The 72089-nt window shown below is 40.0% G+C and overlaps 2 protein-coding genes across 5 annotated transcripts; one reads left to right on the top strand and one right to left on the bottom strand.

The window, feature by feature from the left end:
• Positions 1-2277: 2277 nt before the first annotated feature.
• On the bottom strand, positions 2278-17271 carry TMEM151B (transmembrane protein 151B). 3 transcript variants are annotated; one of them, XM_039347037.1, is made up of 2 exons: positions 16524-17271; positions 2278-4554 (listed from the first exon to the last, which is right to left on the bottom strand). In XM_039347037.1, exons 1-2 carry the CDS (start codon positions 16617-16619, stop codon positions 3118-3120), a joined length of 1533 nt encoding a protein of 510 aa, XP_039202971.1. In that variant the 5' UTR covers positions 16620-17271; the 3' UTR covers positions 2278-3117. The 3 variants fall into 3 exon arrangements, 2 of the variants coding, with proteins under 2 accessions (XP_039202971.1, XP_039202970.1); XM_039347036.1 differs by lacking the exon at positions 16524-17271 and adding an exon at positions 16215-16495; XR_005557130.1 differs by lacking the exon at positions 2278-4554 and adding an exon at positions 11376-11737.
• A 20933-nt stretch (positions 17272-38204) lies between these two features.
• NFKBIE (NFKB inhibitor epsilon) lies at positions 38205-69853 on the top strand. Of its 2 annotated transcripts, XM_039347035.1 has the most exons (7): positions 44746-45767; positions 46887-46936; positions 60220-60322; positions 62236-62464; positions 62582-62670; positions 64287-64535; positions 66654-69853. In XM_039347035.1, the coding sequence occupies exons 1-7, from the start codon at positions 45741-45743 to the stop codon at positions 66726-66728; spliced, it is 822 nt and encodes a 273-aa protein (XP_039202969.1). In that variant the 5' UTR covers positions 44746-45740; the 3' UTR covers positions 66729-69853. The 2 variants fall into 2 exon arrangements, with proteins under 2 accessions (XP_039202968.1, XP_039202969.1); XM_039347034.1 differs by lacking the exons at positions 44746-45767; positions 46887-46936 and adding an exon at positions 38205-38865.
• Positions 69854-72089: the final 2236 nt, after the last annotated feature.

The raw sequence follows: 72089 nt of genomic DNA, 5'->3' as shown, positions 1-72089 counted from the left end.
CAGCTATAATGGAAACAAAACATGCTAAGGGAGAAATGGAGTATAGGTAGTCCTCGATTTACAATCACATTTGAGCCCAAAATTTCTGTTGCTGAGACATTTGTTAAGTGAGTTTTGCCCTATTTTATGATTTTTCTCACCAGTTATTAAGTGAATCACTGCAGTTGCTAAGTTAATAACATGGTTGTTAAGTGGATCTGGCTTCCCCATTGTCTTTGCTTGTCAGAAGGTCGCAAAAGGGGATTGTATAATCCTGAGACACCACAACCGTCATAAATATGAGTCAGTTGCCAAGCATCTGAATTTTGATCACGAGACCATGGGGATGTTGCAAAGGTCGTAAGTATGAAAGTGATCATAAGTCACTTTTTTCAGTGCCGTTGTAACTTTGGTCACTAAACAAATTGTTGTTAAGTCAAGGACTATCTGTACGTGGCAAGTTCAATGGTTCAGTATTAGGCATTAGGAATAGGATAACAATGTGTGAGGTCTACTTGGTTGTTAAATGTATTCATGAATAAAAGTATACAGAAAACTAGTTCTAATAGCAGATGTGTGTTTATTGGAGATGTGACTGTACATATACTTTATATATAATTTATATGCAGAAGATGCCTCATGGCTTCCTGAGAACCCAAATAATTTGCAGAAAATGTTAGATCAGTTGTATGATGTAACAAGACTTATGGATCTTATAATAATGTATCAAATACCAAAGTTGTTATGTTTGACAGGAAAATAGACTAAATTATTGCAAGTTATGTATAAATAGTGAAAAAAACAGTGCAAATACTCTAACACTGATGATGCATCTATTCTCACCTTTTGGAAGAAGTGGTTCAAACATGGTACAACGCCTCTCTGCTATTCATTAGTGCTTTTTTTCAGGCTTCCACATAAACTAAGAAAAAAGGGTGGTGATACTTTAGGAGTTGCATTAACTTTTATTGAGTAGATTCTTTAAAGCAGCTGCATCATTGTGGGGGGAACGACATAAAAGTCTAAAAAAATTGGGGTGTTTTAATGAATAGCATAAAGTGCTGCACTCATACTTGTGTAAGATCCAAAGTGCTTTATACAAAAAAGAAAGTCAAAGTGTGCCCTAATGGATATGCTGTTTTATCTACAATAATCTTGTAATAGTATAGCATAGCACAGCGGTTATCAAATAATGAATAATAGAAGTACTAAGTTTTGGGAAGGGAGAAGGAAAAACTTGACTAGAAAATTAAGACAAGATGGTGCAGTCAAATAGTGAAGTCAAAGGAGGAGCTGAGTTAATTGTTCTTTACTTTAATCAATGAAGGAGAAATAATGAGATTAAGATACTGCTGAAAGAACCCGGTTTAGAAATGAGAAAAACAAACCATCACTATAGGAGCAAATCAGGCTATGAAATCTGTTCCCAAAGGAGTAATCATTTCAGACATAAATAATTTGAAATACTAGCAACGTGCTATAGACTGGGCTAGCTGTAAAGCTGAGTTCTGTTATTTAAGACACAAAATCTATTACTCATACAAACTGTGATATGTAATACTGGCTTTCATAATAAAGCCCTCAAACTTAGTGTGTGTAGATAGATAACACTACTGGGGAAAAAAATAGCATAGCATCCTAGTTATAATGTCCAGCTTTCTTTTTCCTCCTGCTCCCAACCTGGTTATTTAATATCCAGATTGGAAAATAGTTTTGAGTAACTTGAATGTTTATTATTTTGCCACATTTTAATTAGTCCTGGGAAAAATATTACTCTACCCTGAAACTTTGATTCTTAGAGAAAGTATACTAACCAATGTTTGGATTTTAGACTAGTATTCTAAGCCACAACAGTGCTCTGTCCTAATATGGCACAAGTCAAACACATATATCCAACAGTCTGGGGGTATACATGTTTGACACTCCATCAAGGTATTTGCTTCGGAATGGATGAAGTGAGGAGGTTCTCTAATAGGCTAATGACCATGTATTTTCTTCACAAAGGAGCAGAAAGCTGCTGGGCCCAACTCATGTATGGATTACCTCCCTTCATATTCCAGAGAACATCAGGAAGCAAAAAATTGATTTGATTTGCAGTAAAATTTACACAAATATCCATCAGTGTCGCTCTAATGAGTTTCTTCATCATTAAAAAACTACAGGTGAATCTCTTAGATCAGTGTTTCTCAACCTTGACAATTTTAAGGCATGTGGACTTCAACTCCCAGAATTCCACAGCCAGCATTGCTGGCTGTGGAATTCTGGGAGTTGAAGTCCACATGCCTTAAAATTGTCAAGGTTGAGAAACACTGTCTTAGAACCTTCCTCATCACCAAATTTCTTACCTGAGAAACTTTATGACAACTAATTCCTCTCTTTTAGGATCTCTTAGGACTCCTAGTCATCTCCAAAACTTCTTGACATGCTTAATATATACATGGTAGTTTCAGTGCCTTACTTTAAATATTGGGGCTTCTCTTGGGTTTGAATTCAACACTGCATTATATCAAAGTCCGGGTTTTCCTTGGTAATTTTATTTTCTTTCTATTACCAGAAAAGAGCAAGTACAGTGAACATTTTAAACTTTACCCATAAGTTGCTGATTCTGACATGCGAAACACCAGAACTTCTTAAGAACTCATGGTCCCCAGAGCTGAGGACAATGTAACAGTCGAGGCATGGTCTAGAAAAAAGGAAGCTTTTCTTTCAGATTTCGTTGCCTGGAGAATCAGTGCAAATGTCTTGCTTGAGCGGAAAAGCGACACTGTCATGGATTCTTCTGATGAAATACAACTCTAAAAAAGTGAGTCAGGGACTGATCCAGCTAGGTGACCTGGGCAGTGGAACAGGAAAGAAAAAGCCCTAGTATCTCCTCCTCACCCCCCTTTATTTATTTTTTTGCTTGTGGTTGTCAGTCTGTAATTCTGTGCCATGGATCTTATGATAGTGTTGATTGCTCCATATCAAATTGATTACATGGAGCCAAAAGCTGTGGAGTTGTTTAAGGGAAGATGTGAGGGAGGAATACTTTCACACTCACAAAGATAGGTTGATACCAATATTTCTCTGCTAACCCATCTCCTGCCTGGTCATCATATCTGTGTGTCAGGGCATTTCCCTTAAGTGGTCTTCACACTTTTAGAGTGAGGTCTCCACGCAGGATCCATTCCGATGGAGGTGGCGGTGATCATGGTTGAGACAGCCCTCATTTCGATGCACAATAAGGACAGGGAAATAGAGAGCATCTTGGTAAGGAGGAGGTTCTTCCTCCTCCATAGTGACTTGGCTGGACAGGCGAGTTTGCTCAGTTGGACAGCTTTGCTCATTTAAGCTCTCACTCCGACTTTGCCAAAGGCAGCTGCGCCGTGAGCCATAGAGGCGGCCCAGAGAGAAGCGACTGCTACTAAAGGGGATTCTGGGGCTGCCATTGCAGATACTGAGAGCACTACGGGAGAAGATGGAAGAGCTACTTATAGTCCTATGGCATTGTTCACAGTTTTGCCTATAACTGCCATAATGGCAGGAGGAGTAAGTGGTGCAACCAGACAGGCCTACCAAATCCATAAGGACAGCCTCTGAATAACTAGGCACCAATTGCTGGTTGGAGCGGATATGCCACTCTAGTTCTGTACTGTCTACTGTGTTGACTCGAGGCATCCGTTGGCAGAAAGGACGCTCTTCGGCTGGTGTTACTGCCACATAGTCAAATCCAAAGAGTTTTTCTACATGATAGTGGACATAAGAAGTGCGATATTCATTCAAGACTCTCAAGGGCCAGGACAAAGTCAAGAGAGCAGCCATCCAGAAAACATAGTGAGAAACATACCAAGGTAAATTGTCTGGGTCTGAGAACGCCACCATGTACTCTTTGAAGTCCACATTCTTAAGATGCATGCCTTCCCTTGCCTCCATATAGTCATCTAGCCCTTCGTTCTCTGTGAAGAAACGGGCCCTCTGAGTCAGGTAGGAGTTCTCAGATTCTACATTGGCAAAGCTGAAGCACTTGGTGAAGCGAAGCCGAGTTGCTGGGAAATTCTCCAAGTCAATTAGGTCTTTCGAAATGTCCTTCACCCCACAGTTAGAATAATCAAATTCTGCTTCTGCCACATGGGTGTTGACTCTCTCGTGGTACACCTGGGTGGTAGTATAAGCATCCCCATTGCGATAGCGGGTGACCTGACGTGTCCTTCTGACATAATGATAGCTGATGGCTTTCCACCAGATGCATGGTGTGGCCTGCTGCATCCTTTGGACACGTTCATGCACACTGTCCACATCCACTTTGTACTGGAGCTCATTGCGAGTATAACAGTGCCAACACTCCACCAGGTAGACCACATAAAGCATCACTAAGAAGGCCAAAGGAATATAGACATAGCCATTAGAGCAAGGGCTATCGTGGTACATCATGGACTTTCCCTTATAAGCACTATCAAATGTCAACCGGGTCACCTTTGTTACGTGGCACCAAGTCATTGCTCCCATGCAGCCATACATTAAGAAAGAGAGCACCAGGCACTTCCAGTGTGATTCTCTACAAAGTGACTTGCTGAGCGACTGCTTCACTGGCCGTTGCTGCTTTGCATCACGAGGAGACATCGTGGATATCGTTGGGGGGGAGAGAGGGGGGAGAGAAAACAGAAAAAAAATGATTACTATATAGCAAAAGAAAGGGAAACTGAGAGAACTGCATAATGGTCTTAATTAGCATTAGCATTAACTACAGAATGAGTCACAGATGGGCATTCTCAGAGTCATAAAGAGTGGTACTCGGGATAAATCCTCTCAGCTTGTAGGCATGAGGAGCAGAAGAACTGAAGTTATATTATACATAATTGTTTCCCAGAACTCACATTCAAATTACTATAGCATCCTCAAATTACTACAGTAGAAGATTGTAACATTACTCTCCCAAGCTCTGAAGAAATGAATAACAGGCGCATGTTGATCTGATCTGCCAAGTCTACCATTACCCTCTTTCAGCCTAAATGAAGAAGTTTTGTGACTGGTTTATGAAATATATTGGATCTCACAGGAAGATGGGAAAAATTGCCCCATTCTCCCTCTTTCCTAGCCCCACTTCTTCCTTTACGGACATAATTTCTACCAGTTTATGTCTAAAATATGAGTACACTCTGACAATTTGCAGTCATTTTTTGCTGTAATTGTGAAACAATTGGACTTTTCTCTTGTCCGACTATTTTCTGCCTTCAGATTGAAAATTCCTGTTCAAGAGTAATCTCAACTAAATTGGTATTTATGGAATCAAATATGTTTATGGAGCAAGCCTATTTAAAGTCTTTTGTTTTGCTACATTTATGTATCATTTAGTAACCATTCAAAATTACAAAGGCACTGAAAAAAGTGGCCTATCTATGACCATTTTTCATACTTATAACCATTGCAGCATCCCCCATGGTCATGTGATCAAATTCAGATACCTGGCTACCGACTCATATTTATGAAGGCTGCAGTGTCCCGGGGGGGGTGTCATGTGACCCCCTTTTGCAACCTTCTGACAAGCAAAGTCAATGGGGAAGCCAGTTTCACTTAACAACCATGTTATTAATTTTACAACCTCAGTGGTTCACTTAACAAATGTGACGAGAAAAGTCATAAAATGGGGTAAAAGTCGCTTAACAAATTTCTCACTTAGCAACGTAAATGTTGGGCTGAATTGTGGCCGTACGTTGAGGATTACCTGTATAAAGAAACAGTAAAGCCTCAATAGGCCAACTACTAAGGGAAAGATGGCAGGTTGCAATCCTTCCTAATTTTCACCATTATTTCAAACCTTAATTTCTTTTGGTAATCAGGCAAGAAATTGTACAGTTGTGTTCCACTGAGGACTGCATTCTTTACAGGAGTAACAGTAACTTGTCCAGGACCACTCTCTGGGCTGCATTTTTTTCTTTCTGACATCCCTTTTCCACTTCTGGCACCTCATTTTCTCTCTCTTAGTTTGATGCAGAAGTGGGTAATCCTGATCCATGGAGCTGCATCTAATTTATAAACCTCTTTTTGCAGTTCTGGTGGTGCTACAAAAATCTGGGGGTGAAACACCAAGTACTGAAATTGGACTTTGTGCAATGTAATAGTTTATATAAGTATCCTTGGCTTCTTTAGCCTTATAATAGTAGACAAAACTTTAAAAACTCAGAAAATTACAACTGTACCTCCTTATGTGATGTAAATAGTTACTGTACAGTACATATGGCTAGAAAACTTTGGCCACTCATGAAGTGTTGTTTACTCTCCCATTTATAGAAAAAAATGATTTTCTTTTGTCTGACACAATTATTTGGGCTTCCTGATTATAAACTGAATTTCTAATCCTAGTTTGCAGCTAAGCAGTAGGTTCAGAGATGTGTGAATGCAATTTATGGCTAAACAGTCAGAAGCATAAAAGCAAGGCAGGTTTAGACAATATTTCTGTCTATTCCCATGTCTCATTTATAGGAATGTGGATGATATAAAAAAAAGGATTTTGCAGTCTTTGTCCATAGACTCATAAACAAACATGTTTTAAACAAATAGACCTTCTACTGTAAATAATTCTTCTTTGTTAAAGATAATCATCCTGCCCTATCTATCTAGGATTCAGCATGTGACAGCAATGTAAAACAGTAAGTGGATTATAATAAATAAAATAACATTTTTGAACCTAGTTCCCTTCTAAGACTTTCAAAGTAATGCAGATTGCAAGATATCCTATGAGATCATTAATCCCATAAGGGAGACATGCTCTTTGTCATGTACATGATGGAGCCAGTTACCCCAGCTCCTCATTTTACTGAAGACCAAAATGGTTTGTCCTTTTAAAACAAAGGGGAGAACTGAGAAGATAAAGAAAGCAGAGGCACTCCACTTCACGGGGATTCAACTTTTATAAAAAAAGGTGAATTTGTCTAGGCAGGAAATCAGCAATAGGTTAATTGTTTTCTGTATGGTGTTAATTAAGTCTACTTTTATTTTTGTGCAAGCTAGAAAAAATGGAGTTTATATTGATCTTGAATCATAGCTCAAGCAAGTACAAGAAGATATAATTTTTTAACAATCTCCTTGCAATCACTAAAATTAATTTGGAATGCTCTATCTCATCTTTTTATAGATCAGAGCAGCAGCATCTTTTGGTCTGCATGGAACCTTGTGTTTTCTTTTGAAATTCTTATTCTTAAATTCCTTTTCAGTTGCTGTTTCACACGGTCGCTTATTTAAATGATCTCTTCCAATACTGAAAGCTTTTTACTATTTAAGATTTTTAAAAATCTTAAATTTGGTTTATTACTTGGGAACTTAAACCATCTCAAGGAGGCAGAAAAGCTGAATTCTCTACTTACGTGCCTTTATATTACATGTTATCATCTCATTTTTGCATTTTTATTTGGATTTTTAACTCCTAATTATAAATATGGCAGCACAGATTGTGAGAGCCCCGTCACTCACACACACTAGGATCAGGGGTGGACACTAAGTGAGGCGGTGGTGGAATGGGATAACTCGCCACTGTCAGCTCGCCACGGGACAACTCGCTGTGAGACGATTCGACAATTCAATTTAATTATTTAAAATAATTTTAAAAATATTTTAATTGTTGTCATTCACATTTCATTTTGTCCACTCTTTGGCATTATTCTATTCCACTATTTCTTCTATATTAGTGTAACTTTTCTCCCATGGCGAGTTGGCCTTGGCTCACTGTCCCGCAACAAGTTGTCCTGCAGCAGGAAGTGGAAGCTGGATGCAAAGTGTATTTGGGAAGAGGATGTCTGAAGCCCCTAGTCCTCCACCCTACAGGCTCAACTGTCCACTACAAAGATATTTCTAGAAAACATTTTCTATCTATTCCCCTGTCTTATTTCTAATATGGGGATGACAAATATTATATGAAAAACACAAGTTTAGGGGTTTTCTCATGCCCTACAAATTCTCAAACAGATTCATACCCTAAAATCTTTTGTTTAAACTTATGATCTTCTTGATTTATCTAGGATTAATATGCAATATGAATGTACAACAATTAGGAAGATGCTTAAAAGCCAGCATCGTAACAGTCATACAAGTAATGTATATGCGTTGCTAAATTACAAGCCACAGTTTTTCTTTGCCTTGGATGGTGCTAGTTCTATTTTTGTATTTCTCACATTTTCTGAGTGTGATTATAGACACAGGAACATTGCTTTATAAATCTGCCACATTACCAGTCTGCAAGATGCAGCATCCTGGTCTAGTTGTTAACAGCAAGATTTTTTAAGAAGATTCCTCCACAAGCTATTTGCCTTCAATTCCTAAGTGAAAAGGTTCAAGGCATAATTTATATATTTGCCTTTACTGGCATCACTTTCCATCAAATGTGCAAAGTGTCACAAGAACTTTTAAACTGTGATCTTACAAACCAAGCACCTATCACATTTAAATTTTTGTTCTGCCTCCTCCTTCCAGTTGATTTTCAAAATATACTGTCTAGCCTGCCACTGAAAGTCAGGTAGGGGCTTTGATGTGGACAGTACTGAGTTATATGAATCAAACTTGCAATTTAATATGTAAAAACTATTTTTTAAAGTGGTGGTGATGTAGTCTGACTTATTTTTCAAAAAGCTACTTTAATGCAAATGTGTTTTTTCCCCTAACCTCCACTGCACATATGTATGCATGTATCCACTGCTATGGCTCCTTCTTAAGGGCACTGATTCAAGGAAGATGACCATGTAAAAGAGGTCAAAGCCAATTCTCACAACTTTGAGACCCACCCCATAAACCCTGACTCAAATACATCTATAAAATCATCAAGTCTACAGAACCAATGACACTGTAGGATTAAAAAATCAGAAGGCAGGAAAACATAGAAGTGCCAAATTTCAAGAAATAAACGGCATTCCTGTGAATAAACAAATATATATATATATATATATGTGTGTGTGTGTGTGTGTGTGTGTGTGTGTGTGTTAATAAATATATATAGGTATATATGTTAATAAATAATCAAATGATTAAATTCATTTTCTGGACATATTAGATATGTACATAATAAACACTGCCAAACTATCTTCAATTATCTTCTCCTTAACTAAGAGTATTTCTGAAGAAACAAATATAGAACTATATGTGGTACAGTAACTAGAAACAAGACACAGTAACTCAGGGAATATTCTCATTGGTCACCTTGGTGTAAAGAATTGGGTAAGTAAACATATTGTTATCAATTTACTGATGGAAAATATAACTTTTCACACTGATGAAGTCTACGTGTTGAAATGTTTAATAGAAAGGTGACAAAGAATCTTAACTCCCTTTACATCATTTCCTTCCAATATTTTATTAGGTAGGAAAGAGTAACAAGATAGCAAAAATATGCCATGGAAACCTTCTGGAATTGTTACCGCTCCTTGATCAGCAACAATCATAGGAGATAACTGTCTTTTCCTCTGTGTAAACAAATAATAAGTTGTTTTTGTGTACTGTACGCTTTGTCCCCAAGAACTAATCAGAATGTACTGATAGTTTTTGTGTGTGTGTTTCTGCTTTCTCTATTTGTGTCCACTGGAAAAAGAGGGAAGATAGCATGCACTCCAATCTGGGTCATGTGACCAGGAAGGAGGGGGGCTTAGAATGGAGCAGTCTGCAGCATTACAAACTACTAACCAGCAATCTTTGCACTGAGATATTTTTTTCCAGAATTTTCTTCTTTTGTTGCTGGAACCAACCCATTCTCACCCTCTTTCACATACTTAATTTCTAATATTTTGTTAAGTTAGAAACACATTTCATTTGTAGTATTTGTTGGCACTCCAGTATAAAGTTCCTCCATTTTTTAAGATGTCAGGAAAAGGAGCTCTCTTAGAAACAGTCTAGATAGTAGTAAGCAACTTCTTTCAAATAGTCCTGTTTTGCACACTCTAGGCTCAAATGAAGAAATCAAACAGAAAAAAAGTTCTGTCTAAATATGATTAAGAACTAGAACAGTATCTATTGGAGTATCTATTGAAGTTGAGCAGTAATGAACAGTATATATTAGAGTTGAGTGGTAAAGAACTGGGAGCTATGATTTTGCATTGTTGTGTATAATAAACATCAAACAATAACATCTGCCTCTCCTAAGTCCTTGGGAAAGATTTGTTAGGTGGATAAAAATGCCAACCCAACTATCTGACTGACTGTGTGACCAACTATAATTCCAAAGAAAACCAAGAATACCAAAGAGCATCAGATTAAGAAATATCCAGAAACAAGGAAGATCAAGGAAGCCCTGAATGTAATAAAGCAGCAAATAACACTCTAGCCAAAAAGTTCAACAGATACCAAGGTCAAATTGGTAGAATAGGCAGAATCTTCAATTTCAGTTGAATCAGAAACATTTCTACCAATCCATCAATGGAGAGACCGCATCGAACCAGTCCTGGGCACAGCTATGGAACAACCCACAGAAATATAACAAGAATAGTGTCAGACATTTGGGCCCTCAGGAAAGTAAGATTCTTGAATCCATTGAGTTGAATCAAAAGAACTTTTACTGAGAGAAACTGGATGTAGTAAAGTCAGGCGGAATCTGAAGGTCCTGCACAAAGCATGAAGCAATTCTTTCGGTTTCCCAATCTCAACCCTCCTGACCAGTCCACCAGCAGCCAATGTGATGCTGAGAAGTTGTTTTGAGAACACTGAGGTGCTAGGAAGATTACAGTTCACACTCAGGGTATGACAGCCTTGGAATCTGGTGAAAAACCAGCTGGGAAGGAGTCCATTCATCTCCAAGGACAGTCCCCCTCCCTAATTTCCAAGCAACAGCAAAGTGGAACAATTCCAAGAATGCCATCCCCCCTCCCCCCCTCAATCAGCTCTAGAAAAATGTTACATTTTCAGAAAACTTGCAAAGATTGGTCCCTCGAGTCAGAAGCTAAGGAAGTTGTATTGCATAATCCAGTCTCAAATAGTGTTAATTTACTGCAGTGTTTCCCAAACTTGACAATTTTAAGGCATGTGGACTTCAACTCCCAGAATTCCACAGCCAGCGTTGCTGGCTGTGGAATTCTGGGAGTTGAAGTCCTCATGCCTTAAAATTGTCAAGTTTGGGAAACACTGATTTACTGCAAAGTTATTAGTGCTTCTAACTGCAGAAGAGACCAGTTTCTAAGCATCTGTTGAGACAGTAACATATGCTTCTCTCAAAGATTGTCAGTTCTATTCATGGCATAATTTACACTGGAGAAATTAAAAGTGTACCGAGAGAAAGACAATATTGGTGGATTCATTATAGACACAGCATGTGGAACTGCTTTTCTTAAGTGGCATTTGATATTATTCCCATTTTCTTATCTGTAAAAGTGTCTAATGAAACGTTTATCTAGGCAACCATCAGGTGTCAAATCTCACTCAAAGACCCAAGAAAAGTGGTGGAAGAATAATGATTATCTGTTTATTAAACAGGACAAAATCATGCAAAAAATATTATAAAAGAATTTAAAATATTGTTGAGGGAAATAAAGAAACTCTATTACAGAATACATGCAAAAGTCCAACTTCGTTCTTTGGCAAACTCCAGAGCAGGCATAGTATTTTGTTGTTAGTTGCGAAGTCCTGTCCGACCCATCGCGACCCCATGGACAACGTTCCTCCAGGTCTTCCTGTCCTCTACCATCTTCTGGAGTCCAAGGCATAGTATAAAATAGACAGGGCCAAGTGGACTAATACCTTGATTTGGTATAAAATGGTTTCCTAAATTCCAATTTTCAGCTTTTGGTTTTGCCTTGATAATATCTGAGCACTAGAAGGAATTTTGAAAAAAAAATATAGCTGAATTTCTTATTAGCCTAAGGAAAGACTTACAAACAAAAGCAAAATCAGTGTTATCACTATATGAAGTTTGTTAACCAGTAGGTAAAAGATATAATGGACTAGCAATTTGAATTTATTTGTTTTGATCTGGTGTGTGCAAATAATATGATTAAGAGTAGTAATCCTTCTGCAGTATTTATCTGATTTAAGCAACAACATGGAGGCTCCTGAAAAAGGCAGTGTCATTTATAACAATTGGCAATACAAGGTATCTCCCTAGGCCAGCAAAGTGACAGGAACTTTTGTCAGGTTCATTTTTCTACTTCCCAGTTTCCTGAAATTATTTTTATCTTTAGTTTTTTTCTCACAAGAGACTAGAAGCCCTAGTTACTATCTACATTGAATTAAGCAGGTTTTTCTGTAAAGTCTAATGAAAATGAGAACACTTATAAACAAAAGATCAGTTTTCTCTTGTGCTGTACAGATACAGGTTACTGTAACAGTAACTCCTCTCAACTTATTTATTATTCCTAGCCTTCTGTGTAGAGTCATGAACTCAATATAGCTTTAATTCCAACATTATTGTGGTTTCTACCCCCATGTTCCTCCAACTAGAAGATAAGCTAAAGAACTCACAGGTGTATGAGCATGATATAAATAAACTAGAATGCTGCTATACCTGGATAAATGATTGATTTGATAAAGCAAGGCTAAATATAAAGTTGACCTGGTTACATTAAGAGCAACCATATTTTGATTATATTCCGGTTTCCTTTGCATAGGCCGGCTTAAAAATTTTTTTGGGAAAAACACATACACACCACAGAGACACAAATTACAAAAAACAGCATTGGCCCTGCCTGGCTCAGAGTCACTATAAGGTGGGTTGGTGGGAGGTTTACTTGTCTGGGAGGGGAAATGGGGTGAAAAGAAAAAAAAATGGCCAGCCCTTAGAAGCCTTGTTTAGGCTAACCTCTCATTAATCCACAATCACAACATGGTTGACTAGAAGAGAATAGTTTTACCCAAAATAGTTGCAAGGCTCTTAGAACTCATCTACCCAAATGCTGAGTAGGTTTTTCTGTCAGCACATTAACTCCATCCTTGAACAGATATGTGGTAGCAAAGCTCTGCCCTCAGCCTAATCCCTCCAAGCGTGTAAGCATGCATACAGCAAGATAGTTATCTTCTGTCCTGAAATCCATTCTTAGTATAATGGAAGCCAATCAGCACTTGAGCTATATTTTCTTGTGCTATCTTACATTTAAGTAAGGACACGTTCCTTTTTTCCTCTTTATAGGAACCGACAGCGGTGCCTTTGAGAAGGCTAGCTCTTTCTCTTAAACAAATTCCTTTCTTTTATATCAGCATGACCCACATTTATATCCACGCTGTCAGGCCTATATGCAGTTTTCCACAGGGAAAACATGGCAAAACAAAACATTATAGTATTTTCTCGTAGTCCAACCATGATACCAGCCTGAAGCACATTAACTAAGAATTGTAAACCTGCTGTATGTTGTCTATAAACTGCAAATCCAGAGAGGTTTAAATCCAAAAATTCATCAGTTTTTGAATTCCTATAGAAAGTGAAAGTACATTCCACTAGGAATCTATCCATGGGTGGTTGGATTTTGTGGTGGTAGAATAAGTAAAAAAGAAGTTGATATAGTAGTTAAATATCATTGAGGCATCAGGTTAGAACAGAGGTCCCCAACCTTTTCGGCACCAGGGACTGGTTCTGTGGAGAAAAATTTTTCCACGGACCAGAGAGTGCGTGGTTTTGTGTGTTGCCTGCATCTCAAGGATGGAACTTTGCTTTTTTGTGCGGACGAGTTGCTGGCATGTCACGGACCAGGGGTTGGAGACCCCTGGGCTAGAAGCCATGAGACTGTGAATTGTAGTCTTGCCTTAGGCTGTCTCTCAACCATAGGAAGCAGGAAAGCTCAAAACACTTCTGATATCTTGCCAAGAAGCCTACAGGGACTCATCCAGACAATTGCCAGGAATCAACACTGATTCAGAAGTAACGCTCCCCAAATGGGCAATTTTCTCCTTGAAGATTTGATACAGTCACATCGTTTTGGTTAAGACCTAGCTTCAGCCCAGGATAAACATTAATTTACTATTACAAAATGATCTCACAATTTAAAATTGGTTTTCATCTATTTACATTTTTTGGTCTGCATTGATTTTCACACACACACACACACACACACACACACTTAAATATAAATAATTTTATGGTGGAGAGGAAGCAGTGTTCCTATCTGCAAGGTCATAACTTCTAACCCAATCCTATGCAAGACATATGGACACATAAATTAGTTAAATGGACTTAGTAATACCCAAGTCTATATGAAATCATACTATTAAAATGAAAGGTTGAAAAACAAATAGTTAATTGACAAATAGTCAATACAATATTTTTCCTGTCCTTCCTTTCTCAGATTTTATCTTTTTTTTCCTTCCGTGCAATCATGTCCAATTGTTGGAGACTACTTAGAAAAATCCCTGCAGTTTTATTTGCAAGGTTTTGCGGAAGTAGTTGCCATTGTCTTCTTCCTAGGGCTGAGAAAAAGTGACTGGCCCAAGGTGAGACTAGAACTTATGATCTCCTGGTTTCTAGTCTGATGCCTTACATGCCAAACTCATTCACTTACATTCACAGAATTCTCTTGTGCCATGAGAAGATGCTTTCCAGTTAATCCCTCAAAATTCTTTATTCCTTTTCATTTTTAGAGTAAAGTCTGGATTGGATTAAAATTATTTCATATTTTACATACTGTTTCTCCATTTCCTTCCTTCTTTTGTACTTCGTTTTTGTCACAAGAGTAGAAAACTATTTAGAATTATCCATAAATGTATAAGGGAAATACTAGTTAGATCAGCGGTCCCCAATCCCTAGTCCGTGGACCAGTACCGGGCCGCAGCATGCCAGCAACCAGACTGCACAAACAAGTCCCATCCGCGGCATGCAGGCAGCACACAAAATCATGCACCTTCCAGTCCACGGAAAAACCTCTCTCCATGGAACCAGTCCCTGGTGCCCAAAAGGTTGGGGACCTCTGAGTTAGAGCACTGTAACTAAGACTACAAGAGAGTCATAAGAATGTTTCAAAATGTTGGAAGTCAATGAGAGAATTTCACTTTTTTCTTTGCCCCCCCCCAAAATGACGTGACAGATCATCAGTAAACGACATAGCACTACTAGCCCAATGCACAAGTGGGTGTACCCAAGTGTGTGCACAGACATACAAGAGATACCACAACTAACTGTGCTATGGAGAAAAGCATGCCAAAGATAGCATCTGTATAGGCTTCTTTCCTATACTTCACTAAATGAAAGAATGTTGGAATTTATGTCATTTGGAGCTGATCCTTTGCAGTCAGATTCTGTGTCAGGTTTGCCAAAAAGCATCCACTGCATCTGCTATTTCCATCTGCAACCTATCTTGTTACAACCTTATCCTGATGCTCTGAAAGAAAGGAAAAGTTCAAGGCAAAAAAAAAAAAAAAAAACAAGAAAGAGGCTTAGTGCCAGAGCACTGGCTTTGCACGTAAAAGGTCCCGGATGCAACCCAATTGTCTCAGGAGATGTAATCAGAAAAGCCTTGTTGTCTTTATCCAAAACTAACATATGGATCCATTCAAGGCAACCATCTTCTTTACTTCCTAGCTAGCCATTTTTCTTCCTGGGTTTAGCTTATCCCCAAGGTTTATTCATCATATAATGAATGTTGTGTTTTCCATTTAGCATTTATGTTAACACCGAGCTTTAACTGAAAAAGTATCACATTTGCTGAAAGATTGTTAAGAGTTAGGCTCTGCAGTCAACATTAACTGAAGTGAGTCACCAATATTTGTGACAAATTCACAGAGCAGCAAAATAGCTTAATTCTACATGTAAATGTGAAACTACTGGTATAAACAACAGTGAAATATGTGAAGCCATTTTCCACGGTATGCCTCCTCTACTTTGTTTTGTTGCCATGTAACTCACTATCCTTGGATGCTTCATTTGTCCTCGGGAAGAAACCATTACCTCACAGCCAATTTTAGATGTTTACTCCTTAACGAATTTCGGCCACCTTTTCGAGACAGAATATATAAAAATGGAACTGCACTGTTTTACCCCAAGTCATACGTGGCACTGTTCTCCCTTAGATGAATTTATCCAGCCTCATTAAATCCTATTACTAAGTTCAAGATTAATCCAATGAAAATATCCAATTTCCTCTTAGGGATGCATTGTAGCTATAGAAACCTCCCTTTTAGCTCACAAATAGATAACTTAATCGGTGAGGCCGTTCTTAAAAGACAGAAAGGGGTAGGATACTACGGTCATCATTATTAGACCGGTTTAGAGATGAAATGAATACTTTGGTCCATAGGTACTAGGGCCCCGGGGGCATAACATTCAGGGCAACTTACACAGAATCTGAGAGAAAGGCGAGAAGAATCACCTTGTTTCTCCCGGGACTACGTGGGAAAACCGAGACGTCCTGCTGCGGTCGCAGGAATGTCCGCTGCAGAAGGAGCGGACAGGGAGGCACGGAGGGCAGCAGTGCAAGCGGAAGATTGCGTACCTGTGTATGCAAAACGCCGGCCCAGTTACCGCCGGGGTTGCAAAGCAACCCCTCCGTCGAAGCGGAGGGAACCACAACACGATGCAACGAGCGTGTCATGCAAAACCGTCACATGCAAATGGTTAACAACGTGTTTTGCTACGGGCCGCCCGGCGAGAGCAGCCACCTCTGCTCCGTCCTCCTCACCTCCTCTCGGACTCCCTCCGCCTCCTCCTGAGGCACTGAGGTGCTGCTGCCTCTTTCGCTGCTGCTGGCCGCGGCCGCCGAGGCTGGGGGGGACATGGCGCCGACTGGGGGGCCTCTCCGATGGGCGACCGGCAGGCACGGCGGCGGCGCATTATCCCGCCACGGCGAGTCAACAAGCGCCACCCAAACGGTTGCGTCGGAGTCGGCAGCCCGGCGACGAAAACGCGGCAGCCTTCGGCGCCTCCATAAATCCGGGGCTCTCCGACTGCGGAGAGGGCTGCCCGCACCACGAAGAAAAGCGACGCGGCAGCGCCTGCCCCGCGGACTCGGCGGCTTCGCGCCTGAGGGACTCTCGGCAGAGCCTAAGCGAAGCTCACGCAGCCCGCCGGCGTGCACGCACCGCACGGGGATGGGTAGGGGTGGGAAAAGGGGCGGGAAATGGAGAGGCGCTGGTGCGAAGTTCGGCAGCTGCCTAGGTGAAACCGGGGGTCGCAAAGTGGGAGGGAAGGCAGAGGGCGGAGGGAAGGGGGCGAGGAAAGGGCGCCTCAACGTCCGCGCGCCTCTCTTCCTCTTCTGTCCAGGCGCGAGTGACCTTGAGGCAGCGGAGCTCCAGTCAGCTTGCCGCCCTCGCCCCCTTTGTCTATCCGCCTCCCTGGGCGGGAGGCGAGGAGAAGCAGCCGCAGCCAGTCGTTCGCGCTCGCTTCTTCAGCTCCCTCCTCCAAGGCCCTCGCACCCCCCCCCTCTCTCCTCATTCACAGCCTGTGGAAAAGTCGAGCCTCCTTCCCGGCGCGCACAAGCACAGAAAGGCTTTTCACGCGGGCCGAGGCACGATGGGGGGAGAAGGGGGGGCGAAGAGTCCAGTGGACTCAGGGGACAGGCCTGAGTGCGCTCGATAGATCTTGCGCACCCCTCTTTTCTTCAGTTTCGCCTTCACGGCAGCCAAGTTTTAAATAATGTGTGGCTCCGATTTTAAAAGAGGGCAACCCGATTTTCTGCACACACACACACCCCGCAAATGTTTCGGTAAGACTTTCTAAAGGAGTTTTATGGATGGGTACAAAGCCCCATAACTAATGGATGGCCTGTCTTATAGAATTAGCTCACTTGCTAAATCAGCTCTCCAACTCGCTGCGGACAATTACAGTTCTTGTCAAAACGGATGAAAGGATGAGTCCCAAAGGCTCCATTAGTGGCCAAAATGAATAGCCACCCTGCCAGATGTATGTATAGCCACAGAAGCGGAATCTAGTTCTGAAAACACTGAATCTCGGACATCAGAGATTTTGTTTCAAAGATGCATGTAAAATGCCTGCAAAAGGTTCCTTTCAGCTGAAAGTGAAAAAAAAAATGTGTGGCTCTGCATAGTTTTGAATCTGTATAGAAAAATGATACATTTTTATTTTAAAAGTAAAGTGTGTAGCTTTTACAATTCCAAAAATAAATTTAAAAGCTAAGAGCAGGCAATTTTTTGGGGAGGTGAAGTTGCATTTAGTGGTATGCAGCATGGCAGAAAAAGCAGAAAGTGCATACATAGAACATTAATAAAAGAAATGCATATTTAATTGACAACTCAACAAATATTCAGCCAGATGCTTCTGAACCATAACAAAAGCATAGAAATCTTAGTGGCTAGGACAATACATTCCATCTCCCTCCTCCTCCTCCTCCTCCTCCTCCTCCTCCTCCTCCTCCTCCTCCTCCTCCACCTTATCATAATCATTATCATAATCATCATCATCCTCCAACATTATTTATGAACCTTAATATATGATATGTAAGCTTATGTTGTACAATTGGTCTATTCCAGGGCTTTTCAACCTTTTCACCCATTGTACCATTTTTAGGATATGGCAATATCCGAGTACCACCAGTCGCCTAGCAAGGTGTCAAAAACTTGATGACCAGAAAAAAAAAAGGAAAAAAGTGATAAAGTACAGGTAGTCCTCAACTTAGTGACTGTTTGAAGTTACAATGGCACTGAGAAAAGTGCCCCCCAAGCCACAGCCAAGCAAGACACCTGTCTGCCCAGCCGGCGCTCTTCCTCCTTTCTGAGGTTTTCTTTGTTGTGAGCATTTCTGTTGAGGATTGGCAGCGGGGGTGGAGTGGGGGTGTTTGGTTTTACTTCCCCCCCCCCCATCTGCTGGCTGGTTGCAGCAGGTTTTGGTCACTTCACATGACCCTGGGACACTGTGACCGTCATAAATATGAATCAGTTGTCAAGCATGTAAATGTAAATCACAAGACCCTGGAGATGCTGCAATATTTCAGCTGATTGGCGCTTCTTCTGGCCTCAGCAGAAGCACCAGGATCAGTGCTGCTTTCCAGCTGATTGGTGCTTCTGGGCTCAACAGAAGCACCAGAATCAGCACTGAGCTCCAGCTGGAACCTGCCATTGATCCTGGTGCTTCCACTGAGCCCTGACAGCCCCGAAGGAGCGCCGATCAGCTGGAAAGCAGCACTGATCCTGGCATTTCTGCTGAGCCCTGACAGTCCTGCAGCTCCAGCCATCTCTCGCTCAGGTTTGTGCAGTGCTGCCACTGGTTCAGCTCACTCCCCTCCCCCGCTACTTTTCTAGGGTGGTCGCGTACCACCTGCCAGGTGCCAATGTACCACAGGTGGTATCCGTAGCACTGGTTGAAAAGCCCTGGTTTATTCCATTAAGGGTACTTTCATTTGTTCATTTAACCTTTGAAGCTATCCACAGTCATATACAATGAGGAAATTGAAATTAAATTTCTTAAATTGTTTTTCTAAATGTTCATAAAGCTAGAACACATGCCTCCAGTATCAGTGGCAAGTAAAGGGCAACTTGCACAGTTAGAACTGAAAGATACAGGAACAGGAGCACAATCCCCTGAGGACGATAATTGAAACAAACCATCCAAACAAAAGGAAATCTATAGCAGATCTTTCCAGGGTGGACAGCAAGAGAAGATCTCAGCCAGAAAAATAAGGGAGCAATAACATACTGAATACAAAAACAGCTGCATGCAACATGGTTCTGTTCTATTCGGAAAAATCATTGGGTGTAGACTATGCTTATGCTCTGCCAACAAGAAAATAGAAAGGCAGCACTCCAGGGAACTCCCAGAAGTGAGATGATTCAGTTCAAGGCACTTGGGAGAAAGAGCGCTTGGGAAAAGACGCAGAAAAACAGATGGGCCACAGTTCACAGCATGATGCAGACAGAATTTCCTACTTGAATTTAAGATGAGCACCAAATGGTAAGCTCCAGAGGATCTGGAGGATCTGATGCATCCACGCCTGGACTCCCTTGCTGGAAGTCTGAAAGAAAGGTATTAGCTTAGTCCTGCCTGCAAAGGGTCTGATTCTCTGCTAAGTAATTCCATCAGGAATGTTCTAGAGCAGGGCTTTTCAACCTTTTCACCCATTGTACCACTTTTAGGATATGGCAACATCCGAGTACCACCAGTCGCCTAGCAAGGTGTCAAAAACTTGATGACCCCCCCCAAAAAAGGAAAAAAGTGATAAAGTACAGATAGTCCTCAACTTACAACAGTTCGCTTAGTGACTGTTCGAAGTTACAATGGCACTGAAAAAAGTGCCCCCCCAAGCCACAGCCAAGCAAGACGCCTGCCCACCCAGTGGCACTCTTCCTCCTGTACAGGGTTTTCATTGTTGTGAGCATTTCTGTTGATGATTGGCAGCAGGAGTGGGGGGGGGGCGTTTGGTTTTTATTTCCCCTGTCTGCTGGGTGTTTGCAGCAGGTTTTGGTCACTTCAACTGACCCTGGGACACTGTGACCACCATAAATATGAATCAGTTGCCACGCATCTGAGTGTAAATCACAAGACCCTGGAGATAAGGCAACATTTTAGCTGATTGGTGCTTCTTCAGGGCTCAGCAGAAGCACCAGGATCAGCGTTGAGCTCCAGCTGGAGTCTGCACTGATCTTGGCACTTCCACTGAGCCCTGACAGCCCTGCAGCTCCAGCCATCTCTCGCTCAGGCTTGTGCGGTGCTGCCATCGGTTCAGCTCATTCCCCTCCCCTACTACCACCTAGGATGGTCGCGTACCATCTGCCAGTGCCAACGTACCACAGGTGGTACCCGTACCACTGGTTGAAAAGCCCTGATCTAGAGCATGCTGGCTGGGGAATACTGTGAGTTGTCAGGTTGAGATACTGCTCCAAACTCTTGTAGTTGAAATGTGGGTAGACAGCTGTTTGGGGATTTCCTTGCGGCTGTTTTGAGATTGGTCACCAGGTTCTGTGGCATAAATAGTAATGTTATTTGCATTTGGGATAAGGAGGAGGCATGATTTATCCCCTTGACATATTTCTACATATTGATTTAAATGGAATTAGAATACGCTACATCTTCTTTGCAGGAAGGCCATATCTGAGATTTGTGAATTTGAATGCCTCAGTTAGGCTCTCCACCCTTAAAATTCTCCATTCAGCCCTCCTGTGTTCTAATTCTAAGTATTCAAAATGTCAAGAATCGTGCAATTTCTAAATCACTAAAATAGTTTCCTACGTCTGTTTTTTCCTGCAGCTATGAAGCCTCATTTCCAGAATAATACTAATAATGACTGCTCAGCATTTGATTTTTCATTTTGAGCTTATATCCCAAAATGAGTAAGAATTGATTAGAACATTATTTTTTATTTTCATTTATAATGTCATATATTGACAAATAACAGCTGTGTATCTGCAGAGATTAGGAGTAGTTTAGTCATATCCCATTGAATACAAGAGGTGAGTAGAAGTTAAAATGAAATATTCTGTTTCAGAACTCCACTCAACCCTGGAAATTATTTGAACGCTGGATGGCGGTGTATTTGTTGAAGTTCTTATTCAATCCTAGGGCATATCTAAATAGTCAGTCTAATTTACTGTGCTCTGTGAGGCAGCACAAAAATACCAGCATAAATATGCTCTGTCTACACAGCCAATTTCAACTCTGCTTTGTTGAGGAGACTGGTGAGTAGTGCTGTCTTAATAGTTTACTCCAAGGCAAGATTAGGTGCAGCACTTGGTAGATTTTCTTGCCAATGAGAAAAGCATCCACCAATTGTTCTCCCTGATTTGAAATGGGGCTGTGATTTACTCATCTGTCAGCTCCTGTTGGGGATACGGGGAATTCAAGTAATGTTGGAATAGCAACGGGGGATTTAGGTGGAGAGATTACTTTGAAATAATCGTGATTGTGAAATTCAGTTTGATTAGCGTGACTTAGGATGTGAGTATACCTTCCAAGAAAATGGGTTTTTTTTTAATGTAAAGTTCAGCTTGCCCATTTCTCTTAAAAGGGAAGAAAAGACTGTGTTTCATCCATTTCCCTAACTCCAAATCTCCAACAAGTTGGTGTCTTTATTTCTCTCTGCTTTCATACCTCTATAATTCCATATTTCTTTCAAAAGACTCTTTCATGAAAGCAAATTGTGGATCCCAAGTGCTTTGGGTCAAAAAGCCTTTTGAGCCAGCCTAGTTTTCCATCCTCAAGAGGGGAGGGAATGAATGGAAAACAGCAAGCCCGGCTGTCTTGTAATATTAAGTGAATAAGATTGGGTAATTTCACAACAACAGCTTTTTTTTGGTTGTGAGTTCCCTCCGTTTACATATCTCGAGTCTAACAGCATCAGCCATAAATTAGCACAAGCTGTTCGTAAGGAGCACTCTGAATTATAATTTCAAGGTTGTCATGAATAGCTGACATCTTCTCCTCCTCCCCTCCAATCAGTATTTTTATAGAAACCCAAGAAGGAATTCTATAATTGCCAAATACCAGCTCATTTTACGAGATTCTTAGCTGGCTCTAATAAACCACTTCCCTCTTGCTTTTCCTTATTGGCCAAAAGGACTATTGGCATTTTTACTGTGATCTACTTTATAAGAAATCTCACCATTAAAAGGAAGATGGAGCTGGATTTCATTCCCAGTGTTTCCATGGGAACGATGGCAAGCTGGAGAAGCTTGTAGCAAATTTATCAGTTTGCCACAGTGCCCCTTTCCTTCAGCTAGAAAGACATAGCCTGGGTCCTCTTAGGGTTGATAGAAAGAAGGAGGGGCTCTCTCCTTAAGTGAAATGCATGCAACCTGAACTTGAAAAACAAGGAGAATGTGGAAGATTCTTTTGGTTCAGTTCCCTAGAATATACATATTTTAAATTAAATAATAATAATAACAACAACAACAACCCCTGCTCCCTGCTTAGGCAGGAAACCCTATACCATTTCAGACAAATACAAACAAATATAGTGAAATTGTTTTTACAGAAGTATTTTACTTTGGACAAGCCGTGGTGCCTATGCCTGAAAGCAAAGACAAATATATTTTTATAGCTACCTAATACGTGAATATTATGAGGAAAGTTCCAGTTCCTTTTCTACTTCCTGTGGCTGGGCATTCTCTACGTTGCAAACATTACAACTGTAGCATTGAACTCATTTCCCCCAGGTTACACCCAATGGCATTGCTCTGAGCAACAGAACTATAGAAACAACCCATAGAAAAGCAGCTCCTGCATTGACACAACACCTAAAGGACAGAATAAAATCCCTTTCATGATAGCAGTGTTCCAATATCTCAGGGGATGCCACAAAGAAGAGGGAGCAAAGCTATTCTCCAAAGCGCCTGAAGGCAGGACAAGAAGCAATGGATGGAAACTGACAGAAGAGAGAAGCAACCTAGGACTAAGGAGAAATTTTCTGACAGTGAGAACAATCAGTGGAACAACCTGCCTCCAAAAGCGGTGAATGCTCCAACACTGGACGTTTTTAAGAAGAGACTGGATAGCCATTTGTCTGAAATGATATAGGTTTCCTGCCTGAGCAGGGGGTTGGACTAGATGACCTCCAAGATCCCTTCCAACTTTATTATTGTTGTTATCCAAGTCTCCTTGTTTCCCCTCCATTACAGGCATGGGATCTGTGAGCCATATGCAGGCCACCAGATTCATTTTTGCTGTCCCAGATTTCCCAATAGGACTATATTCCTGAAATACAAAAGGGTAATATTAATAACTTTTTAAAGTTACAGTTTAATTTGCAAAGGAAATGTATTCAGTCTCTGGGTAATGGGAGAAGCTATATTCCCTGGTGGCACTGTTGCCACCCTTTTTGTAAAGAGTAAATTTAGCCCATTGTCTCCACATATTTACATTTGTTTTGTTCCTTCAGACACAATTCTTTCTTAGAGATGGGGCAGCAGTGACTCCGGCTCCAGTAAATGTTTATTAAGATAGTAGTAAAATGTTGATATTCATGATAAGAAATAGAATCAGATGGAACAGCAATGCCACTTAACAAATAAATCTTATTGTTTTCATACCTTTGCATGTCTCAAGTTTTATACTAAGATTGTTGCACAGTTTCCTTAGTAACCATCTCATACGTGTTATAGAGTTACATGTTCAAGTGCCTACTTTAATTGATGCATTATTGCTGAACTGAATTGCCTGTCTGAAGCCATTTGTTAGATCATTATGCAAACAGGCACTCAAAATATAATTGCAACTTGAGTTTTATAGATATGGATCTTTATTTGTTGGCAGCAATAATTTCATAATAGCTTGTCAACTTCCTGAGTTGCAGGTTAGGGCATAGCCAACATATAAGAATGTCCGCCTTGCCTAAGTGGTATATGTAATAGAATATACACAATTAAAGCTACAGGGAAATCACATTGTTGCTGTTACTGCTGGTTTCAACTAATAATTAATGCTAGCAGGAGAATAACAAAAATGGGGAGCCAAATTACACTGTGCACCGCAAGCACCAAGTACTAGAAGAGCTGCTCTGTTTCAAATTTGCCATCAGTTATTGTTCCTGACATCTACCAGTGCTATCTGAGACTGACTGACTGACTGACTGACTCTCTCTCTCTCTCTCTCTCTCTCTCTCTCTCTGTGTGTGTGTGTGTGTGTGTGTGTGTGTGTGTGTGTGTGTGAGAGAGAGAGAGAGAGAGAGAGAGAGAGAGAGAGAGGGAGAGAGAGGGAGGGAGGGAGGGAGGGAGAGAGAGAGAGAGAGAGAGAAATCTCCAAACATTTTATTACAAACTGGGGATGGTGGATCATTTATAATTTTTATGGATTCTCCTGGAAAAGTTACCTAACACTTCCTAATACATTACCCTTCTACCGATGACTTCTTCCTCTAGCTGAGCTCTAAGAAAAATAGAAAAGAAGGTCCCTTGGAACGTCTTGCCCCAAAATCTTGAAATGCAGTACTTAACAAACCTAATGCCAATCCTGAAATAAGGGGAAATTGTGCAAGTGTAAAGTCTTACACAGAGAGAAAGTTTTAAGGAAAAACTTCCTTATTAAACCAATAAAGCCAAATATGTAAATATCAAAAGGAGTAGGAGCTTATTGGGAAAGGGGAAAACAGAAAACCAAGGAAGGACAACAGTAATAGCTACATCATTACAAATGAAACCAATGCAGCTTTGTCTCTTGTCTAAATATTTGGGGGTTTAGCACATGTTCAAAGTTGAGGACAGTAGGAGAATAATAATCTAGCTTCCTGCTTGGAAATTGCTAAGCAGACCCTTTAAGCTGTCCTCTTCTGTACACTCTCTTTGGTTTTATAGAACACAAATAATAAATAAAACCCAGCTTCTTTGAGGAAAGTATCTACACCTTTGCTCAATCAAAGTGTTCTATTTATTTATTTTATTTATTACAACATTTATATTCCACCCTAATTCATAAGTTAGTAAATCAGAAAATTATATAGTGGCTGAATCCATTTTCTTAATGATCCTTGGTTTGACAATAAAGATACGTCTGGCTTCATAAATTATGCTGTTATATTAGAATGGATAATGGAAGAAGTTTATTTGGGAATCAGAGGATTAATTTCTCCTATAAGACTAAGGTTGGTGAGGCTGGAACATGTTGTTTAAATGTATCTCAGTCTCCCAAGTGACCCCATTAAGCATCCATTAATTCAGAAAGGGAAAGAAAGTATCCTTAGAATTTAAGCCCTAGATTTCAGCTACATGAGTCTGTGGCATGTTGGCACCGTAGTGGGAAATCAACTGTTGTATTTCAGGCTTCATTCTTCTATACAATAAAGTTTCTAATCTTTCCAAGTTGTGTATAGAAGTTTTCAAAAGTACAATTTAGTGTATGGAGACGTGTAATTTACTGTTTAGCCAGGGTGTGATGCTTGACACTTCTGTTCTGAACTTTCAGTAACTTGGCTCTTTCTGAGAACTGTTAATTATTGCTGGATCAAACATATAGAAAATAAACATAGTGTCATTTCTCACGGACTAATCAAAGACTATCAGTTAAAACTAAATGCATTTCCAGATAATATGTCATCCCAGGGCTTTTGTGGGCCATCGTGTTAGAGAAGATAGTTCTAAATTCATTCTTTTTTACTTAGGAAATCAAGCCAATTGCCAAAGCCTTCAAGTTTGCTCGAATCTAAGGAAATATAGTTCCAAATTCTTTCTTTTTTACTTAGGAAATCAAGCCAATTGCCAAAGCCTTCAAGTTTGCTCGAGTCTAAGGAAAAGACAACCTTTTGCAAAGTCTAAAACTGTTCCAGTTTACAAAAATGCTTTCTGTTTGTCAAGGCATACCTGCAGCCTTTCAGAGACAAATTGACAATATTTATCCAGGCAGAGAAAGCTTACTGTGAAGCTTTTCCTGTTTGTGTGATTCAAATCAGTCTTGATTTCTGGCAACTACATGAACAAGTCCATGCATTTTTGGAAGCATTTTTAGAAGTGGTTTATTTATCTATCACATTTGTTTAGCTGTCCCTCTCATGTAGTGATTCTGGGTGGCATTCCTAATAAAATAATTTTAAAAACTATTAAAAACAACCAATTTAAATGGAAAATTTACAAATAAAATTTTAAAAATGGGGTTAAAGCATATAAGAATGCATTCAATTAAATATCATATAGCAGACCTATATGCTATGACTTCACTGTATCATGATATCCCCAGGCCAGTTGACAGAACCATATTTTAAGGGCCTTCTGGAAGGCCAACAAAGCCGGAGCTGGCTTCACCTCAGGGGATATGAAGTTTCATAGGTTTGGGGCTATGGCAGAAAAGGCATTCCTCTTAGGTCCCATCTGAGACAAAATTCCCTGGCCAATGGGATCTGCAACATGCCCCTTCTGCTGGATCTAATAGGACAGATAGATATAACTGGGAAGAAATAGTTCCTCAAATAACCTGGTCCCATACCATGTAGGGCTTTAAAGGTTAAAACCACTATCCTAAATTGGACCTGGAAGCAAACTGGGTAACCAATGCAGCCTGTGAAGCAGAGATCCAGCATGTGCAGTTCTTTTTTTATTTATTATTTTAAAAGTTTTTTATTTGTAATACAATTAAAACAAAAATGGACAAGCGTGACGTTCCAGAGTAAGTATTCCTAACAGTTTGTTTCTCGTGGTACAAAAACTTAACACATCATTCTTAACCTCTATATAAGCCTCATCCTTCTATGTAATACAATTAAATATACAATTATATGTACAGTTATATATATATATTTCAATCCTATCATTAACTTGAGATCCGAGCAGTTCTTCTTAATTCATACCAACAGTAAAATTTGTCCCAGATTTCGAAGTATTCGAGTTCTGTCTTGTCCTTCATAATCATTGTAAGCCTGTCCATCTCAGCACATGAAAGGATTTTATACAGGATCTCTTCTTCCGTTGGAATTCCTTTATTCCTCCAATTTTGAGCAAAAACCAGTCTGGAAGCCATTAGAATGTGTAACATTAAATAAAGTATGCCTTTGTTGTACTTTTGCATGGTTATACCTAATAGGAAAAGTTCTGGTTTTGGCTCTACCGCTCGCTCTAATATTTCTTCCAACCATTCTTTGATCCTATTCCAAAAATCACAAGCTCGCATGCACTCCCACCACATACGATAGTATGTTCCAATTGTCAGATTACATTTCCAACATTTAGAGGAGACATTGGAACACATTTTAACTAATCTTATGGGTGGGAGATGCCATCTATAGAACATTTTGTAGAGGTTTTCTTTGTAAGAGGTGGCCAAAGTAAGCTTCTTGTTTCTTGCCTATAGTTCTTGCCAGATGTGCAGATCAAAATTAAGACCAAAATCCTTGCTCCATTTTAACATAGTCACTTTTACTTGTTCCTCATACATTGCCTGATCTAACAAATAGTGGTATAATTTTTTAATCATTTTATCCTCCGATCCCAATATTATTTTATCCAATTCTATTGATTCTAATTTAATGCCTAACTCTTTTTTATCTTTCCAATATCTCGCCTGCAGTTGCAGATATGCCCACCATTCTAATTCTATCCCTTCATCCTGAAGGGTTTTCCTGGATTTCAATTCCCCTCTTTCCTCTAAAATGTTTTTATATGTTATGATCTTATCTAATTGGGTAAATTTTGGGTGTACATATATTTCTAACAGTGAGATCCAACTAGGTACTTGGGTATAATTTGGTTGCCAAATTTTGCCCATACATTGATAAGAGCTTGTCTAATATAGTGTCTTCGAAAATATTTATGTATTTTATATTTATGATATAAATATAGCATGCCATCCTATTTGTAGGTCATGGCCGTCCAGACATAATAGTCTTCTGTTCTTTAATAATATCCAATCTCTTACCCATACTAGTGCTATAGCCTGGTAGTATTTCTCCAAGTCTGGAAGGCCAAATCCCCCCCTTTCCTTTGAATCCTGCAATAATTTTAATTTAATCCTTGCTCTTTTTCCTTGCCAGATAAATTTGAGCATCATTTTATTCAAATTTTGAAAAAATTTCTTGTCTAGTTTTATAGGTATGCATTGGAACAAGAATAAAATTTTGGGCAACACGTTCATTTTAATCACCGCAATTCTTTCCATAAAAGACAGCTGTAGGTTAGTCCAAATATCAAGGTCTTTTTGGATCTGTTCTATTAACTTATCATAATTATCCCTTTTAAGTGTAGCGCATCTGGCAGTCAATTGTATCCCTAAATATCTAATTTTGTTTGTAATTTGAACACCTATTCTGTCAACCAATTCATTTTTCTGTATTTTGGTCATATTTTTGACGAGCATTTTAGTTTTTTCTTTATTTATCGTTAAGCCTGCTATTTCCCCATATCTACTCAGTGTTTCCATCAATCTTATCCCTGATTGTAATGGTTCTTCGATTATAAAAACTAAATCATCTGCAAAAGCTTGTATTTTAAATGTCTCTTTCTTAATCTCTAAACCTTTGATCTGTTCATCTTGTCGGATTACTCTAGTTAATACCTCAAGAGATAATATAAACACAGCATGTGCAGTTCTTGAAGTACACATAACTGCCTCATCAATCCATTTTGCACTGCTGAAGCTTCCAGATACTCTTTAAGGGCATCCCCTTATAAAGCACATTTCAGTAGTCCATTCAGGATGTGACCTGAGCATGAGTGACTGAGAATTGCCATTGCCTCCTTCAAAGGACTAAGAGTGACCGAACTACAATCACCCAGCTGGGTTCATGCCTAAGGCAGGACTGGAATCAGTCCTGTATCTAGGACCTAGATCTAGAATCTAGACCAGAGGCTTTAACCACAATGTCAGGCTTATTTGGGTGATATTTTGATTTACAGCACTATTTAAAACAAACGCAGTGGTTAAAGAATGTTATTTCCAGTCTTGATGAATCTGATTTAACCATTAATCCAGCCAAGAATCATCTAGGTTATTCTGAACTGCATTATTTGGGTTACATAGTTTGTCAACCAGAAGTTAAGACAGAAGGGAAGAAGATGTAATAATTCAGGAAAAACAGCTTTGAATTATAAGAAGGAAATAAAAGTGTTCCTGGCAATTGTTAGGTACTATGGACCATTTATACATAACTTTTCCTCAAAAGCAAAAGCTTTGAAATATGCAATGAAAAGACTCAAGGTTTATCTTGGAGATCATGAATTCACTTTAAACACAGATCCCCAAGTATTACAATAGTTTGGTTGAAAAATATGAAGAACACTAACAAGAGATCTTTTGAAATCTTACACTATGGCCATATAAGGTTGCAATTTACTGTCTTGACATTGAACAGACCTAAAGACAATAATCTGAATTAGGTATCAGTAAGTTCAGTAGAAGCCTTGGGGAACACATCCCAACCTTCACTAAAAGGGAAGGTATGCAACAGGATAGAAAAAGGGAAGGGAAGGGAAGGGAAGGAGGAAGGGAAGGAAGGAAGGAAGGAAGGAAGGAAGGAAGGAAGGAAGGAAGGAAGGAAGGAAGGAAGGAAGGAAGGAGATGGGGGACAGAATCCATTGAAGCATGAATGCTCCAAGGATTAAATGAGGCCAATTTGTAATTATGCCATGATATTGTGGTCAATAGAGAACATACAATTTGGAGAATACAAACTGATGGTTTAAATGTCATCAGCTCTAGGAACAGCTGGTTACCTAGGTAACATAATCCAATTCATTACTTATTCATGGAGCTTGATACGAGGTTCAGCTTTGGAGCTTCTGTCCAATCTCTTCTACATCTATAGAAGTTAGCAACTTGTCATCTTCACAGCTTCTAATTACATGTCAACTATTATTGAATGAAGCAAATGTGCTTCTCCCTTTTTCCCCCTCTGAAATTGTTTAAATTGGCTCTGATCCTGTTGGCCCTCTTCAAGACCCTAAGATAAAGGTAAAAGATTTCCCCTGTACAGTCATATCCAACTCTAGGGGTGGGGGGTGAGTACTCATCTCCATTTCTTAGCCAAGAGAGCCAGCATTGTCGGAAGACACTTTGGTGGTCATGTGGCCAGCTCTACTCTACACCGAGGCACACGGAACACTGTTACTTTCTCACCAAAGTGGTACCTATTTATCTACTTGCATTTATATGCTTTAAAACTGCTACCTTGTCAGGAGCTGGGGCCATGTATTGGGAGCTCACCCCATTGCACAGCACTTGATTTTCAAAGCCTGTCTGTCTGCTTTCCAGTTGATAAGCTCAGCATCTTTAACTGCTGAGCCATCAAGATATGATTTTGCCATCTGGCCTGGGGATCCAGGTGTGTATCTGACCCTGTGCCACAGTTGTGCTGATGTGTGTTGGTGATTTTCTACCTCAGCTGTGAATTTTTCTTCTTGTTTTGTGTTTTTATGCTATTTTAATTATTATTAGATGCTCAATGTCATGAATTTGAGATGGGTGGGCAAATGAATTGAAATAATAATTAAATAACTCTTCTTCAACTTTATACATCCAGAGTAGTTTTTTTGGCTAATGAAAAAAAACCATGTTTTTCAGATGAAGCACTGCTTTATTGGCAGCCTTTCCATGCATGCTGAACGATGTGGGGTATTCTGCATATTCTGTAACATCACCAAGAATGAGGATTACCTTTTTTGGTTGACATAAGTCATCTACTTCTTTTGACCTGTAAAGGAAATTCAAAATCCACAGCCATCTGAGTAATACTTTTACAGGATTATCATCCTGGCAGTGTAATGTGAAGTAATTCAAAACTATCAGTCTAGGCTAAAAGTAAAATACTGGCAGTCCCATTATGCTTAAGGCATATCTCACTGCTAACCTTATTCACACAATGAGATTCCAAGTCAGTTGAAGCTAATGAACTGCACCAAGCTGCAGGGCTATGATGCCAGTTCCTGTTACTGTAGATGTACAGATATGTACTGAGACAGCTGTGGACTAAATGAAATATCCTGGCCCAATTCTTTATGAGATTAGGAATGCAGAAGGAGCATGTCTGATTGGTGGAATCAAAATTCTTCATATGTCATCCAATAGTTACAAGGGGAAGGGTAAAAGCATTATAGCACTGTTGAAAGAAAAATCTTCATCAGGGTCCAGTCCAAGCTGGGAATAAACAAATTGGAGACTGCTTTAGAAAGAAGGTTGTAGTTTATTGAAGAAGAGATCCAGACAGAAAGATGGCTCTGGGAAAGTTGACCACATGTAGTAGGGAATGGTGGGTTTTTATACCTTCTTAGGCTTTTGTTTGGAGTTGTTCCTGTGGCACGAACATTGACCTGAGTCTGAGTGTGCCTTTCTGGTATTCTGATGGTGATGGGTTAATCCTATTATGTCCCAAAGGTCATATCCTGCTTCCCTAGGGCTGTGGCTGATGGCTATGTCCTGTGTTGGATTTTTTTGGTGTGAGGGATTGTTGATTTGGGGGAGGGGGTTGGTTTCTGCCTTTAAGATCCTTTGGGGAAATATAATATTCTGCCTTTTAATATTCCCAAAAATATTTCTTTCTTGGGGGGGGGGCTGACTTCCCATGGCACCAACTCCATTATAGCACCAAAGACATAGACATTCTAAGGATATCTCATCTATTCTTCCCAAGAAAAACAGCAAGAAGGAGAATATTTGGTAGATCCCAGCTATTGAATAAAATAAGAATGATGAATTATGAAAACTGAAGTTATCTTAGAAAGGTATTCATCAGTTGGAAATAGTTTGATTCTTTCATTAGTTTTCACCAAGAAAGATTATCACTATTAAAATATGCTACAATTGCTCCACAGAAGTTTAGTGGTAGTAGACAAGTAGTAGAGTGTGTGTATGGGGTGTGGGGTTTGTGGTGCGAGCGGATGCATGTGTGTAGTGAGAGAAAGAGAGATTTCCATGTAATCCCACTACAAAATAAAGGCCACTTTTAATTTATGGACTGTAATCTAAGCACATGCTTTAGCAAAATTTAGCTACGTTTGGTTAACAAAGTCATGGACATCTGAGAGTAAAAATCTGTAAATAAAATTGATTGGAATGATCAGAACCTTTGCTAAATTCAAAAACATCAACTGACCATGTACTAGCATAAAACAGGCAATATAATAACATGTTTTTTAACAGTTTCAATAATCCCTTTATCACACGGGGTATCACATTTATATATAACATTCACTAAACTATTAATGTAGAAAAAACATAACTCTGCTTGCAACAGTAATTACCACACAAACAATATTCCATACACATTTGTCCTATATTCTGCATGTAAAAGTTTTGATGAGTTTTTTCTGCCTTCCTTTCCTAGTGTGGATTGCCATCTGCTGGTAGGCTGTAGGACTTAATTGCTAGCAAAAAAAATCTATTATAGTTTTTATTCAAAGAAACAATAGAATTCTGGAACTTGAAGGGACCACAAGAATCCTATACTGTACTTCAATTTTCTGAAATATGCAAGAAAGCTACTTTGAATTATTTTGAAAGGTGATTTATCCAGCCTCTTCTGAAAAATACTCTAGAGATGGAGAAGCCACCACCTCTGTAACTAGACTGGGTGTTTTTCCTTGTATTTAAATGAGGTCTAAATATTGGCAAATATTGTGGCATCAGCAAAACATTCCTGATCAATTTCCCTATGGCATTTTTTTATGTTCCTGAATACTACATTATATCTCTCCTTTTCTCTAAACTAATGTCCTCAATTCTTTCAGCCTGTTTGTAGAGAAGTGTACTTTCAAGTTCCTGTGTCATCTTTGTGGTCCTTTTCTGAACTTATATTAACTATAACTATACTGTACTAACTATACTGTCAATATCCTTCTGAAAATGTGCCCAGAACTATATACAATACTCTAGGTAGGCAGTTAGAACAAATTTGTAAGCATTTTATATATTTTTGGTACAATGGCTTTTCTGATGTAGCTAACAACTGTGTTTGCTCTTCTAACAATTGTCTCATACCATTACCTCATGTGTAGGTGTTTGTCAGTGATCATATTCTACATGGAATGGTTGGGGTTTTTTTTATAGCCACAAAAAGATTCATTGAGTGCTAGCTAGGTTATTTGTTTGTTGATATTTTTGTCTATTAACATCTAAGGGGCTGTCCCAAAGGTGCTTTTTCAAAAGGCAACTGGACTTCCTTGTTCTTCTTTGAAGATGTTTTGCTTCTCATCTAAGAAGCTTCTTCAGCTCTGAGAATCTCCATAGACATCTAAGGGGCTGCTAGATATTTTTTATTTATTTATTTATTTTGCACATCCAAGAGGCAACTAGAGGGAACAGTGGTTGAAAGAATTGGAAAGTATCCTTAATGAGATGTAGATACTCAAAAAGTCATCAAACTGGTGAGTGGTTCTACAAGTTACGGTATCCGGAAAGACCAATCTGTGCTTTCTCTAGCAGCTTGCTGAGTGAGAGGTTGGGGAAGGGGAAGAGGGGGAAGCAAAGAAAAAAATGATAGCAGAAAGAAAGTAGAGATGGTGGCCCCAGTTCTCCTCAATTCTGGTAGTGTGGCCTCTCAGACACAGACTGTAACTCCCCAAGAGAGGGAGTAGAAAATAAAATACTTTACTTCATCAGCAGGAAAAAAAATTATGGCTCAGAATAACCAGAGTTGTGTATTGTGTGCCAATCAGCATCTCTGTCTCTCAAATTCAGAGAACCACCTCCAGGAGATGAACAGGAGAGACATCAGCATCCCTGACAGAAATCACCCTCTCCTTGGAGTAGTTTCACATCTCCTGCCTCTGACATTTCATTTACTTATTTCACCTATCTAAACAGTATATTATACTTATAGCCTCTTTCCTCTGAGAGATCAAGGCAGCATACAAAAGAGCTAATCTGTTTTCCCATAACTATGGCACTATGAGGTAAATGGTGTTGAGAGAGAATGAAAGGTCCAAACTCCCCCACTGTCTGATGGGACATGAACCTAACTCTCCTAGACTTCAGTCGAACATCTTTCAAGAACATCAGATGTGCTCCCTAGCAGAAGCAGGTTTTTTGAGAATTTAGGAAATTAACATAGGAATCTTTGTGCCTAGCATTTTAATGGGAAGAACTCAGAAATGGAGGAAACTGCATCTCCTTGGATATTTACAGGTAAATAGGAGGAAATAAAACTAACTAGATCAGGGGGATCCCAAAGATGCTTTTTCTTTAGACATTTGAAAAATAGATATTTAGATCATGGAAAGAGATAAGAGGCTTCTTAGCAGACACTGTGAAGTCTGTATGCCTCCAGTGAAAAAGCTAATTGTGTGAGTCCCCTCTCCCCCAAGGACTGCTGATGATTGCTTCTTCCTGACAATGGAACCCTATCCTAAACAAACCGTCTTCTGACTTTCTGGATACAGAAATTACCTACAGTTTGTCTTCTCAAGAGTCCAGTATGCATTTAATTTCACTTGGTTCAGCAAAGATGGACAGAGAAGGAATGCTGGGTCTAACTGCATAAAGTTTTACATGGAAGCATTGTAAACTAGAACTGTATCAATCAAATTGGTCTTATTTGTTTATCAAATTTAAATACAGCTCATCTTACTCTCAGAAGGACTCTGAATCTTGGCATGGATGTCAAAGTTCATGGGAGTTCATGGGATCATGAATATCTTGTACTTAAACAAGCCAAAACCCCTAGGTCAGGGGTATCAAACTGTTGGCCCGTGGGCCGGTTGCATCATACAGAGGCCGCGCCCACCCCAGCTCCGCCAATGCAAAAAAAGTCATGATATGTCACAACATGTCACCTGACATGATGAGTTTGACACCTGTGCCCTAGGATTTGGCTTAAATGATTAAGAAATCATTTAAGTATTCAAGCCTGTGTCTACTTTCAAGATACCAGGAATTAAATTCTGACCTCTCTGCCACTCAGATTCAGTCTTCTTCCTACAGGTCAATTTTATAACTTCAATTATTACACAGGGGAGAGTCCAAGAAAAAGTTTTATATGGTTTTGTTTTTTGCAATTCAGCATTACTGTAGCAATAAGGTCAGAGGATAAAAACTGAAGCCATTTTATACTTTAAAACCAGATTCTAAGGTGCCAATCTGTTAAACAGGGTCAAGCAATTTGTTTGTACTAACTTTAAAATTCACATTATTGCTTTGCTGGTATGTGATTTTTCTGGCTCTAGTTGGTAATATTGTGATGACTTTGATCACACAGACACTGATGTCACCCTTCCTCATGGTTCACTGAATCATGCTTACTCAATTCACACAATTTCCTGGATTTATGTAACACAGTAAAAATATTATGTGGACCAGCTTCATTCTACACACATGAAGTTAAAAGTGTAGTTGTTCAGTTTAATTTAGTTTGGTAGAGCTTGCTGCTGCTAAATCCTGGAGCAGTAGTGAATTTCCTGTAGGTCCTAAGGCAGTTCAAGAATTCTTATTGCACGTTATTTGCCTTTATTGATCCTGGCTATAGGAGTTGCTGGGCTTTCTTTTAAAATATGAAAAGAAAGATGAAGAATGTTTCTAATTTTCATGCAAGTTACAGGTCTCCAGACTTTTGTAAATTAGATCCTACAGAAGAGTACACAACTGAGAACATATCCAATGCAGATAATCTTGGAATTCCTTTGCACTGATGTTAGTCTTGCTATGGTTAAAATGCAATACATAAAACCCTACAGCTATTTCATATGTCATCCAATAATTCACACCAAACCTGGGCAAATTCATATATGTGCACAAAGTGTATACAATGAGCAGTTTAAAAAAGTTTTGATACATTTTTGCCTGCAAATCTGTTGTTGTGACTTTAGCTTTATTCTGGTTTTTTTTTTCATTGAAAATTTTTTATTTTTTAAAACATACAATCATTTATAAAAATACAATAAAATTTTAAAATAGAAAAAAAAACCCTTACCCTCCCTCCCACCCCCAACCCCCCTCCCTTCACTTCCCAGAGCAGAATACAGGGTTAATAAAAAAGAATTTATAATAATTAAGAAAAGAGAAAAAAAGAAAAAAAAGAAGAAAAAAAATATCATAATTAACCTTTAACTCCATAACCTATAAAACAATTCTCTATAATATTTAATATTCATTCATAAAATAAATGAAACTTTTTAATTCCATACTTTTTCTGAATATAATCTATCCACCTTCCCCATACAGTAATATATCTTTCTTTATTCTGGTTTTTGTACAAGTAGTCCTCAACTTCGGACCACAAATGAGCCCAACATTTCTGTGGCTAAGTGAAACATTTGTTAAGTGAGTTTTGCCCCATTTTACAACCTTTCTTGCCGCAGTTGCTAAGTGAATCACTGCAGTTGTTAAATTACTAACACAGTTGTTAAGTGGGAATCTGGCCTCCCCATTGACTTTGCTTGTCAGAAGGTCGCAAAAAGTGATCACATGACCCCGGGAAACTGCAAACCTCATAAATATGAGTCAGCTGCCAAGCATCTGAATTTTGATCACGTGACCATGGGAGAATGCTGCAATGGTTGTGTGAAAAATGGTCTTGAGTCAGTTATTTTCAGTGCTGTTGTAAATTCAAATGGTCACTAAATGAACTGTTGTAAGTTGAGGACTACTTGTATTTGCATACTGTATTGAACACATGAAGCGGGCTGAAAGAGAAATGGTTCCTAAATGTGCATTATTTGCATGTGTTCATTTGTATAAAGACTGCAAGAACCCAGATGCAGGAGTTTTCTGCTGTTTGCCACCCTCATTGTAGTTGAAGATAGATCGGCTGAGGGTCATTGCAGATTTATTAAGTTCAGCATCTAAAAACTGCTGAGCTGAGTTGCTTTCTAAGTCTGCCCTTGCCCCCCCATTTATTTATTCTGTTTAGTTAGAGCTGTAATTCAGTCAAGACTTCTGACTGTTCCCACAACATCAAACATCCATGACAAATGAAAACGATAAAATGCCCACAGTACATATTATAATCGGGGGGGAGAGGGAATGAAAGGAATTCCCAATATAACACCTGACCTCAGAAATCAATACATTCGAAACCTCGATGGTATCGTCTCAATGCACAAATGCTATTCGGAAGAGTTCCGTGTTAGCGCCTTCCTAAGGAGAAGAGGACAAGTGTAACCTCAGTGCGGACAGCTACTTACTGTAACACAGGGCTTTTCAACCAGTGGTAGGGGTACCACCTGTGGTACATTGGCATCTGGCAGGTGGTACGCGACCATCCTAAAAAAGTGGTAGCGGGGGAGGGGAATGAGCTGAACCGGTGGCAGCATCGCAGAAGCCTGAGCGAGAGATGGCTGGAGCTGCAGGGCTGTCAGGGCTCAGCGGAAGCGCCAGGATCAGTGCCGCTTTCCAGCTGATCGTCACTTCTTCGGGGCTGTCAGGGCTTGGTGGAAATGCCAGGATCAGTGCCAGGTTCCAGCTGGAGCTTGGTGCTGATCCTGGTGCTTCTGCTGAGCCCTGAAGAAGCACCAGTCAGCTGGAAAGCAGCACTGATCCTAGCACTTCTGCTGAGCCCAGAAGAAGTGCCGATCAGCTGGAATGTTGCAGCATCTCCAGGGTTTTGTGATTTACATTCAGATGCTTGGCAACTGATTCATATTTATGACTGTCACAGTGTCCCAGGGTCCTGTGAAGTGACCAAATCCTGCTGCAACCACCCAGACGGGGCAAATAAAAACCAAACACCCCCCACCCCACCCCCACTGCCAATCCTCAACAGAAATGCTCACAACATTGAAAACCTTGGACAGAAGGAAGAGCGCTGCCGGGCAGGCAGGCAGGCAGGTGTCTGGCTCAGCTGTGGCTTGGGGGGCACTTTTTTCAGTGCCATTGTAACTTCGAAGAGTCACTAAGCGAAGTGTTGTAAGTCGAGGACTACCTGTTACTTTATCACTTTTTTCCTTTTGGGGGGGGTCATCAAGTTTTTGACACCTTGCTAGGTGACTGGTGGCACTCAGATGTTGCCATATCTAAAAGTGGTACAATGGGTGAAAAGGTTGAAAAGCCCTGCTACTATGGGCGTAACCGAGCAGGTTTCAAGGCGAGCGGAGGAGGAAGTCATTTCCATGCGCAACGCCAGGTGGCGCTCTCCAATGGGAGGGGAAGAGGCGGACTTTATTGCGGCTGGGAGGAACCCAGGCGGAGCAGGCAGCTCTGCTTTTCAGGCTTTGGGTTTGCTCTGTTCTCGGAATGAGCTTTCCGGGGTTTTCACTTTCTCCTCGTTTTCGGACTTTGCGCGTGCCGGTCTCCTAAGCGCCAGGGCCCCGTGTTTCTTGGGGGAGAACCTCGTCGCTTCCTGCGCTGGGGACCATGTCGGAGATCCGGAGCTACGGGGAGAAGAAAGAGATGCTGCTGGAAGGTGGCGGCGGAGGCGGCGCGTACCTGGAAGAAGGGCAGTGCGACTCGGGTATCGATTTTATCCGTTCACTGCAGGGCCAGCCTGGGGAAGCGGAGCCCCGGTCCCCGGCTGCCGGAAGGATCCCGTTGGATAAAATCCCCGGATCTCACAGTCAAGGCAAAGAGGAACCGGCAGACGAGAGACTTGATTCGAGTTACGGCTCTTCGTCTATTGTGGAGTCCTTAACTGGGCTGCAAGGGGAGCCTAACCCCGAGAAGGAGGAGGATAACGAGGAGGAGAGGCTCAGGCAGCAACTGCTGGAGATCCTTGCTTTCCTATCCGAAGAGGGAGACACGTGAGTGACCCCAATGCAGATCCCTATGTGCAGTTGACAGTTGCAGATCCCTATGTGCAGTTGTTTACGCGTTCCTGCGCGATCCTTGCATCCGTGTGTGCTTATTTGGCGTAACGAACCTTATTCCTGGAACCTGGACGCTTAAGGGAGGGGGAAGGGGGGGAAGGGGGTTGCTTTCCACACCACATTGGTGAGTTGGCCATACAAATAGGTGTCCTGTCTGCAGTCCCTTGTACACGTGTTATCTGCAAAGATGGAGAATACAGGAAAGACAAAAGCAGGGTCACAATATATTATGAGTTGGATGAACTCATTTGTTTTTGTTTTTTTTAAGGTGATCCAGTAGTTATATAGAAGTATGGTGTCTGCCTGGGGAGAAAAAGAATAAGTTACGTTTTTTTTGTCCAGTATCAAAATATGTATTTTGTTGGTTGTCATTCACACAGTAAGAATCCTAGTCAATAGGTGCATAACTGTATTGAAAACATGCAGACGCACAGACAATGAAGCTGAGGTTTGGAACAGATGATAGGAAGAGAAAAAATTATGAAAACCTGTTCCTCCTCTCACAACCTGCCATGTATTTACTAAATTTCTGGGATCAATGCTGGCTTGTGCTGCTGGTAATAGGAGTTGTCTATGTGTTGTTAACCTGTCTGTATAACTTGAAGCAGCTCTTGTAGGGAATAAAGTCTACTTCAGTGGTAGGCAACCTTGGCTGTTTTATGACTCGTGGACTTCAACTCCCAGAATTCCTGAGCCAGCCATGCTGGCTCAGGAATTCTGGGAGTTGAGGTCCACGAGTCATAAAAGAGCCAAGGTTGCCTACCCCTGGGCTACTCTATGGAACAGAGAGGTAGAAAGAGGCAAGAGGCTCTGGAAAGGTTGCTGAGGAAATCTACACAGGGTAATCTGACCTGAAACTCTCTCCTGGCTAGGCATACTTTTGAGAGATGGGTGGGCTTCTTAGCAATAGTGAGTTGGGGCTGTGTTTGCAAGTTCTTCCTGACATTTTGCTCTAGTTCCATTCTCTTACTGTAAAGAGGTAAAGGTATTCACTTTAATGATCATTGCCATTATTAAACTGCTCATATTTGTATAGCTTTCTTTGTAGGTTAAGACCTGGGATTTGATCATTAGATCCCCTTTTGTTCTCTGCTGTGATCCTGCAGATTTAGTTAATGTTTTTTTTTTTTTCCTGATGGGCCTGTTACATGTATTGCTAGTCTTGCCTACCTAGAAGATAGGGGTTTGTTCCTCAGCACGTGGAGAATGCAATGCGTGGGCTTCATTCTTGATTTCCCTAAACAGAACAAATAACATGGTGAAGGATGGTATATTATTTAATAACTTTTTATATTGCCTCCTATCCAAAAGCGTTTGCATAGTAGCAATACATTAAATAATATATCAACTACATGCAGTTAAATAGAAAAAAAGAAACATTTCAGAGAAGATCTGAATGCATGAGAATTGGGGCGGGTTTGAAGTATAATCCCACACATCTGGAGAGCACCATATGGGAAATATTAAAATATTTTCTTACTTGCTTCTGCACCAAGTCTCTTGTCCTTTCCCTTGCCTGCTTAGTTTCTTCTTCCTTCCCCAGCATTGCTGATTTGATAAATGGAAGGAGGGGAGGGTCTGAGTGAATCACAAATCATGAATGGAGAAAGGCTTTGTGGGAAGAAAAAGCAGCTGCTGTTGCTTCCATGGTTCATTCTTGCTTTATTTTCTCTGCTAGGAAGGGGACAAAAAAAAAAAAAAAAAGCAAGCTGATTCCTTCCAGGAGTAAAGCAAGGGAACAGGGTGCAGTTGGGGCCAGGCGAAAGTCATGTATCTTAAGAGCTTCAGGCTCTTGTCCTTATCTCCTTTCTGCCCGAAATTCTTCCTATGCTGCCTTCCTCTGCTTTAGGCCCTTTCAGAGGCCCTCTGTATTCTGAAATCCAGACGAGCTTTGTTTATTGCTTTGGGCACCTCTAGTTTTCCTAGTTGTGCTAACCTTCTGTGCTTTTCTCTAGCAGAGTTTTCAATTGTGGCTGAGCTGGCTGGCTATAAGACAGTGGTGGCGAACCTATGGCACGCATGCCAGAGGCGGCACTCGGAGCCCTCTCTGTGGGCACGTGCGCCATGGCCCAGAAATGGCAATCGTCCCTCTTCAACCAGCTGCCAGCTAACTTGCCGAGCTCCCACGTGGCCAGATGCATCCCAGCACGGCTGCTTTCCCTCCCCCCTTTCCTATCCCTCCTGACCTTGCATGCTCTCCTTCCCCCCCCCCCAGGACCTACTACATCACCTCCTCAGCTATTGGCCATCTGTCTAGCTAAGAGGCGGCTTCTCTGAACTTCTGGTGGTGGCTGCAGAGCCCCAGAGTGTGCCAGTCGAGGGGCCAGCAGGCTGTGGCTGCTGACAGACACTGTTGGCCCCCATGTGCTCACTGGCTTCTGTGTGCGGGGGCTGATGGTGTCAGGCAGCAGCCGCCCCGGTCCTGCCTCGCCCTGCGACAATGGCACCCCAGCCCTGCCTTGCCTTGCCTCGCCTCACCCCGCAGGACGAGCCTCCTGCCCACCGCCCTACCTGCCAGAGACCCACTGGATCTCCCCGAACCCTGCCTGGCTCTCACAGGCATCCCTCCCCATGAGCAACATCGAGGTTACCACACCCACCTTGGCCACACCCACCAAGTCTGCCATGACCACCACAGCCATGCCCACCTGGTACTCAGTGATAAATAAGTGGGTTTTGGGTTGCAGTTTGGGGCCTTGGTCTCTAAAAGGTTTGCCATCACTGCTATAAGAGGTCTGTTAGCCAGCGCTCAGAAGAATATTTGGTTGGGGAAGGCTAATGGAAGAAACAAAATGATGGGGATGAATGCTTCTAGTCTGATCAGATATTTGTTCATGATGACGAAACTGGAGGGGGGGATTTGTGCTTTTTCTTCCTGTGGTCTTTCCTAGTTTAAAGAACTAGGACAGCTGGCCTCCAGGAGCAAATGTAGTATATATTTGTCTTTATAAAAGATATCCTACTCCTCTCTTCCTCCTGTGAAATGAAAAAGAAAAACTCTTAAAAATCTCTATGTATGTTGAAGAAGCATGGTGTGTGTGCGTGCCTTATTCCTGCCCGTTCCATTGAAAAGAGCAGCTGCTAGTTTGGTGGGTCTGTGGCCATCCAGGCGTAACAAAGCTAGAATTCTTTTTATTCACTATTTCACAGCAATGGACAATTATCACTTCCTCGTGACAGTTCTAATGATGAAAGAACAGGAGTCTGTGGCTTCAGATCTCTACTTCCTGTTTTTTATAGTTCCACAATGAAGCTGGTTCTTGAAGGCTAGCTTTTGCAGCTGATCACTCTGGAACAGGGCAGCTACCATAGCATAGCTGGCTGGGGAATTGTGAGAATTGACGTCCACAAGTCTTAAACTTGCCAAAGTTGGATATCTCTGTTTTTAACAGTACTTTTTTGGTTGTATAATAGGTGAATCAATCTGATTCTCACAGGTGTAAATGTTAGATGATGATCTTTACATTGGAATGACAGATAGAAACATGGAAACTGTTTAGTATAAGATTTACTGTTTATTTCTAAGCTAGTAATCATTCAGACAACTCTAAGCGGGATATGTGAGAATTCCTGTTATGACAATTTAAAAGGATTTTAAAACTATGTTCAGGGCTGCTTCGTGCATATTGAATCAAAACATCAGCCATGAGGCATGATTTTCAAATGAATTAAGTCTTGAATGTCAGTTGGAAGGATTGTGATGGTTCTGTGGGAACTGGATTCTCAAAGCATGGAAATGGTGGCAGTAAGAATTGGTTTCTATCATAAATCCCCCTTCTGCCTGGCAGCCAGCACGTGAACTGAGCCTCTGAAAAGGGATGGGTTAGGTCAGGGGTAGGCAACCTTGGCTCTTTTATAACTCAGTGGACTTCAACTCCCAGCTGGCTCAGGAATTCTGGGAGTTGAAGTCCACCAGTCATAAAAGAGCCAAGGTTGCTTACCCCTGGATTAGGTCATCATGAATGTAAATTAAGTTAATTCAAGGATGGTGGGGCAGCAGCAGAGGGGAGTAAGTAGTGTCCTGAAGTCAAATTTGGGCATTTTTGATGATACCAAAATACGACCCATTTTGATTTTGCATTCTGCAGATCAGAGTTTGCACATCAGAATATGTATGACCCTTAAGACCAAACTTTTTGTACTGACTCTTCAGAGAAATTGAAGGCGCACTTAACTTTATTTTAGCAAGCATTCCATTATCCTTTCAAAAGACAGTGAAAAAGTTGGGAAATGAAATACGTGTGTGATTATTTCCTAGTGCTCTTTTACCGTCCCTCTCCCTGGCCTGTAAGCCGAGGGTCCTTTTATCCCTGTAGCTCTGCATTTGTGTTGCTTTTCTGTCATATTTGTATTTAGGTTTTTTGCTTGAGGGATCAAATGTGTCATCGATCATGAGTCCCTTTGAGCCCACAAGAGTTCTAAGTTCAGCCCACCTTGAATTCCTTCTACTTTTCTGCTAATTTCCCTTGGCTGTTAGGAGTTTAGATTCTTGTAGAGAGCTCAAGCTTGCAATAAATTTTTATACAGATAGTCAACTTACAACAGTTCATTTAGTTCGAAGTTACAACATTGCTGAAAAAAAGGGACTTATGACTGTTTTTCACACTTACAAGCATTGCAGCATCCTCACGGTCAAAATTCAGAAGATTGACAACCGGTTCATATTTATGACGGTTGCAGTATCCCAGGGAACGTGATCCCATTTTTGCAACCTTCTGACAAGCAAAGTCAATTGGGAAACTAGATTCACTTAACAACCGTATTACTAAATTAATAACTGAAGTGATTCACTTAACAATTGTGGCAAGAAAGTTCATAAAATGGAGCAAAACTCACTTAACAAATACTTCACTTAGCAACAGTAATTTTGGGCTCAATTGTGGCCGTAAGTCGAGAACTACCTGTACCTATTTGAACTGTCTTGATCTTCCAATTTTCCTGGTGCTTGGCAGGTTGCTTCTAGTTTTCCAACACAGAACCCTGCTCTCTTTGTCGGACAGGGTTCTAAAATACCAAATACCTGTTCTCAACAGTATTTATTTTTATTCATCAAATTTAGAGACTCGCTCACAGCAACTCTAGGTGGGGTACAATTAAATTTGCTATCTTCTTTATTATGCAGTACTTAGAAGAGGTCAGTTGGTGGAGAAGGAAACTACTAGAAAAAAAGAAAATAAAATCAAAAGGCAATTAATTTATTTAAATGAGAAATTCATTGCTTCTTTCTAGTTTAAAGATTATTAAATAGTTACTGTGGGAAAGAGAGGAACTGCCCATGGCAAGGCAAAGAGGCAAGTGAGAACAGTGAAAGGTTGCTGTATCAGGATCCATCTTGCCTCATTTGTAGTAGGTTGGTTTTTCCCATAGACTTGCCCTTTCCTATTAAAACCACAGAATTTAATCTTAAGGTATGTCAGAGTTAATCCCAGAAACCTGCCTTATCACAATTTATTCTGAGCATAGAATCTAGAGATTATCTTGCAGACTGTTTGGGCAACAACATTCCAAGGCCAGTAAACCAGTTTGCCGGCAGCCATCTTCTACTTACAGCTAATACAGGTAGTCCTCAACTTACGACCACAATTGAGCCAAAATTTCTGTTGTTAAGTGAGATATTTCTTAAATGAGTCTTGTCCCATTTTATGACCTTTCTTTCCTCAGTTGTTAAGTGAATCATTGCAATTGATAAGTTAGTTAAGTGTATCTGGCTTCCCCACTGACTTTGCTTGTCAGAAGGTCGCAAAAAGTGATCACATGATCTTGGGACACAGAAACAGGTCATAAATATGAGTCAATTGAACATGCATCTGAATTTTGATCACACAATCATGGGGATGCTTCAAGGTCATAGCCATGAAAAATGGTCATAAGCCACTTTTTTTCAGTGCCGTTGTAACTTTGAATAGTCACTAAACAAACTGTTATAGATCAAGGACTACCCTTAGTAGAGGTGGTTGTGTTATTTTCTTACCACACTAAAACAAATAAGGGAAGAGCAGTAATTGAAAAGACAGAGTGCCATGCAGATATTTGCCTGGACAGCACTTTTGCAGACTACTGAAAATTGGTGACAATTGTGGAAAAACATGACAGCTACCAGGTAACTTTCAACAACAAGATGTGCAGCTGTGATTTAAATCTTGACAGGAGGCAACCAATTATTATTTTAATTGCAATTATAGTGCCAGGAATCAGTGCACATGAGTTCTTCTTTCAACTGGATATTGGATATCCAGTGCTTGTTGACCAAAGATATGGAGAACCACTTGCGTTTCTCCCTCAGAAATTTAAAGTCTTGGATCAGCACCAGGAAGGAGAAGAAAACCATGGATTGTTGTCCCAAGGGCTGGGATTGACAACAGAATTGGATACTCTCCTTTTCCTAAAGAGAGACCCAGAAGGCCATCTTAGTGTGGCTCTTTGCTTTGCTTCAGAGAGAGGATTAGTCGATACAGCCCCCGCTTAATAAAGCATGGGATTCCCCCAACTAAGTAGTAATCTGAGAAGCTGTATGGAAACTGTTGTAGCTATTTTGAATATGCCTTGAACTCTAGTGGGAGGAGGAGGAGGTGTCAGGGAAGCCTAGCACTGTAGCGTGGGGTTTTTGTCCTGTGCTCTACTGACTGGTAGGAAATCACATGACAGCTGCTCTAGAATGAAGGTAGAGTAGAAAATGGGAAGGTGACAGAGTTTATTTAAATCTCACTTTGGGGGCTTTTTTTCAGTTTTCATGTGGTGCTTCCTATACATCACAGTACTTAAGGCTGCTTTGGCTTTCACGCAGCAAGTGGAACATATGATTGGGAGAGATGTGCACGGTTTTACTTAGCCTTATGGTAAGCATATATTCCAGTTAAATCCTTATTTCCATGATACATTTATGACTGAAATAAACCTGACTACCTTCAGTGAATCCTTTCATTATTCTAACATTGTAAACTAAGCATATTACGTCTGGGGGGAAAAATTAGTAATCCTCTGGAATAGTTGAGATGGGTTTTGGCATCTGGTCTTAGTGTGAGCAAGCTGATAGAAACCATGATGTATGAGTATCAGGTGATACCTGGAAGTTTCAAAACATGACTGAAGGTTAAGTGGGGGTGATTGTGCCATTCACACTCAAATTCTGACCATGAATGTGAAAGAGGGGACAACTTTGCATAGCCCTTCCCTGCACCCTCCCCCCTTCACTGCATGTTCGACTTAAGGGATCCTTCACATTATTGTCAATCAGAATGTGTTGTTATGTGGAGAATGCTAGTATGCTAGTATTTACATACAATTTTTTTTACATGTGTTGTCACTTCCCATGGCTAGTAAACGTGTGGGTAGTAAGAGGAAAACAAAGCTAACCTCACAATATTTTCAGTGTATGAAGGACTGATGTAAAATCATTTAGAAGTTTTCAGCCAGTACACTATATGTTTTCTTGACTGTGCAGAAAGTTGAGCAAAATTTCATAATACTGTAACTGTGTTAGTCTGTGTTACTCTGTGGTAGCAAAAAAAATCAGAAATCTAGTGTTACTTTTCTAACTAGCAAATGTTATTAAAGGGAATAAAAATTCATGGGGTACAACCTACTTCATCAAGTGCACAGAGTAGCTACACTAATATAGGATTTAAATTGGGTTGAGATGGGGAACAAAAGAGGGGAAGACAGGATGAGTATGCAGAGGCAGGTTATATGTAGTATCCCAGTCCTTATGAATCAATTGATAATTAAACTTACAATTGTTGGACTGCCAGCCCTGAAATGACCAGATTGGTCTGGTCCAGAAGAAAAAAATAAGATGCTATGTGAAACATCCCTAGAAGGAAATGTTTTGTACATCTGTTGTGTACCATGTCATACGAGCAAGACACCTTAAATAATAATAATTGCTAGAATCTAGCCGTGGTGGCGCAGTGGTTAGAAAGCAGTATTGCAGGCTAACTCTGCATTTCTATTGGCAGGAGTTTGATCCTGACCAGCTCAAGACTGACTTACCTTCCATCCTTCCGAGGTTGGTAAAATGAGGACCCAGATTGTTGGGGGCAATATACTGGTTCTGTAAACCGCTTAGAGAGGGCTGTAAAGCACCATGGAGAGGTATATAAGGCTAAGTGCTGTTGCTGTTATTGTCTAGAAACTTAATAAATAATAAATAAATAATTGCTGCTAGGGAGCATTGTGGAAGACACGATTATCCTTCTGTTCATGTTTGGGAACTTCCCGAGTAGATCTCAATGGTCAACTACTATGCAAAATTTAATTTGCTGGATAATATTGGTTGTTGGCCTTATCTAGGTTTTTATCTGCAGAAAGCTTTTGTCTGTTGCAGATTTTCTAATTCCATTTCAATTTAACTTGGAATTTAAAAATTCCTAGTTGATGGATGATCCCTACCTGGAGGAAGATGGAAATGTAACTTTGCTCTGTGTTGTATTGTTGGATGATAAATGTGGGATGGCATGGTGACATAATAATCTTATTCCTATTTGAAAGATTAGTTTCAGAAAAAGAAAAAGAAAATATAATGTGGTTAGTAGCATGCAAGGCTCCATCAAATTCATTTTAATTTTCATAACCCCATAGTATTATATGTAATTACTGGTGTCTAAAATATAATACTACCGTAAGGATTAATATTATACAAAACTAAAAAATTGCAGCGAGGTATCAGCAGATGATATTTAACTCTATTTCTATGTGTCATGATAATTGGGCTATGGAAGTTCCTAGATTTGGCTCTGAGGATCATAAAAATTAACTGAATTGCAATGAGACATGCATTATTGATATATGTCTATGGAGATTATCCAGGAGATTATCCACCCTTGGGATATCCAGGCTGTCCCAAAGGTGGCTTTTCAAAAGGCAACTGGACTTCCTTTGTTATTGCTTGAAAATGTTTTGCTTCTCAGCCAAGAAACCTTCAGTTCTGACTGAATACTGGGGAATGGAAGGACTGATATTCTTCGCAATCATTTGGTCATTAGCACTTTGAAGGTCAGTTGGTGGTTAGCTCTCTGAGAGTCATTGAGGCCTCTTAGAGGTTTATCTGTACCCTCAGGGTCACCTGAGTCAGAATGCAAATGGGTGTGGAGCCTTCTTGGTATTGCTGAAAGGAGTGTGTTGTAGACAGGCGATAGGTGGCATTGTATTCCTCCCCCTCTGTTGAGGGAGGACTGTTCATAGATGCTCTCTTTTACCCTTCTTTTAAACTAATGGTCCTCTCTGTCCATAAAGTGGATTTTGATGTCTTCAAAAAAGTGACCTTTGTTTTTCCAATCTTTGTTTTTCAAGAAAAAAAAAGCTAAGGAAGTCCAGCTGCCTTTTGAAAAGCACCTTTGGGATATGCATTATGGATAGTTTATCCTTGAAAAGACAAGGGATTACCTGATCAGCCGTGAGCTCCAAGTCATAACTGTTGCTTATTGTGTGTTCTGTCAGGTGGACTGATTACCACTATAGCTGCAAAAGGACAGTCTGGTTGGACTATTCCATGGCTTAGTGACCTCTTAAATGGATTACTGTGATGAATGGTCTGCAGCCTGGAAACTGCATGTAGCCCTTAGGAGACATGCTTTTAGCATCCAGTCTCTTTATAGTCTACCCTTGCAGTCTGGAAACTGATGCTACTATAGAGGGTTGCCGCCAGGATTATAGTTGGATAGCCAGTTTGAATCATTATATTCTGAGAACTGCAGTGGTTGCATGCTTGCTTCCTACCCCAGTTCAATGAACTGGAGCTGGTGCTAGCTTCTAAAGCCTAGGTCAGGGGTAGGCAACCTTGGCTCTTTTATGACTCGTGGACTTCAACTCCCAGAATTCTTGAGCCAGCCTGGTCATAAAAGCCTGTCTGGTCTTGAGCCAGTCCACGAGCATAAAAGAGCCAAGGTTGCCTACCCCTGGAGGTGGTTTATAGCATCATTATCTGTAAGTGCTAGAATCTTCACATAGAGTCACCTATGGCAAGATAGCTGGCATATAAGTTTAATAAAAAATTAAATGTGCTCAACTCTTAAGAACACCTGGTGATGATGATCCCCATGAATTGTCAGAAGGAGCCTGGTAGCAGCTTTTGGGATTAACATTTACTAAAAGAATGCAGCTCAGTTCATCAAATGCAGCAAAAGTTATATGTTTAATAAAATATATTAGTTGGAAAAGGTGCCATCAGATTCCTCCTGAGTTTTTGGCCACTATAGACTAGCACAGATTTCCATCTACGAAGTATTGCTATTAACTAAGGTGGGAAGATTCCTTTTGGGGCCTCTCACCTGACAGAATATCCTTCCCATAGAAATATGACTATTAGTGATATGCATTTTTTTAGTGCCAGACTTATACTTTTATTTAAAAAGCTCAATGGTCTAAGCTACATTAGTTTTACTTGCACAGTATATTAAATGGAGTTATATTGATTAGACCAGGGATGTCAAACTGAATTTCATTGAGGACCGCATCAGCATTGCGATTGCCCTCAGGGGGGTGGGTGGGTGTGGCCAGGGTGGGTGTGGCCTACTGGGTGGGTGTGGATGGAGTGGGTGTGGCCTACTGGGTGGGTGTGGCCAGCTCTACATCGTTCACGTCAAGGGTGCCTGTGGGGCCTGGGCAGGAGTGGGATAGTTCTGAGGGTCTCTGGCAGAAGGGGGGTGGGACCAGGACAAGTGCCAAGACATGGTCCACTGGAGGAGCCTCACTGTTCCTCTCAGGCCATGCCGGGTGGGGGGGCTTATGGAGCTAAGACTGAATACGTTTCAGCATAGATGGCCACCACAAAATTGTACATTGGTCCCCGGCTGGCCTGGGCCATGGCCAAGGCAAAGGGGGCCGTTCCCTCACTGTTTCCAGGATGGCTTCACGGGCCGCATGAAACTACTTCGTGTTTGACATGTCTGTATTAGACTATACAACAGTCTAGTCCTTGCACAAGAAGTGTGTGCAAATGCTTTTAGTCTACATTATGTTTTAGTATACTTAATTATAGTCATGAGAACTAGAACTAGAAACCAGGAACCTTAGACACAAAATCAGTGAGTGATCTTGGGCCAGCACCTCTCCCTCAGCCCTAGGAGGAAGGCAATGGCAAACTACTTCTGAAATGTTGCCAAGAAAACTTTTAGGGACTTATCACCAAGAGTCAACACTGACTCTTAGGCACAACAAAAACAAACAGACTCATTATACACTTTCCTGCTCTTTACAAGGCTGGTATAACAACAATTACCACCACCTGCTATTTCTAGAGGCCTGCTGCTCTCTTTACTTGTTATATAATTGACAGTGACTCAGTGAGAAAACTTATTAAATTCTCACTATTCACCATAAGGCTAGATAGCTCGTTATTGTTGACAATAATCAGTAGTCTGATTGCATATATAGCAGTTTCCCAGAATTTAATGTATAGTATGATAATTACATAGTGATATAAGCCACCCAGAGTTAGTCTGGATAGTGAGACAGGCGGCATACAAATTTAATAAAGAAACAAACAAATATGAAAAAGTAGGATACTCCTGAAAACAATAAATCAAACATGACACTATTCCTATACCTTCTAATGTGATTGCATTTTATTTCAAGTTCCTTCTTTTCACATTATCCAACAAAGATGTAGGCACTTTTCATAAATATTTATTTCTATATTTAGCCTCACTAGAACTTCACATATCCAATGTGTTCTTTGCTAAATTGAATGTAAGTTTCCAGAATATTAGAAGGATATTGGAGAAAATGAATACAGAAACTGGTTGAAATAGTTTTGACATTTGAAGAACATAAATACGTTTGTGAAAGGTGCTGTTGACCCTAATTTTCTGATACAAATTTTCTGATACAAGAGTTATAAATGCTAAAATATTGCAAATGTTACTACTGGAAAATATCATTCCTTTGCAGAAGATGTCAGAATGATGACTTTAAAAAAATTAACACAAAGGAAGCATGGAATTCCCCTTCTGCTTTTTTTTTTTTTTTTTTTTTTTTTGGAGAGATGATTGTTGAAACAACAAATTCAATACTTCCTTCCTTTTGTTTTCTTACTCTTATTGTTAATGGTTCAAATGTTAGTATTGTCCAGTTTCAGGAGAACCACATAATACAGTCTGCTTTTAGTAATGTGGTTTCTTGTATTTTTTAAGTTTCTGATGATGCAAGTATATGATTTCCAACATGAATACCTTCAGATTGCTTGTCCTACATCTTCCATCATCCTTGACAATTGGCCAAGCTGGCTGAGTCCAATGAGAATTGAAGGCTAAAACAACCAGGGGCATATATATTGGGAAGGCTTGTATGTACTTCTAATTTCACATATATTATTAAGCCAACAGAATTGAACCAATTCAGAACTGAATCAGAAGAACATTTGTCTTGGATCCAAAACAACCTGAATTCAATGCTAGTTGAATTCTAGTTAGGATGAAATAATAGGTGGTAGAAATAACTGTGTCTGAGGTCCTAGAGTCCATTTGCCAATCAGAATCAATAATATCTGACTTATTATAATATTATTTTATAAACTTTTAACAGAATAAGAGAGGCCTCCTGATTAATCTCTTCCAATTCTCCACACATTGCACTAGTAATCTCTAATATACCAATCTCAAAGATGTATTGGAATTATTGCTGTCAAAATTTTAAGCCCTGACAACAGGCAGTTCTGCACAGATGATCCCTTTTGCCTTAAGGCTGGCTTCCTCTAACCACAGTACCATTACAAAGAAATTGGCATTTCTTGCAGACTGTTCAGTTGTGAAATACACCAAGAATTGCTGAGCTACTGTCTGAATATCAATACTGAAGGCACCTCTGCTATTTTGTAATCTGAATAGTAGTGAGCTGCATGTTGGAAGATTGTCTCAGAAAGGAAGGATATAGAGGAATACATGGCACTTGGAATCCAGCCTCAACTGAATTCTAGTCACCTTTCATAAATTTGAAGGCTTGTATCTTTTCCAGCTTTTTGATCTCTGAGTGATAGCATTGTATCTGATCTACTGAAAGCCTCTGGCAATTTATTGAAACTACAATGCCATCCGACTTTGCCTGTTTCATATAGATGTTATTCTTGGATTCCGTCAACACGGATTCCATTCCACTAGGCTAAGGAGATGGAAAGCGATGAGAAAATTACATTAACAGCTTTGCATAGCTAATACCGGTAGTAGAACTGGGCTCCTCTTCCACCTTTCATCTCACTCAGCCAATTTGGTAGGGCGGAATTACAGCTTCAACCTTGGCCTGGCAACTGGGTTAGTCCCTAGCAGGTGTACAATTGCTAGTTTCTCTTTCTTCCCACTTCACAGTGTAATATCCAGGGCAAGGTCAAGTAAACAGCAGCTGAAGCTTCACTCCCACCCTTTCTTGCCTCATGATATGTTTGATCAGGGGCTTCCTGCTTAGGCACCGGAACATTCCCACTCATGGTCTTAGTGTAAATGCACTTTAGTTTGCGGTTTTTCCACAGATGCACTTATCCCATGCATTTTACTCAGGCAAAAAATGTCCTCTGTTTTGGATGGTAGAATTGTTTTCCTAGAAAAAAAAAGTAATTGAAATCAGATAATTGTGCGTGTGAGATATTTGTGTGCTTTAACAAAACATGTAATTTTTTGCTTTTGCAAATCAAAGGGAGAGGTAAGCAGCTGGGTATTGTCACTGCTTTTCTAGCGTATTGGTGCAGAGTGTGGCCAGGCAAGCCGTACTGGCTGCCCAAAGAAGCGCACATGTAGCATCATTGCTCTGCGAATTGCACTGGGCACTGATTTGTTTCCAGGTCCAATTCATGGTGTTGGTTATTACCTATAAAACCCTACATGGCATAGGGCCAGGCTTCCAGTGGAACAGGCTTTGCCCCATCGCTTCAGCTCCTCTCATTCGATTAGGCAAGGAAGGTATGCTGCAGACCCCTTCAAAGAATTTTGACTGGCAGGGTCTAAGAAGAGACCCTTCTTTGCTGCTGCCCCCCACATTATGGAACATCCTGCCCTCCCCAGAGGTGAGGTAGACCCTCACTCTCCTGGCCTTCTGCAAAGGGCCCAAAACTTGGCACTGCAGCCTTGCATGAGGGGCACACAACTATGATTCTCTCCACAGCCAGGAGTTCGATCCTGAGTGGCTCAAGGTTGACTCAGCCTGAGGTCAGTAAAATGAGGACCCAGATTGTCGGGGGCAGTATACTGACTCTGTAAACCATGTAGAGAGGGCTGTAAAGCACTGTGAAGTGGTATATAAGTCTAAGTGCTATTGCTAAGTGCACTTCCCTGCAAGACTAAGGTAGCATACAGTAGTGTGTGTGTGTGTGTGTGTGTGTGTGTGTGTGTGTGTGTGTGAGAGAGAGAGAGAGAGAGAGAGAGAGAGAGAGAGAGAGAGAGAGAGAATATATGCCACCAGTGACTTTCAAGGATGAAGAGTCTCCAAGGCCTAGTCTACTGATAGACTTAACTTCTACAGTACTATAGCATCATATTGGCTTGTTCCTAAGCTGTTTCCCCTTTAAATCTCCCCAAATTTGCAATGGCCCAGTCTTCTTTTAAAATAGAGCTGGCTGGTCTTGCTAATTGAGTGGGTATGCTTGGAGAAGTCACAGAATCCTGTTTTTCTTGCATTGCTAAGCTTGACTCTGTCAGATAAAGGAGGCAGTGGTTAAAGTTCACTTCAAATTGCTTTGGAAATTCCCTGTTCTAATGGACCTTAGAAAAAAATCACGGGAACTTTGTTTTTATATGTCAAGGATAGCAAGATTATTATTTGCTTAAGAATGAAAAGGCTCAACACTATCTACAAGGGAGAAATGGTTGGTGAAGATGATAAAACTTGCAGAAATGGCTTCTCTTTGATTAGAGAAGAGACAACATTTATCTTTACTGCTGACTGAAAACCTCTTATAGACTTGTCCGTAAAACAGAAAAAAATGAACTTATGGTTTATGGTTCAGAATAGATTATCAAAAGAAGAGAGTTACGTTATAATGATAGAGTAAGAGGTAAATGTATACCTATACTTTACAACTTCCATTAGTTAGAAGACCAAAAACAACTACTTAGTTTTTTTCTTTCTTTTCTATTTTTCTTTCTCTCTTGCACTTTTAGAATCCTCTTTGATTTTTCTCTTTTCTTTCCCTTAGTTTATATTAGCTTTTACCTTGCTTAAAAAAAAACTTTAATAAAAAAGCTATCTTCTAGCTATCATCTAGCTATCTGAAGAAACATCCATATCTAGTATAATTTTAGCTTTGAATTGGTTTGAGAATATTTTAATGCAAAGTACAGAGTCCTTTTTTTTATGGCTCCTTGAACTCCCTCCAACAGCACTGCCGAACATCAGTGGTACGATGATTACTGAAAACTCAAGATGCATTGTAGGATGGGAGACATAAGGCTTGGAGCAGTTAAACAAGCAAACCAATGAACTAAAGTTTTCCTTCCCCTAAACCCCAGAAAACCCCAGCTTCAAGCATGTGCATAATTCAGCCCTGCTAACTTTGCATAACTGCTCTGTCCGTTTCAGCCCTTACCTCCTCCTAAATAAGAATGTGCCCTCCCCAGTCACCCCTGTTCTGACTAATTTTGTTTCCTAGGCTGTTTTTAGCTCCGATGAGGTCTCTGATTGACACAATATGCTGCTCAGGGTATTAAAAGTTCTTGTGTCAATTTTGCTCCTGTTTTTCTGAAAAAGCTGCTCGGAGACATACCGTAGTTGAAAATGGGTTATTGCTGTTTAAAGAATTTGTTTCAAATTAGTTTCCCCTCCATCTGCAGTTTTCCTTGGATCATATGATGGTGAACCAGATGATTCCTGGCATGATAATAGACCATTGTGTTTTAAAAAAAAAAAACAATTAGGTCAGTTCCCGAGACTTGAAGATGATTCGAAAAGATGAGTCCCCTTTCATGGAGATATACACTTACGTCATCTTTCTTCTGGTTCCAAAACCTGGTTTTTCCAAAACTTTGGTTTTGGAACTTTTCTTTTTCTTTTCCAATATACTGCCAAAGAAGACTGGACCCCCTCAAATTATATTTACTACTTGGACAAATAATAGATACATACAGTACAAGATTAAGAGACATAATAATTGTTCTTGGTCCTTCCCTCCCCACATCCCACTGTTACTTCCCTATTTAGCCCTACAATTCTTTGGTGAAGTTGAGAGAATGAATGATCCCAAATCACCAGAAGACTTTATAACTAAGAAGGGATTTGACCCTGAGTCTTCCCAGCTCCAGTTTATTTCAACCATTGTCTTCCTGTTTGCAGTGTCACTTCTACCCCTTTAGCGCTTCTGCAATGAATAATAATGATAAAAGCATAGTGTGGTGTTGTAAAACTATATCCCTAAGTCTATGCTGCATGTCATCCTGCTTTTCAGATAAACAACAGGTTAGAAAAAAGTGATCTGTAAATTTAACCTGTGTGCCTCTTGCTATATTTATTTAAGGAGTTATCCATGTGTATGCAGCATGTTTGAGAAACTAGTTGTTCACATAAAGGGCTTGCTGATATGGAAAGCAGCTTCAAAACTTGCAGATGGCATATGGGGGTGAAGCTGAGCTGTGGTTTTAAAAAATGTTTTCCTTTTGGCAATTTCTTTCAGCCAAGCTTGTAAATGGCTACTTGTTCCATTGCGTAGTCACAAAAAGTACAAGGGTGGACTCTTTTCTTTTTTATTTCTTCCCGGCTTTCAAATGATGACGTAGTAGAGTGCAATTATGTTAAATATTCCTATTCCGTAGTAAATTAATCTTAAAGCTAACGTGGGAAGTCGCTCTTAAAACCAAGGACTTCTCTGGGAGAAGAGGGAGTCCATGCCTGTATAGCAGTGTTTCTCAACCTTGACAATTTTAAGGCATGTGGTCTTCAACTTCAATTCCATGCTGGCTGTGGAATTCTGGGAGTTGAAGTCCACATGCCTTAAAATTGTCAAGGTTGAGAAACACTGCTGTATAGTCAGTGATGACTGAAGAACAGGGCAATAATGGCCAAGAAGAGCCCAGATCAAATCCAGCCCTGATTCCTTCAAATATGTTGGACTATGATTACCATGAAGCTTAGGAGAGAGGAATGCTGGCAGGGAATTCTGGGAATTATTTATCTATCTTCTGGAAAACTCCAGATTGAAGTGGAGTCACTTAGCTATAAAAGCAATCCACAGAAGCTTCCCTTTTACTACCCTATGGGGTTTTTTTAATTTTATTTTCTTAACTAGTTTTCCATTGATCATCTGCAGATGCTGCTTTACACGCACTTGAGAAGATCATTGAGGGGACTGGCAGAACAATCAGAATTGCCAACTTTTAATTTGTTTTTTTTAAAAAAAAAACAAAAAACAAAAACAAAATAAAACCCTATTCTTGCACCCCAGTCAAGAAACTGCCACAGAGCCATTAGTAAACAGCCCAACCAAGAAGCCTTAAGATCACCCCCACCTAGACAGGCAAGACCCCAGAATATAAATCGACAGCAAACAGCACTTCTTACTAGCACTGATGATGTTACCTAATTAGGGTAACAAAATTTCTGCAAGAAAACAAGCAAGCTCACAGAGCACCAAGGACCCCTCATTTCAACCCTGAGCTACAAATATTCTCCTTCATTGGTACTATTCTTATTTTTATGCCTTTAACGCCAGGAAAGCTGTCCTGGAGAAATGTGCAGCTGCGTGGCAAACCTCACAAACTTCTATGGCAAAAGACAGTAGCTGTGCAAAACAAAATCCAAACCATTGTCTGTGAAGGGAGGGTTAATTTTTCAATGCAGTCTTATAACTTTAGCACTGCCAAAGTAGATGCCACTGACAGAGCAAGGTTACCTTTCTGTTCCCCCAGCAATTTGGGTCTGCTGGAAAAAGCAGCTGTCCATTGGCTGCTTTTTGGCCTCCCTCCCTCCCCATCCTGTTGCTGAGGCAACTGTGTGAGCAAGGAAATTCCCCACACCATGTGACTTTGGGCTTCCCCCAGGCTGGTTGCCTGAACTGCAGCCACACTCTATTTATGGAGCAGAGCATTCATGCTTTTGTGCACAGCTCAAAAAAGAAAAGAAAAGAAAAAGCCCATAATATGTCCACACAGGGGACTGTTTTAGGTACTTGTGAGGCTGACCACCTTTCCTGTCTCCTCTCCTTCTTTCCAGCAACTGCAAGTACGGCCTCTAGGCTCCTTCCACTTGCTTCTATGGAAATCCCCCTTTTTTTACATGCCTTGGGACACCAAAGGGCTCAAAAATGTACAGTAAAAATGAATCTTTGATTTTAAATACCCGCTTGCAAGTGCATCGTGATCTTTGCAAAGTTGGTTAACTTCTGAGAAAAATGTTACATGAACCAAATTAATATTAGTGTCCTTTAAAAAAAAAAGATGATATACGGTATGCTAATATTGCATCTTACATTGATTCTGAAATTATTTCTGGAGATAGGAAACAACTGTGATTTTTTAAAAGGAGCTTGTCCTGAAAATAGCAGTATTTTTTTTAAAAAACCAACTCATTATATTGTGCTTATTTACACACTTTCGTTAATATTTGGTATAACTTCTATATTAAAGAGATTACAAAGTTTTTTCCCCTTCCTCTAAAATTATATCTGATTAGGTAGTAATTTAGCTCTGTTTCAGGTGTCATTTATTATTTGTTTTGCTGGTAGCTAAATAGTTTCAAAAAAACTGAAAATATTAGATACCACATAGATTTATTAGCTATATTAGGTTCTTCCGAATTTTGTGTAAGTCCCTCTCCAACAAGCCTTGTACAGTGTGCATCCTTATTTATTTTTTCATTTTCTTATTCAAATATCCATCTTCTAATCTGCAGCTGTTGTTCATGGATTTTTTTTTTATTCTTTTAATAGTAACTTTCTCAAATTGTGACAGGAGTTACATCTTGCATATGCAGGATTCAGTTGAGTTTTCATGATTTCAGTTGCATGTTAAATATTAGAAAAGCATGTTTATAAAAGGATAATATCTAGCATAAAATTATTAAAATGACTATTGGTACTATATGCTAAGAAAATGAGCAGAATTGGCTTTAAATGGTAAAGTATGAATGGCTAGACAGTGGTACAGCTAACTAAAACCCACCTCCATCTGATTATAACTTTATCATGCGTACAACTAACATTTCTTTTTTCCCTGATTGTCCTTTAGTAGTCTAAGCTACTCAGGATGGCAAACTTTTTCTATACAATAAAGCAGCGTTCCCCAACCTTTTGGGCACCGGGGACCCGTTCTGTGGAGAGAGGTTTTTCCATGGACCAGAGGGGGTGTGGTTTCATTTACTGCCTGCATCTGTCACATGGGGCTTTGTACGACCTGGTTGCTGGCATGCTGTGGCCCGGTGCCAGTCCACAGACCGGGGGTTGGGGACCCCTGCAATAAAGGACCAGGTCTTGCCCCTCCGCTCCCTCTGCAGGCACAGTTGGCAGGTCTGTAGACCATGGAGCACAGCAGCCATTGGATGGCATTGGCCTACAAGCAAGAAAGTTGCTGATAGACTACCACCAGGCACCCTGTGCCCCTTCCCTTCAACCCGAGGTAGCTTGACAGAATCAGGAAACAGGAAGAGGACTGGATTTGGCCCATGGGATGTAGTTTGCTGACCCCTGCTTTAAACTGATTTAACATTCCTGGGAAAGGAGGAAAAAAAACTTTGATTTAGATAGACAGACAATTAGCTTTTCTACCATATAGGAAGATGGGGAAAGCAGTTTGGAGAGGTATAGTAGCCAACTCTGGAATGCAATCTCTAGATAACAAAATGAAGCTTCTGTACCTAGGGACAATTGAGTTTCCTCTGTGCCAAATGTTTAAGACAGAATACTACAGCAACCATCATTTCCCCTTAATACACTAATATCTTTGATTAAGATGTAACATTTGCTACTGCCTTTGTCATCTGCCCTTCTCTGGGTAATTATGATGGAGTGGGGAAGCCAGAGTTCCTGTAAAGCTTTGGAATCCAGTCTTGCTACAGTATTTTGACTGAGACTTGTTCCCTGCTCAGCTATTTTACAATAACTAAGTACTGTACTGTACATGAGTTTGTACCACCACTTCTTCTCTTGCCCTTTCTCATTGAACAAGAGCTAAATGTTAGTTGTAAGGCAACTGAAGAAATTTGAGTCCTTTCCACACATGCCTTAAATCAGTCCAGGGCTATAACCATTTCGCAGTTTCTTTTTTTAAAAAAAGTTTCTGTTTTTCTACCGTATTTTTGGGAAGGCTGAAATTTTCTCTTGCATTTTTCTGGGTTGCATTGTTATTGCTGGTCATGATAAAGGAACGGCTGATTTCCATTACCCCTGAAGTCTCCTGGCTGGCTGCTCAATCAATTTCCCAATCTGAAGAGGCACATTTCTGTTAAAATGTAATTAACCAAACAGTAATCAGAAAAGCTACATATCACTGTAAAGACAATTTACTATGAAAGTAATAGTAATAGTAGTAAAGTTGGAAGGGACCTTGGAGGTCATCTAGTCCAACCCCCTGCTCGGGCAGGAAACCCTACACCATTTCGGATAAATGGCTGTCCAGTCTCTTCTTAAAAACTTCCAGTGTTGGAGCATTTACTGCTTGTGGAGGCAAGCTGTTCCACTGGTTAATTGTTCTCACTGTCAGGAAGTTTCTCCATATTGTTATTCAGTAAGTGCAAGAATACCAATCTTCACTGACAGAACTTTCACTAAACTTTTTTTTCTCCTTTGAAATGAAATTCTCTTTTCCATCAAACTGAATGAGATCTAGCTGAAAGAATGAAAGAACCTTTCTGCATGGCATTACTTAATTTTTGCTGCCCGTCTTTGAACCAGACGGTTCTCACCCTCCCCACCTTCCCTCTCTGCACCGTATGTGTGCTTTAAAAGCAAACAGATATTTGGCGTGCATTTTAGGTTTGAATATTGAGGGCCCTGTATTTATTTTATGGAAATTTCTATTAAGTTATCAGGACAATTTTTGAGAATGTGTGCCTCACTTTTTGATGGATTACTATACCTTTAGAGATATCTGTCTCTTCTTCCTAGTGCTCCCCAGAAAAATGAATGGTTGACACCTTGCAAATAGTAAACCTCTTTTGCTGCGTAAAGTACATCTTGGCTTGTGAAATGGTGTAACATGGAAATTGTTATACTACACATGCATAAGTCTGACTCAATTTTCCAATAAGCAAGAGAGCTAATTTACTTCTAAGAGCTAAACACAAACCAGCAACTGTGGCTTTGCTATGTAGGAATGTTTTCTTTGCTTGAAGGGAAGTCATTCTTTATTTTTACAGGTTGGCATGACTAATCTTTTTCCTTCTCAGGTTACTGCACCTGGCAATCATCCACTGTATGCCATCTATCGCATTCTGCTGCATTGCCCAAATGCCCGTGGAGGTTTTGGAATTCCAGAATGATTTGTTCCAAGTAGGTGGCAAGAGACATGAAGAGGGATCAGGGTTCCTTCTGTTCTAGATGGAAGAGAGCAAGTTGCAGGGTGGCAATATCTAAGGCTGGAAGTTAAAGTGCTTTTGATGATAAATATTTTTGTCTATACTCTAAAGGTATTTTAAACATAAAGATCTATTCCGCTTAATGGCAACATTCTTTGAAAGTTTTGTTGTATTATTTCTTATGCCAAACACTCAGAAGTTAATGGTCTCCTTCATATAACAAAAACATTCTATTGTTTTGATTGTTTTAACATGTTTTTAGTATTTTGATTGTAGTATGTTTTTTGAATTGTAAGCCATCCAAAGTCATTGGGGAAATAAAGCTACGCAAAATCATTGGGGAAGTAAAGTAAAGTAAAAAAGTAAAGTAAAATAAAGTAAAGTGAAAAAGTAAAGTAAAGTAAAGTAACACAACAAGCAGGACTTCAGGATTAAAACTCAGGTCTAATTAAGGAGAGAAAATCCAGATGAGTACTGTGATGAGAATACTGCTTTGTAGGAGTAAAAAAAAATAAATGATTTGATGGCACACAATCAACAAAATATACAAAGGTGTCTCCATCAGCAAAACAATGTAAGACAGAATTGAAAGCTTGTATAGGGCCTTCGTTTTCCTCCAGAATTAATAATAAACCAACTAATAAATGTTTTCACCAGGATACTCAAAATTATTTAACCTATATTATTTAAGCTTGCATAGCTCCTTATTTTTTGCCTTATTTTTCTTCTTAAAAACAATATCTAAATACCAAAAATAGCTGACTGAGTCATAATCTGAATTTTATGATTTCTTAAATAGTTAATAACCCTTTTGTTAAAGATGATCATTATTATCTGAGCTATACTGACCACTGACCATTTGATAAATAAATTTTAGAACCAGTGCTAAATCTCACAGTTTCCTTTATTAATCCATCTATGAATTGCTTATCTTGATTTCTAGTATTATACAAGTATCATATTTATTTTAACAAGAAATAGAAAATACATTGTAAACACACAGATTCCAAGTTTCTTTAAATAACACAAGAAATGACTTTACAAGTCTGAGGCATTTGCTAACCTCTCATTTGTTGACAATTACAATAGCATATCAATGTAGAATAATTTAGTATGTAAACAGAACCAAAAATTAGAAAGAAAATCTGTTTTAGATCTCTGACACTTCCAAAATAAATCTTGATCATCAGTGTCCTCCTTTGCCTCATATTACAGTAGATAATAAGTTTTATGGTGATTTTGTTGTTTTTTTAAAAAAAACATAGAACACTAAAGAACTATCAGCCTTATTCATTATTTGGCTATTTAAAAGATTCTTATTCTGAATAGATTTTTCTGTCTTTTGCTAATCACAGGAAGGAATAAAGAATGAATTATGAGTATGGACACCTTCTAATCACTGGATATTCTATTAAGGGCCAACTTCTGGATTTAGAGGATTGTCTAGGCCAGAGTTCCCCAACCTTTCTACCTTTGTGGACCGGCGGAGGGGGGGGGAAGAGGGGATGGTTCTGCGCAAGTGGTGGGCAAGCATGTGCGCGCAGCTTCATTTGCATGAGTGGTGGGCATGTGCATCTGCCGCTCACGCAAATGGAGTGCGCACACAAACGTTTACCCACCACTTCTGTGGCCCAGTTTCAAATGATTCAAGGCCTGGTATTGGGCCACAGCCCAGGGGTTGGGAACCCCGAGCCTAGGCATTGCCTACCTTATTTTCAAGATCCTAAACCTTGCATCGCTGCTGAATTTTATATTTCTTGTTATGCAGTTAAAATCCACGTGAATCCAAGTTTGTTTATTAGATTTGTACGCATACCTGCCTTGCCTCTCCACTCCTCTCCAGCCCCACATTCCTCTTTTTTTTTTTTTTTTTTTTGCCATTTGCAGACACCACTTCACTTATCTGTGTATTTGGAGCAGTTCGAAGTGGTGAAAGCACTCATTCTGAAAGGGGTGAACACGGCATTGCAGGACCGCAATGGGAATACTGCTCTGCACTTGGCCTGTGAGCAGCAGAGTCTGGAATGTGTTGAGCTGTTGCTGCCTCTGAAGAAACCAGTTTCTGATATGCAGACTAGAAAAAGTCTACAAGATCTGCAGCTCCAGAACTGGCAAGGTAAAGGAGAGTGCGGAGTGATCACATTGGGTCTGATGAGTGCTAAAAGTCAGCGCTTAAATGCTTCACTTGTAACAAGTTTCTTGAGCTGTTTGGGTTTTATTTTATTTACTCCAGGCTTATCGTGTCTTCACATCAGCACCTTGAAAGGTAACCTACACTTGATGGCATTGCTGGTGCAGAATGGAGCTGACATTAATGTGCAGGTAAGTTAGGAACATCTAGCAGAGCTCCATCTCTGATGTGCTGTATATCAATTCTGAATTTTTTTTACTGAGTGGAAAATTCTGCACACTGGCAGAATTTAAAAGCTGGCTTTGTAAGAAGTATTGAGATGGCTAATACTAAATATGTAGAGAGTGCGACTGAAAAGATGGAAGAGGGGATAGAGAAAGGCTAATTCACCTATGTGACAGCCAGTTTGATATAGTGGATAAAGTATCAGGCTAGAAATTGGGAAACCATGAGCTCTAGTTTTGCCTTGGCACAAAACCAGCTGGGTGATTTGGGGCCAGTCACTTTCTCCCAGCTCTAGAAAGGAGTCAATGGCAAACCATTTCTGAAAATCCTTGCCAATTAAATTGCACTGAGAATTGGACACAAATGAATAAAAGGTAACAAAAAATGAGCTGTAGTTTTGCCTATCTTCCTTCCTTCCTTCTTTCTTTCTTTCTTTCTTTCTTTCTTTCTTTCTTTCTTTCTTTCTTTCTTTCTTTCTTTCTTTTTTTCCTTTGTGCAAGGATAGGATAACTTTTAAACTTACAGGATAAAACCTTCTTTAGAGTGAAATTTGGATTTAGTTAGTGATTACATGCCATCCACAGAAGATTGATTTTAGAAAGCTAAACAGGGTCATATCATGATATGTGGTTGGCTGGCTGTGGAGATGACTGGGAAGCAAACAAACAAATCAACAACAACAAAAGCATCCTGGAATAAAGCAATAACAAATCAATTCTGCATTGCTGCTAACCAAACGACACCCACATGATCATAGTCGCCAGGAGTCAATTTCAATTCCAAGGAGTCATGATCATCTCAGAATTATGTACAATCCTGCTTATTTGCTATTGGATGAGTGTGCAAATAGGAGTTCAGTGGAGCCTCCTGATTCAGTTTTTGCATCCTCAGGAAGAGAATGCCTGGCTTAGTTCTGACTTAGGAACTGCTATGCCACTGTGATCCCTACCATAGGTTCTTCTAGCTTGGAGCAATTTGCTTGAATCTCAGGTGTACCATGGCCCAGAAGGGAACTTTCTCCTTCTCTTACTTTGTTAGAATCTCTCAGGTGCACCATGGCCCAGAAAGGAACTTATTCTTATTTTGTTTGGAGTTGATTTTCATGTTGTCTTTTGTCAGAGCATGCACAATCTAATTGCACTAAGGTAACCCAGGAGTAAATACAGTAAACAATGGTCTGTATTAAATGGTGGTTTATATTACACTATCTACAAATATACACTAGAAACAAGATACATGTACATGGTCATTCAGCAAATTCCAATACACTGCAATTACAGCAGGGAACGGACAAGAGAGAAAGACTCCAATAAGGCCTTCCCTTTTATACTCAAGTTCTTAAAGGGATACAGACTCCTACTGAGTCATTCCTAACATTGCATCATTCATCTCATATTATGCAAGCTGGTTAGCTTCTAAATCATTACTTGACATCTTTTTTACTCAAAGACTAAGAAGTGGCAGGCTTTTGCACTAGGAAATCTAGGTTTCTTAAACTGCGTCTACCCAGAAAGGTACGTTCTTTGGAATTTTGCTCATGAGATCTTGTGAAATAACTGACCCCCATCTCTTGCTCTCTCAGGATGGCACAAGTGGAAAGACACCCCTACATCTGGCAGTGGAGAATCATGATGAGATGGCTGTGAGGCAACTCCTGCGATTGGGGGCCCAGGTGGATTCACAGATGTACAATGGCTGCACCCCACTGCACCTGGCTGTGGGCAGGAACGATGCTGCCATTGCTGCAATCCTCTGCCATTCGGGAGCAGATACCTTATTGCGGAATATGGAAAATGAGACAGCTCAAGATCTGGCAGATGGCAATAATGATGTGAGAGTTTCTCCTGGAATGACTTGCAATAGATCAGTCTCCATAGACAAGAGCCAAGTAATCTGAGCCAGTTATAGAATAAGAGGGGACATCATTTTAAGAGTGTGGAAGCCAACTTCAGTCTATCCACTTTCTAGAGGCAAGAAGCCATCCACAAAATGGAGTATTTAAATATTTGGCCTGTTAAAAGGGAGGTTAAGAATTGGAAAGGGGAACTGGTCATTTTTTTAGAATGTAATTTTGAGGCTAGAGGGTTTTAAAGCAGGGGCTAGTGACACCTATCTCTGAGAGGCTTTTCATTCCTAAACACCAACACCGAGGCCCCCAAAAATGGATAGTTGAAAAACGTCAACTTTGAGTTGTATTTGAATGGTTTTCAGAGCAGAAATAGAAGCAGTATCCTTTGTGGAAGGTTCCCAGTCCCCATGTTAATTGCAAAACTTCTCACCTTTAGAATGTGGCCATTTTGCTACAGAATTTCATCAGCACACTCTCAGGGTGCTGGGAAGCTAATTATAGCTGTGGGTTGCCTACTCCCGATCTGAAAGTAAGGCAGAGATACCAGTTGTGTCATGTAGTTCTTAAGTTTTAGCACATGATGTTTAACAAAGAGGCAAGAATTGGGAGTTCTGGTAACTGCAGTTGTCTCTTGTTTCCATGATACTCTTTGTATCTTTGATTTGCCAAGTTGCAGTTCCCATCCATCTGATCTTAATCTTAAAGGCTACGTGCAGGGAGGAGCTGCTAAACTGGCTAGTCTGCCTCTGGAATTGCCACTGCTTTGGCATCATGGCAGCTTCTTTAAGTTCCAAGCAACAACATAGGGCAGGATAGGCAGATTTCATCAAGTATGCTGCAGTGAATCAGGATGGTAACTGATGTCCTTCCTACATCAGGAAGATGAGGATCTAAGCAAAGCAGAGCTCCATATAGGTCAAAATGAGTACCAGATTTTACTCTGAAGCCAAATAATATTTGTCTTCATTATTAATATACAGGCAATTGATAAAAATGGAAATCAAAGGTCACTGGGCTCCCTTAGCTTACATATGCAGATTCATGTTGTGAAACCCAACCCAGTGCAGAGACCAGGGCCACTCTGGTGTCTTCTAAGAGAGAATGGTTAGAGTTCTGCATTGTACTTAAAAGAACTGGATTCCTGTCATTTCCAATGGTGACCTTTAGCTATTTGCTGTCATATTGCCTGACTTACCTCAGCTCCTAAGTAGTTTAGGAAAATAAAACATTAAAGCCTGATCCCTTTTAGTTAAAAAAAGGATATCAATGCTTAATGTTTGATGTTCTTGACATTTTAGAACAGGGCTCTTCAAACTTGGCAACTTTAAGACTTGTGGACTTCAACTCCCAGGCTGGCTGAGGAATTCTGGGAGTTGAAGTCCACAAGTCTTGAAGTTGCCAAGCTTGAAGAGCCCTGTCTTAGAAATATATTCTTCTTCTTTAATAAATAATAAAACTCATGGTCTTGATGTGAAGGAAGTTGCTAGATTATCATGAAAAAATATTTTTTAAAAAACAGAATATTTTTATACATTAGGATAGAATTCAAACTAGTGTCCTGGTCACATGTCTTACTTAATAACTGCCCCAAATTAACAACAACAATTTTTTAGGCTCTGTTGTGGCCATACGTTGAGGACTACCTAAGTACCTATAGTGATGAATTTAGCTTTGTTTGGGAAAGCTTTGGGTGTTCACATAGGTGATCTGTTCAGAGGTGTTTTCTTTCAGGAATATGTCTGTCCCCAAAACACGGAGAAAAGGATCACATATAGTAAATTACCTGTGAATATCCTGTTCTTCATAGGAAAAATATCACAAATTATCTTCCTGCATAATGGATAGAAGGGCTTAACCACAGAATTCAGTGCTCTTTCTGACCACACTTGATAGCTGACAATCTTTGCAAGCTGTTTGTGCTTTGGGTTTCTGTCCCTCACTGAAGTGATGATTAATTATGCACTGTCAAGTTATAGAATCAATGTCGACTCTTAGCAACCATAAAGATGGGTTTTCTCCATGTTAAAATGGCAATACTAGCTCTTTTATACACAACCTTCTTGACCGGTAACCGTATCATTATTTGGCTTTTGTTGACAGATCCTTACACTTTTGCCTTTTGATGACCTGAAGATCTCCGGAAAGCCTGTGATGTGCTCCAGCCGAACATCCTAACATCTAAAATGGAAAGTTAACCTTGTGAGGAAGATAACATTGCTGCTTGAGGCTGGCAGTGGCACAGCTGGCCACCAATGGCTATTCACTCTTTTGTTGTAATATGAGCCTTGGGACAACCATAGCCTTTTTTTGAGACTATGGAGCCAGTGTGAGAAAGGAAAATTGCCTTGTATGTTTTGACTTTAAATGCTGAATGAGAATGTGGAAATGCTGCCCTCTTTGAAGGGACACAAGGTTTGGATAAACTGGTCCAATGCTTGCTCTCCCAGGTTTATCTAAATTTGGAGAAATTCCTTAAGAATTGCATTCCAGATCATATTGTGAATAGATATTTCAGATTTCACTCTTTTTCCTTTTCTGCGGTTGATAGCCCTAGACTATGACAGGACATGTCAGGGGCTCTCTGTCTTGTGTCTACCCAAATAATCTCTTTTAAAGGTATTTTTTCTGCACTAAGTGCAGTTTTTCTACTCCTTTCTTCCCTAGCTAATTCAGCCTCCACTGTTGCTCAGGCTCCTAGTTGTAGTGTCTAGACACCAAATTTCCCCACATCTCCCTTTAGCTCTGACTTTGTCTCCCATGGAGGCAGGACAGAGTTGTCAGGACCAGAATGTTGTGTTGTTTCAGCTGGCAGCCTCTGGGATTGACAAAACATGAAAACTAAGCTCATGGGGACAAGTAGAGTTTAATCACTTTTGCCTTGGAAAAATTGATATTCTCAGGGTGAGAGCAAAGGTCAGTTATTGATCTACTCAATTTGCTAGTACTGCTGTAAAGGGAAGTGCCAACTTCTTAGATTATTTAGGTGGCTTTATGTAGACACTTGACCCTGCACTTTGAAACTGAGTATATAGTTAAATTTATGGAGTCATGAGTGGCTGTCATCCTTCCTTAGAGACTGAAAGTTCCCATTTTCCTCCTTTCTTTTGAACATAAGCTGCAAAAGATATGTTAATGAGTGGCATTTGGGCATTTTCCCCCCAGCTTTAATTGATGGAAGAAGCATTATCATAAATTGGAATTGTTTCCCACATCCTAAAGCTTTGCATTTAGTTGTCTTCAGTTTATGACTGGATACGCTCGCATCAAGCCATAGGTGCTTAAGATTTCCTTTGCATTTTAAATAGGCAGGTATTACTATCCTGAAAGGACTGCAGAACCACTGTGGGTTGGAAAGCCATGACCTGTCAAATCTTAAGCATTTGTTGGGAGACAGCACTGCCCTTGCTGATTGTGGCCTCCAATCTGCTAACACTTTACATAGATCATGCAAAGAAGTAGAGTTTCTAATATATAAACTTTAATCTGGAGCAGGGAAATTCCCAGTTCCCTCCCTCCTACTGTTTGCTACATGGGAGTGGCTGTCTGTAACTGTGGCAAATCCTGGATGGCGCAATGAACTGGGATGTCCCAGGGAGAGGCTTTTGGTTTTTCCTTTTTTTCCAGAGAAGAAACTATTTCCAAAAAAGAAATGGCAGTTTTACAAAATATTTTCTACCAAAGAGGTCCTTGATTTTTATATGCTTTTCTAACTTTAGAGCCTTGCTTCTTACTTTTTTTTCCCAGTCATTTTCTTTTTCACTTTTGTTTTTCAATGATAAAATAAAAGTTCTTAAAGTGAATAAGTATCCTGCTTTTATGTGTTGGTCTCTAGATGCATTTGGTTTTTTTTTTTTTTTTTTTCATTTTTGCTTTCCAGTGACAAAATAAGGTTCTTAAAGTGAATAAATATCCTGCTTTTATGTGTTGGTCTAGATGCATTTTCTTCATGTAATATATTCTTTATCTGGGAAAAATCTTTCAGCTGGAATTGCAAGGAAAAGTACAAGTCAGATTTAAACCCCAGTGTATGAAGAATCCCCCGCTATGAATTTCAGGGTCAGCTGGACTGGTGAAGAGAAAGTATTGCAACAGAAATAAACTGTTTTTTCAAATATGGCTCTGTAAGTTGCTTAGATCTAAGCTATGCTACCATCTTGTGGTTGATTGTAATGCTAGCTTCCTTTTGTGCTCGTCTCCCAACCACAAGTTGCAAGATTATACTATAAACGCACTTCAGTCAAAATATTCTGCTGTCTCAATGGATCTCTGCAGCTTTGTATGAGTAAAACAGACAAAATTAGAATGCTTGAGGAAATTAAAATCTAGATCTCTCTGTAAATGCTAATGGTTTAGTTCTCTGGTTGAAGCAGCAGTTCAACCTGTACTTATAGTGAGTAAATTTATATTCATAGAAATTAACATCACTGTGCATTTTGTGATCTAAGAGTAAATGACAGCTTATACACTGTATAAGTTCCTTGCCTGACCCAATGAAAAGAATTGTGTTCAGGAATGCCCAAAAGATAGATTGGATTCTACTGATAATCTCTAGATATTTGGGGATAAATTGACAGGGAGCAAATGCTGGTACAGTGGTTAAGGCATTAGGCTAGAACCTGGGAGACTGTAAGTTCTAGTCCAGCCTTGGGTACAAAGTCAGCTGGGTGACCTTGAACTGGTCACTTTCAGCTCTAGGAAGGAGCAAACCATTTCTGAAAAACCTTGCCAAGAAATCTGCAAGGATTTGTCCAGGCAGGGACAAATGTACTTGGGAGAGATTGTGTTCCTTAACTTATAAATTAAGTTATAACTTGTAGCATGGGACAGGGCTATTTGCAGAACCCCTCTCCCTGGTTGTTCCCTTCTTTCCTGTAGGATCTGAAAATCAAAGCACGCGCCAAGTTTTCTCAATTAAACAAGGCCATCAAATGGAGTGTAGGAAGCAGGCCATTTTGGTGTAGCACCTTTCCTTTAAACTCCATAACCCCCCTCCACCCCATCCCCCCCACCCTTGCCAAGATTAGAGTGGCTTCAACCCTGCCAGCCTTTCACAAAGCACTGAACACCTGAATTTGCTGTAAGGCAGAGTAGAAGTGTTAGACGGCCTGTGAAATCAGGTGTTATTGTGATGTTAAGTGCTTAATAGGATCGATTCTTGGTCACCAGAGTAGAGGTTTCTTGTGTTTTGTTGATACTGGGGTGATTTTTTAATATTATTTTAATGTATTATTATCTAGCATCTGATCTGTGAAAAGGGCAGCCATATATATTGATTTAATAAATTAATTAATATCTTCTTGCCTGTGCCTTTATTTTGCATGACTGTTCTGGCTTGTAGACTCCTGAGGTCAACTTAAAAACAAATTATATCCTGCAAAACTGGATTTTACCACTTGTGACTTGGAAGCTTTTTTACTTGGCTTTTTTAAAAAAATCATAACATTTTTGAAGATGAAGTAGCATCAATAAATAATTCAGGGATGTAAATATTGCTTCTGATGTTTATATTTTTACATTCTCCATATGACCTTATTTACAGCATTAGTTCATCTGAAAAATGGCTACTTGGGGGGGGGGAATAGCTAAACTCAAAGAGTCAGCATTAATGGCTCAGGGGAGAGAAGTAATAAGTAGAGTACTGCAGTTACCTAAATTTCACTTAAATGTAGGGAAGAACTTCATGAGAGTAAGATCTGTACAACAGTGGAATAGCTGTGGAGTCTCCATCTCTGGAAATTTTAAAGAGAAGACTAATAGCCACCTCTCATTGATGATTTAATTGATTTTCTAGCATAATGCAGAAAGTTAGACTACATGATCTTTGTAGGATGCTTCACTCACAGCAATGCATTTTACAGGACATTTTCTCTATATTTTGTACAGCCCTATTATGCTGCCATATAAACCACTTTTATACTGCATTTTCTATTTGTTCAATTTGTTAGAAAGATATGTACCTGTAGCAGGATCCACAATATATGGTAGCAGTCTCCAATTAATGATAATAAGAGACACCTAAGCAAACCAAGATTTCAAAAAACTTACTAACTGCATATTCTTAGTAAAGAGGTGAATCTCTCTGCTACATTTGAAAATCTTTGGTGTAATCTGACTCTGGGTGACTGCGACCTTTCATCCTGTGCACCAAACTGGAGGTGGAATATATAATAACCTACTCATTTTGGGAAATTCTTTCAGCCTCCACATAAGCATACTAGTAGAATGTCACTGCAAACATTTAGATTCCATTGTGACTCCCAAGAGATTGCCCACGTCTTATATCAGAAATGGCCCACACATTTTCACATGCCTACACATCGTTTTCTGGAACAGGAGACACATATCACTCTTTAACAGTAAAAACAGAAAAGTCTTTTATCCACCCATAGCCACAATAAAATATGTTCTTTCATGCATCCCAATAGCTCTTCTGCAGGTGATTGCTGGGGAAATCAACAGTCAGCTACTGTTAAGTAAAGATTGAGATCCCACACATTTGTTCTCACCATTATAATGCAGTATCAATTTAACTATGCATATAATGACAGCCAGGGAAGGCTGATAGATGCTAGAGACCAGCTTTTTTACAATGAATCCTTCCTGTATGGTTTAATTTACATTATTAGGTAGTATATGCCATTTATAAGATACTGAAAGCTTTGATAAATTTCAACAACTGTTTGGCTTAGGCAATGATCTGAAGATTGATTTAGGTACTAAATTTTCTCATACTTAAATATAAAAATTATCTAAAGTATAACATTAAAAGTACCCATCGCATTTAATCATGAAATATTGTCAGAATAGTTCTTTATCTGGAAAAGAAAACCTTCAGTGATGCTTTTATCCTTGTGGTCTTGATTTAACACTTGGATTATATTCTGCCTTTCCTATGATATTTTGTTCATGGTGCACATTCAAGTCGCATGGCTTCTGTATCTAGCACTGTTCAGTCAGCCAGGGAAGATCGTGTAGAAGAAAGATCAGAATAAAAAGAAAAATCTGCTGTCTGACAGGAGGGGGAATGGGGACTCCCCCAATGGATCTTACCAGCTCCCCATTTGTAGTCTGCTGTCAAAATGGATGAATGTTGACCATGCAATTCTGGACTGTTTTTAGAATTAAGGGAAGGTAATGATGGGAACAGTAACAGTTTATCTCATAAAGCAGGGGTCTTCAAACTCGGCCCTTTTATGACTCATGGACTTCAACTCCCAGAATTCCAGTGTGCCTGGCTGAGGAATTCTGGGAGTTGAAGTCCATGAGTCATAAAAGGACCGAGCTTGAAGACCCCTGTCTTAAAGATTTCCCACTCTCGTTCCCACCCATAACTTTCATAAAACATGATGAAATATTTCAGCTACATTTATTTGTAGTGCTCTTGCTCATCACCCGAAGCTTCCTGGAGGCCACAGCATACCAAGGGTTTAGTTGTGTGACTCCCAACTGTTCAGGTATTGCCCATTCCTGCTACAGTCTCACATGTGACAGGACCACTGTCTTCTGTATTCTCTCTTAACTAAGGCCAGCCAGGTT

The sequence above is a fragment of the Crotalus tigris genome, unplaced genomic scaffold (assembly GCF_016545835.1).
Source record: "Crotalus tigris isolate CLP2741 ecotype Arizona unplaced genomic scaffold, ASM1654583v1 scf7180000018048.2368360, whole genome shotgun sequence".
Lineage (NCBI taxonomy): Eukaryota > Metazoa > Chordata > Lepidosauria > Squamata > Viperidae > Crotalus > Crotalus tigris.
This window is presented reverse-complemented; position numbering and strand designations above follow the sequence as displayed.

Bases quoted from the DNA above. Each gene is read 5' to 3' on its own strand.
- TMEM151B (XM_039347036.1), bottom strand. From the start codon at position 16,436: ATGACACGCTCGTTGCATCGTGTTGTGGTTCCCTCCGCTTCGACGGAG. The intron at 4,555-16,214 runs GTGATTCTTCTC...GATGCAAAGCAG, and splicing joins GTAGTCCCGGGAGAAACAAG to CAACGGCCAGTGAAGCAGTC.
- NFKBIE (XM_039347034.1), top strand. From the start codon at position 38,483: ATGTCGGAGATCCGGAGCTACGGGGAGAAGAAAGAGATGCTGCTGGAA. The intron at 60,323-62,235 runs GTAGGTGGCAAG...TGCCATTTGCAG, and splicing joins TCCAGAATGATTTGTTCCAA to ACACCACTTCACTTATCTGT. The intron at 64,536-66,653 runs GTGAGAGTTTCT...TTTTGTTGACAG, and splicing joins TGGCAGATGGCAATAATGAT to ATCCTTACACTTTTGCCTTT.